At 40.1% G+C, this 72,089-nt stretch overlaps 2 protein-coding genes across 2 annotated transcripts; both read right to left on the reverse strand.

The window, feature by feature from the left end:
* Positions 1-41,679: 41,679 nt before the first annotated feature.
* Positions 41,680-42,066, reverse strand: LOC104099294 (uncharacterized). Its single transcript, XM_009606239.1, has one exon. The coding sequence runs from the start codon at positions 42,064-42,066 to the stop codon at positions 41,680-41,682; it is 387 nt and encodes a 128-aa protein (XP_009604534.1).
* Positions 42,067-42,162: 96 nt separating this feature from the next.
* Positions 42,163-44,900, reverse strand: LOC138909663 (uncharacterized). The gene is made up of 5 exons (XM_070200874.1): positions 44,279-44,900; positions 43,622-44,138; positions 43,459-43,534; positions 42,878-43,123; positions 42,163-42,483 (listed from the first exon to the last, which is right to left on the reverse strand). The coding sequence occupies exons 1-5, from the start codon at positions 44,898-44,900 to the stop codon at positions 42,163-42,165; spliced, it is 1,782 nt and encodes a 593-aa protein (XP_070056975.1).
* Positions 44,901-72,089: the final 27,189 nt, after the last annotated feature.

Below are 72,089 nucleotides of genomic sequence, written 5' to 3' on the forward strand. Positions count from 1 at the left end.
TTATGATATCACTATCTTGTATCATCCAGACAAGGCTAATATAGTAGCAAATGCCTTGAGTAGAAAGGCGGAGAGTATGAGAAGTTTGGCCTTTATTCCAGCTGTGGAGAGGCCTTTGGCTATGGATGTTTAGGATTTGGCCAACAATTTGGTGAGTTTGGATATTAGTGGGACCTGTAGAGTTCTTGCTTATGTTGTTATGCAGTCGTCTTTGTTTGAGCGCATCAAGGCTCGTCCGAATGATGATCCCCATTTACTTGTCCTTAAGGACATGGTGTAACGAGGTGGTGCTAAGGAGGTGATTATTGGTGATGGTGGTGCGTTACGAGTTCAGGGTCAAATTTGTGTTCCTAATATGGATGGCTTGAGGGAGTTGATTCTTGAGGAGGCGAGCAGTTCGCGGTATTCTATTCATCCAGGTGTTATGAAGATGTATCCTGATTTGAAGCAGCATTATTAATGGAGAAGGATGAAGTAAGACATTGTTGGGCATTCTTCACTGTGTTTGAACTATCAATAGGTTAAGTATGAGCATCAGAAACCGGGTGGTTTGTTTCAAAAGATTGATATACTGGAATAGAAGTGGGAGCGCATTACTATGGACTTTGTGGTAGGGTTACCCCAAACTTTGAGGAAGTCTGATGCTATTTGGGTCATTGTTTATTGGTTGACCAAGTCACTGCATTTCATTCCCGTTATGACTTTTTACACTTTAGAGAAGTTGGCTCAGATCTACATTAAGGAGATTCTTCGCTTGTATAGTGTACATGTTCCTATCACCTCGGATCGCGGCACTCAGTTTACTTCACCCTTTTGGAGAGTTGTTCAACATGAGTTTGACACGTAGGTGGAGTTGAGTACTGTATTTCACCCTCAGACAAATGGGCACTATGAGCGGGCCATTCAGATCTTGGAGGATATGTTGAGAGCCTGTGGCATCGATTTCGGAGGCCAGTGGGATTAGTTTTTACCATTAGTGGAGTTTGCCTGCAATAACAGCTACCAGTCTAGTATTCAGATGGATCTGTATGAGACATTATATGAAGGCGATGTCGATCTTCGATTTGTTGGTTTGAACCTGGTGAGGCAAGGTTATTAGGCACAAATTTGGTACGTGATGCTTTGGAGAAGGTGAAGTTAATTCAGGAGCTTCTTCGTACAACACAATACATGTAGAAGAGTTATGCTGATAGGAAGGTTCGTGAGGTGGATTTCATGGAAGGTTAGAAGGTTCTCCTTAGAGTTTCTCCTATGAAGCGCGTGATGAGGTTTGGGAAGAAGGTAAATTTGAACCATCGGTATATTGGTCCATTTGAGATTTTGGAGAAAGTTTTTGAGGTGTCTTATAGACTTGCTTTGCCACCCAGTTTGTCAGGGGTTCATATAGTGTTTCATGTTTCCATGAGGAAGTAGCATGAAGATCAGTCACAATGTGTTGGATTTCAGCTTGGTGAAGTTGGATGAGTATTTGGCTTATGAAGAGGAGCATGTGGCCATTTTTGATAGGCAGGTTCGAAAGGTGAGGTCGAATGATATTGCATCAGTGAGTTTCAATGGAGAGGTCAACCGGTTGAGGAGGCGACTTGGGAGACTATTACACCCCATATTTTTATGTTAGAATTTGTCTTAAGTGAATCAATATGAGCCGGAGAGTTGAAGTACCTTTACAAAGATAATTATGGGTTAAAACAAGTTTTAAGGAAGTATCGTGAGGGTTGGAAGGTTTAGAAGCTAAACGAATCAAAGAAAATAAGTTTCGTCGAAAGTTGACAAGTTGGGAATGTTATAACCTGTACTTTTGGGTGAGACTAGGGTGCTTAATATGATAAGAAAGTGATGTTATGAGGTATTTTAGTCTTATGATCATCGTGTGTTAAGTTTTTAAGTCAAGCGGGTTGTGAAACAAAAGTCAACGAAAGTCATCACAAGTTACATTCATAAATTCTACTGAATTTTGGGTCTAATATCACTGAGCTTTTCTCTCAATATACTTGAAGTTACGGGGTGATCCACCAACTTAACTGAAGGTGTACGAGTATAGTCTTCAACATATTAAACCGTTAATAGATACGATGTCATAGTAGAGAGATATTTGCATTTTCGCGAGACTGCGCAAGCAACTCCCTTTGAGACCCACAAAGTCGGTGGAGGCTTATCTTGCTATATAAAGTGATGGACTTCGTATCCAAGCCTCATTTTCGAACCAACTCAGGCCTAGAAATCTATTTAGACCTACTAAACATATCCTTAGGGTTTGAAAGCCAAATCAAAGGTGGAGAAGGTGAAAAGAGTGGATTCAAGCCTTAGGAACCCGAACTAGTATATGGTTTGTCGCTTTCTCTCTTTGTGGCTAATTGAGGATGACATAGCAACGAAGTAAGCTCTATAAATTGGGGATTTGTGTGATATAAGGTATGTTATTCACCCCTCTCCTTGGTTTGAATCATTTTTAGGTCATAGCAAGCCTAGATGTTGAAGAAAAACATGTTAAACTTGAAGTTGGAAGTATGTTTGAGGTGTTGTGCATATGGGATTGTTTTGGACGGTTTTTGAGCTAGGTTTTGGCTGGTTCTTGATGTGGTATCTTGTATGTGTTGTTTTTGATGTTGTTCTAGTTGGTTTCAATTGGAAGGAAGTGATATAGGTGCTGCCCAATGTTCTAAAAATTGTAGGTATATTGTTGTTGATTGTTTGAGCATTGTATGGTGCTGAGAATGTATTGTAAGTTGTTGTATGCGTTGTTGTTGTTATTTTTGTTTACACTTGGGGAAGTGAAGAAATTAACGGGAGATGCTGTCCGATTTCTTATAGAACGAGTTTGTCGCTCGATAAAAGTTGTTAAGTTTATTAGGGTAAAGTTGGTGTCCTTATTGTTGATTGTAGGTTCAGAGTAAAGGAGTCTAAGATCGAGTGAATACATAAGGATTTGACATAAGGTGTGTGAGGATATACATTTCTTTCTTTTGCATGACTCCAATTGTACGTAACGTAAACGAAAGAGCTTCCAAAGATACTCCACTCTTAGAAGCTAGCAGTACTTACATTGTTTCCCTTTTATGGAATGATTGGTGTTGATGTTGCTTCTCTTATTCTTATGTTATCAAATGTTGTTGGTATTTCCTGATTCTTATAAGATTCATGATGACGAGTTAGATCTAATAACGTATACGGAAGTTACCGAACTTACGTCACCCCAAAAGGTTCAGAATGTGATTCCATGAATCAAGCATGCATTATAATGTAACTATTTTACTATACCAAGCGACGCTATAGCCGAACGGGTATGGAACCTACTGTGCAATAACTGATCAGTTGGGTTTTACCGAGCTCCACATGGTCGGGTACGATTCTACCTAGCCTTATGATGGCCGGGTATATTTTTATCAAGCCTATTACGGTCGGATACGATATGATGATGATGATGCCCACAAAGGTATCTCTCTGTGTGTGTGTGTGTGTGTGTATATATATATATATATATATATATCATGCATTTCATGTCAGTTACCCTCAGAGGAACTCAGATGTTACAGGTTGTATCTTTTATATCTCTCTTTAGATTACTGTTCTTATTTATGTTTTTCTAGCTTACATACTCGGTACTTTATTCGTACTGATGTCCCTTTTGCTTGGGGACACTGTGTTTCATGCCCACAGGTCCCGATAGACAGGTTGACGGTCCTCCTAGTAGGCTATTATCTCAGCGGAAGGTGTTGTTTCACTCCACTAGCTCCGGAGTTGACTTTTTGGTCAGTATGCTTTGGTACATGTATTGATTGGTATGGCGGGTCCCTGTCCTAACTTTTATGATGTTTATGTACTCTTAGAGGCTTGTAGACATATGTCATGTATATAGATGCTTGTATGTCCTTGTCGGCCTATGTTTTGAGTGTACAAATGGTCATGTCGGCTTTATAGGCCTGTACATCACATGTATAAGTTTTTATATCACGTTGGGTAGTCATATGTCGAGTATTATATTTTATTCAGATTGTCTCATGACGGCCCTTATGGCTCATTTATGCATGATGGTATGGTTACAGAGGTACATTATATTTGTGCTCGGCAAGTAAGGCCCGGGTGCCCATCGTGGCCCTCCGGTTTGGATATGACAGAGACCAATCATGATAACCGGAGCAGATATCCTCATCTTTGTGGCATTCCAGGTATGATTCTAAACTCGTACGAGGATAAATATTTGTTTAAGAGGGAGAGAATGTAATGGCCCGACCGATGGCTTCGTATATTTGAGCCTCATTCCCCTATTTGATGCTTCCCGTATGTATGTTTATTGTCTTGTGACTTGCGGGGATGGCTGGTTTGGTTTCACAAAGGGTTGAGAATGATTTAGGACACTTAGTCTTGTTTTGGAAGCTTAAGTTGTTAAGAGTTGACCAATATTTGACTTTTGAGTAAACGATTTCATATTGGTGATTTTATAGTTCCAATAGGTTTGTGTGGTGATTTTGGACTTAGGTGTATGTCTGAATTTGGATTCAGAGGTTCCTAGATGGTTTTGGATCTATTTGTCGAAAGTTGGCAATTTGAAGGTTTGGAGAGTTCGTAGTTTTGACGGGGAGTTGATTTTGATGATATAAGACTTCAATTGTTGTTCTAGAACTTAGAATAGGATTCATTTTGTTGTACATGTGCGCAAAGTGTAGTTGTGATCCGGATTGTTTAGGCTTGAATCAGACACTTGGTTGCAAGCTTGAAAGTTCTTATACTTGAGATGAGCAACTTATGATTTGATCTTCGATTAGTAGATGTGATGTTATCATATGTGCTTGGAAGATTTGGATAGGTCCGGGTAGTGTTTATGGACTTGTTGTTATGATTGGACAGAGTCCTAGGTGGCTCAGATGAGTTTCGGACCACTCAAAGCATTTTTACTGTTGTAGATTTTTGTTGGCGTCAGGCCCTTCATCGCAATCGCAGAGATAGCATTGTGATAGCGGAGCACATTTTGGGGCTGGGGGCAGTTGCTCTTCGCATTCGCGGAAGGAGTCCCGCATTCACGAAGAATGAGGCTGGGAGCTGGAGGAAGCCTTCGCGTTCGCGTAAGGCATGTCACGTTAACAGAGTGGCTGGGCAGGTGAGTTTCCGTATTCACATGGGTGACGTCGTATTTGCGATGGAGGCTGGGCGGAAGGCTTCGCCTTCATGAGGGTTAGGTCGCGTTCGTAAAGTGCGATTTTTGCAGAAGCAGATTTTGCGCTTCACGAACGTGAGGCATTGACCGTGTTTGTGAAGAGTACTTTTGGGCAGATTTATTAAGTTGGCATTTTGAGATTTCTACTCATTCTCTTATATTTTGAATCCTAGACTTGGAAAAGGGCAATTGTGCTTGGAGATTTTCATACAAGACTTTGGGGTAAGTGATTTCTACTCTTTTTGGTATTATTTCAAGAATCTACATAGAATACTAACCTAAAATATGTAATTTTGAGGTAAATTTGGGGGTCCTTCCTACAACGTAAAAGAGTAAAAATTGGGGTTTTGAGCTATGTTTTGTACTTGGATTTGAAAACCAAAAACATATTTGGACTTGTGGGGTTATGGGTAGTCGGGATCTGTCCCTTGACTCAAAATTTAACTAAGTGGGCCCGGGTTGACTTTCATTGATGTTTTGGAAATTGATTAAAGATTGAAACTTTATTGTTTGGAATTGATTCATATGGCTTTGTTTGACGTTATTGAGTTTTTTTGCTAGATTAGAGCCAGTTGGAGTTGATTTATAAGGGAAAGACATTCTTGGAGTGATGATTTTTTGCTCGTTTGAGGCAAGTATCTTGCCTAATCTTGTTGTGAGGGAATAACCCTTAGGATATGACCTTATTTGGCTAATTGGAATGTGTGAAAAGCGACGTATATGTAAGGTGACGAGCGTATATGCGGGCACTATGTATGATTTTGATCGGATTAGACTTTAGGTCTCTAATATGACTTGTTTGGACTGTGTACTTCCTATGATTCATGTTTTGATCATTTGTATGACTACGTGAACTTATTTAATCATGTTAGAGACCATATGTAGGCCTTGATTCCATGTTTGAGCATGATACTTGTTATTGTTCGGCGTACCTGCCTAATCTGAGCCGTAGTTGTACACTTTGCACATGAATAAACTTTAGCATGCTATTTTTCTCAGTCCATGAGTATGTGATTTGATATCCGTTGTTTGTATACATATATTCTTACATATTATTTTCTATGATATGGACTGGTTCGATAGCATGTGAGTTGTTCGTGCAGTTGTTATGATTATGGCACGTGAGTTGTTTGTGCGATCATTATGATTATGCACGTGAGTTGTCTGTGCGATTATTATGATTATGGCACGTGAGTTGTCTGTGCGGTTGTTCTGATTATGGCATATGAGTTATCCGTGTAGCATGTGGATAAGGATTCATCCCCCTAGGGTCGGCCTCTCATGTTTCTCTCTTGATGGCGTACACGCGGATTGTGGAAACTGATCAGTGTTTGGGTTTTGCATATCGTCTATATATGATGTTTTACTTGGTGGATTGCAACACAGTACATATATTCTATATATGTCGAACTACGTATCTTGACTTGTTATACATGCATAACTTCTCTATATGCTGAATCGTTAGCTGTTTATAATGCATGTGCATGTCCTTCTCTTTGTGCACCGTTGGCCTAACTTATACTCTATACCTAGACTTCGATATTGTTGTTGTGTACATATATATTCATGAACTGTATAGGTTTGCTTAGTGATTATCATTGTCCACTCTCGCCACTACCTTACCGAGGTTAGCCATGATATTTACTGAGTACATGGGGTCGGTTGTACTCATACTACACTCTACACTTAATTGTATAGATCCAGGAGTTGGACCTAGTTGAATATTGGGATTTGTAGCTATTGCTGTGTAGACCTAAGATAGAGCTGCATCCTGACTGCAATCCCTGACATCTCCTTCTATCATTTTAGTACTATTATTGTCTCAGACAGTGGATCGTATTAGAAGACTTGTACTCTTATGTTAGAGCTTCTAACTCAGTATTACCAGTTTCTGGGGATTGATGCATTGACTCGATTTCTATCTATGTTTATTGGATTTTTAGACACATTTATTCTGTATTTGTTATTATGTTTCACTATTGCTTTATGATTAGCTTGCTAAGAAAGTAGGTTAGGTTCCATCATGACAGATGGTGGTTTTGTGTCGTGACACATGGAGTCAATTTGGCGCATGTTCAATTCTTGATTCCTAAAAATAAAACTCAATTTCTTCCTCGAAGTTGGTATTTTCTTGATCTCTTTCCACACTCTCAAGTTGGTGAGCATTATGAGCCTCAATAAATCATTTCATTTGATCTTCCAAGGTGCGAATAGTCTCATCATTTTGATTTAGCGCTTGTTTCAAGTTCTCGAGTGCCAAGTTTCGCTTCTCTATACTTTCAAGAATTGCCTCCAACATGAGAATTATCCTCTCATTTTGAGAATTTGAGAGTTCTTCTTGCTTTTGTTCAAGTGCCCAAGAAGGATTTTCATTTTCAAGCAACAAGCCATTTTGGAGACCGTTTTCCAAGTACTCCTCCAAGGCATTTTGCTTTTCATTTCCTCTTTCTAGTAGACATTCTATCATAAGCTTAAACTCTCCATTTTGACCATGCTCAACTTTTTCCACTTATATATCCCTATAATTTTCACCACCAAAAGTAAAATCATTAGAGTGGTGGTTCCGGGAAGGGAAGGACAAGTAGACACAATTAGCCCCATGGACATTTTGACAACCACACCTATCACATATACTGTAACGGCTCGGCCGGTCGTTTTGAGAGTTATAGCCCCGTTTCCCCATTTACTGATCATTTTGTACTTTATAGTTGTCATGTGACTTGCCGGGGTAGTCGGTTCGGGTCCGGAGTGAATTCAGAATGAAACGAGACACTTAGTCTCAAGGTTGAAAGCTTAAGTTGAAATGATTGACCAAATGTCGATCTATGAGTAAATGACTTCGGAATAGAGTTTTGATGGTTTTGTTAGCTCCGTTGGGTGATTTTAGACTTAGAAGCATGTATGGATTGTGATTTGGAGGTCCGTAGTGGAATTAGGCTTGAAATGGCGAAAGTTAAATTTTTGGGAAGTTTGACCGGGAGTGGACTTTTTAAATCGGGGTCGGATTCCGATGTCGGAAGTTGGAGTAGGTCCGTAATATCAATGTTACTTGTGTGCAAAATTTGGGGTCAATCGGATGTGTTTTAATAGGTTTCGGCTTCGTTTGTAGAATTAGAAGTTCAAAGTTCATTAGGCTTGAATCTATGTGCGATCATGTTTTCGATGTTGTCTGAGGTGATTTGAGGGCTCGACTAAGTTTGTATGATGTTTTGGAACTTAATGGTATGCTTGGTTGAAGTCTCGGGAGCCTCGGGTTGATTTCGGATAGTTATCGGATCAATTTGAAGTTAGGGGGAATGCTGAAGCTCACCAGCTTTTGGTGTAATCGCACCTGCGGAGTGGGGATCGCATGCGCGTTCTCGCAGAAGCGAGAAGGGAGCCGCAAAAGTGTCCAGGAAGGAAGTGAGCAGAGGTCATAGGTGCGAGGTTATTTCCGCACCTGCGTTATCGCAGATGCGGCATTGAGGGCGCAGAAGCGGAGGGCTCGCAGGTGCGATGGGGAGTTCCGTACCTGCAGTTGCGCAGATGCGAGGCGAGGACCGTAGAAGCGGATGCCCAGCTTTAGTGGTTCACCACAGAAGCAGAATTTTATTCGCTTCTGCGACACCGCAGATGCAGAACGGCTGGACAGAAAGTTAAATACAAGGATTCGCGATTTTGACTTTATTTCAAATATTTCAAGCACGGTTTAGGCGATTTTTGAGAGGCTTTTTCGAGGGGATTCTCGAGGTAAGTCCCTTGTGCTCATTTTGGATCAATAATATACCTTCCCCATTGATTTTCCCACCTAGTTGGTGTGTATTTAAGGTGTAAATTGGGAGTTTGAGGCTAGGGATTTGGGGAGTTTGATTTGGGGATTTGGGTGACGATTTGGTGTCGGATTTTGATAAATATGGTATGGTTAGACTCGTGGTTGAGTGGCCTTTAGGGTTTTGTGACTTTTATTGAATTTCAAGAAGTGGGCCCGGGGGCCGGCTTTTGAGCTGATTCTTGATTTTGATTAATAGCTTAGCATTTCCTTATGGAGTTGATCCCTTTAGCCAGTATTGATTATATCACATTGTTTATGGCTAGATTCGAGGCATTCAGAGGCTGTTTCGCGAGGCAAGAGTGTGTTGGAGTAGAGAATTTCTCGTATTGAGGTAAGTAACAGTTCTAAATTTGGTTCTGATGGTACGAAACCCCATATTACGTGTCATGTATTTGGTTTTGAGGTGACGCACATGCTAGGTAACGGGCGTATGGGCGTGCACCGTAGGAAATGTGACTTGGTCAAATTCCGTGGAACCGTGTAGTTGTATAATCTATTTTTATCTGTACATTCTCCATGTAGTAGAGAAATTGAACGACAAATCATGTTAGAAATCATGTTTAGACTATGTGTTGGCACTGTAGGGACCTACAGAGGTCGTGTACATGTTGAATTATCTGCTAAATTATTATTTTGTACTCAGTCACAGGTTTACTTGTTTATTATATCTCATTCTCTATTGTTCCTTGCTGATACATTATATCATTTCTGTTAGGGATGACTTTCATGACTACTGAGAGCCCGAGAGACTGGAGAGATTTATGACTGAGTGAGGCCGAGGGCGTGATTGTGAGATAGTAATACTATAGCACGTGAGTTGTCCGTGCGGATCCAGATATTATACAGTAGCACGTGAGTTGTCCGTGCAGCACGTGAGTTGTCCGTGCAGATTATAGCACTTGGGCTGAAGGAGCCCCTTCGGAGTCTTCACACACCCCCAGTGAGTGCAGGTACCTACTGAGTACGAGTGTCGAGTATTGAGTGAATGGGAGGGTTGAGTGACTGTGGCCTTGAGAGGATGCATTTGATTTCATTATTGTTGCACTTAACTGCTATGTATCACTGTCTTGAAATTTCTAAAAGATATTACACTCTGTTTCACTTAAACTTGTCATGGAGTAATTGTTTGATCTAATTTACCGAACTTGTGAGCATGCGTACTTTCCTATGTTGAAATCACGATAATTGAACTATAAATGTGAAGTTCGTCACTAATTTCAGTTCTTTATTTAGTCTTGTTACTTACTGAGCTGGTTGTACTCACGCTACACCCTGTACCTTGTGTGCAGACCCAGGTGCATCTGGTCACGGCGGTTGCTAAGTTATGGAGTTTGGATTCTCGGAGACTATCGAGGTAGCTGCTTGGTGTTTCGCAGACCTTGTTTCTCTATCCCTATGTTTCCACTTATTTTATTTAGTTTCAAATTATCATAGACAATATTTTCCGGACTTGTGATGTATAGATGCTCATGTACTCAGTGACACCCCAATGTTGGGAATTTCCGCGTTGTATTTTGGGTTCCTATCCCGTTTATGAAATCTTTTATTGTTTAAACTGCTTAAATTCGTTTTCTGTTAAAGTGTTGGAAATATTTTTAAATGTTAGCTTGCCTAGTACCACGATAGGCGCCATCACGACAGGTTAGGATTTTGGGTCGTGACAAGTTAGTATCAGAGCCTGGGTTTCATAGGTCTCACGAGTCATGAGCAGGTTTAGTAGAGTTTTGCGGATCGGTACGGAGACGTCTGTACTTATCTTCGAGAGGCTACCGAACCCTTAGGAAATTTCACATTCTTGTATTCTTGTCGTGTAGACTTATTGGTTCCGGTAACTAAACTTCTATATTCTATTCTCTCACAGTTGGTGAGGACATGTGCTACCGGACAGCATAGACAACCACCAGTACCACCAGCCAGGGCCACGAGAGGTCGAGGTCACGGTAGGGGCTGCGGTAGCGGCAGAGGTGCAACTCGTACAACAGCTAGAGTAGCACCTGCATATCCACCAGTTGCTCCAGCTCAAGAGCAGTTCCAGATATAGTTGAGCAAGTGGGGCCAGCTCAGGCACCAGCTGTGCCCATTGTGATTCCAGGCCTTCAACAGGCTTTGGCCCAGATATTGATAGTTTGCACTGGCCTTGCTCAGGTGGTATCGGCTCAGGTTGCGCCAGCCACTTCTCAGGCCGGGGGGGGGAGGGGTACTCATACCCCCACTGCCCATACTCCAGAGTAGGCGATATAGGGACTTCAGACACCGGAGGTACTACCAGCCCAGTCGGTTGCAGCTGCTCATGCCCTGGTGGTCCCAGCTGTGGCTGATGATGAGCAGAGGATACTTGAGAGATTTGGGAGGCTTCGACCTCCATCATTTAGCGGTGCTGAGTTGGAGGATGCCCATGGCTTCTTGGACAAGTGCCAGTGGATGCTTCGTACAACAGGTATTCTGGAGACCAGTGGGATCTCATTCATTACTTTTCAGTTTTATGGGGCTGCCTTCAAATGGTAGGAGGCTTATGAGAGGTGCAGGCCGGTTGGTACAGCACCACTTACATGGCAGGAGTTCTCCGTTCTTTTCTTGGAGAAGTTCTTGCCGTAGTCTCGCAGGGAGGAGCTGCGCAGACAGTTTGATCAGCTTCGGTAGGATGGCATGTCTGTGACCCAGTACGAGATGAGGTTTTTTGAGTTAGCTCGCCATGCAGTTTGGTTGGTTCCCACTGATAGGTAGAGGATCATGAGGTTCATTGATTGCCTCATGTATCAGCTGCAGTTGCTTATGACTAGGGAGAGGGTATCTGTTGCTACTTTTGACGAGGTGGTTGACATTGCTTGGCAGATAGAGATGGTCTGTATCCAGGAGCGTGGTGAGAGAAGGCCAAGAGGCCTCGAGATTTGGGTGGTTTCAATGGTGTAACTTCTGGGGGCAGTCCTACCATAACAGGGGTCATTCTTATAGGCCCGCTCAGATGACTCGTCCAACTCATCGTGGCGCATCAGCTAGCCACGGTTCTTACAGTGCTCACTCAGGACAGTCTTCATTCAGTGCACTACCAGCATAGAGTTCTCACCATGCCTCATCATATCAAGAGGGATTGCCCTAGGTTGTTGATTGTTGCTCCACAGCAGAGTTCTCAGCTGATGGCACCAGCACCAGCAATTACACCACCCACTCGGCCAGCTCGGGGTGGGGCTCAGTCTACTAGGGGTCGCCCTAGAGGGGGAGGCCAATCAGGTGGCTGTCAGGCCCGATTCTATGCTATCCCTGCCAGACCAGATGTTGTTGCCTCCGATGCAGTGATCACATGTATTGTCTCAGTATGCCACAGGGATGCTTCTGCATTATTTGACCCTGGTTCCACTTATTCGTATGTATCATCGTATTTTGCTCATTATCTAGATATGCCCCGTGAGTCCTTAGTTACATCTGTTCATGTATCTATATAAGTGGGCGATACTATTGCTGTGGACCGTGTATATCTGTCGCGTGTAGTGACTATTGGGGGAGTGGAGACTAAAGTTGATCTCTTATTGCTTAGTATGGTGGACTTCGATGTGATCTTGGGTATGGATTGGCTGTTTCCATGTCATGCTGTTCTGGATTGTCACGCTAAGACCGTGACATTAGCGATGTCGGGGTTTCCAAGGATCGAGTGGAGAGGTTCTCTAGACTATGTTCCCAGCAGAGTGATTTCATATTTGAAGGCCCAACGGATGGTTGGGAAGGGTTGTTTATATTATTTGGTCTTTGTGAGGGATGTTGGTGCTGATTTTCCTGATATTGATTCTGTTCCGGTAGTGTGAGATTTTCTGGATGTGTTTCCTGCAGACTTGCCGGGCATGCCCCCCGATAGGGATATTGATTTTGGTATTGACTTGGTACCTAGCACTCAGCCCATTTCTGTTCCACCGTATTGTATGACACCAGCTGAGTTAAAGGAATTGAAGGAGCAGCTTCAGGAACTCCTTGATAAGGGGTTTATTAGGCCTAGTATATCACCTTAGGGTACACTGGTTCTGTTTGTGAAGAAGAAGGATGGTTCTATACAGATGTGCATTGATTAGAGGCAGTTGAACAAAGTTACAATCAAGAACAAGTATCTTTTGCCGCGCATTGATGATCTATTCGACCAACTTCAGGGGCGAGGGTATTCTCTAAGATTGACTTGAGGTCTGGGTATCACCAGTTGGGACTAGGATATTCTAAAGATAGCATTCAGGACCCGTTATTGTCATTATGAGTTCCTTGTGATGTCTTTTGGGCTGACCAACGCCCCAACAGCATTCATGCATCTGATGAATAGTGTATTTTAGCCTTATCTTGACTCGTTGGTCATAGTGTTCATTGATGATATCCTGGTGTACTCTCGTATCTAGGAGGAGCATGTCCAATATTTGAGGATTGTGTTGCAGCGGTTGAAGGAGGAGAAACTTTATGCAAAGTTCTCTAAATATGAGTTTTGGCTTAGTTCAGTGGCGTTCTTGGGGCACGTGGTGTCCAGTGAGAGGATTCAGGTGGATCTAAAGAAGATAGAGGCAGTTTAGAGTTGTCCTAGACCGTCCTCAGCTACGGAGATTTGGAGCTTTCTCGGCTTGGTTGGTTATTATTGTCACTTCGTGGAGGGTTTCTCGTCTATTGCATCGTCTTTGACCAAATTGACCCAGAAGGGTGCTATTTTTAGATGGTCGGATGAGTGTGAGGAGAGCTTTCAGAAGCTCAAGACTGCTTTGACCACAACTCCAGTTCTAGTTCTACCTTTGGCTTCTGGTTCTTATATAGTATATATTGATATTTCTCGGATCGGTATTGGGTGTGTCTTGATGCAGAGAGGTAGAGTGATTGCTTATACTTCGCGTCAGTTGAAGCCTCATGAGAAGAACTACCCTGTCCATGATTTGGAGTTAGCTGCCATCGTTCATGCATTTAAGATTTGGAGACATTATCTCTACGGTGTGTCTTGTGAGGTGTTTACCGATCATTGGAGTCTCCAGCATTTGTTCAAACAGAAGGATCTGAATTTGAGGCAGCGGAGATGGTTAGAGCTGCTAAAGGACTATGATATCACTATTCTATATCATTCCAGGAAGGCCAATGTGGTGTCCGATGCCTTGAGTAGAAAGGCGGTGAGTATGGGTAGCCCTGCATTCATTCCTATCGATGAGAGACCTCTTGAAATTGATGTTCAGGCCTTGGCCAACCAGTTCGTGAGATTAGATGTCTCGGAGCCTAGTCGGGTTCTAGCTTGTGTGGTTTCTCAGTCTTCTTTATATGATCGCATCAGAGAGCGCTAGTATGATGACCCTTATTTGCTTGTCCTTAAGGACATGGTCCAGCACGGTGATGCCAGAGATGTTACTATTAGGGATGATGGAGTATTGAGGATGCATGGTCGGATTTGTGTGCCTAATGTAGATAGGCTACGTGATTTGATTCTCGAGGAGGCCCACAGTTCGCGATATTCCATTCATCCGGGTGCCGCGAAGATGTATCAGGACTTGAGGCAACATTATTGGTGGAGAATAATGAAGAACGATATAGTGGGGTTTGTAGCTCGGTGCCTCAACTGTCAATAGGTGAAGTATGAGCATTAGAGACCAGGCAGATTGCTTCAGAGGTTAGAGATTCCAGAGTGGAAATGGGAGCGGATCACCATGGATTTTGTAGTTGGGCTCCCACGAACTTCGAGGAAGTTCGATGATATTTGGGTGATTGTGGATCGACTGACCAAGCCCGTGCACTTCATTCCAGTTGGGACTACTTATAATTTGGAGCGGTTGGCTGAGATTTACATCCGAGAGATTGTTCGCCTTCACAGCGTGCCAGTGTCTATTATTTCAGATCGGGGCACGCAGTTCACATTGTAGTTTTGGAGAGCCGTGCAACGAGAGTTGGGTACCCAGGTTGAGTAGAGCACAACGTTTCACCCTCAAACAAATGAACAGTCCGAGCGTACTATTCAGATATTGGAGGATATGCTACGTGCTTGTGTCATTGATTTTGGGGGTTCTTGGGATCAGTTTCTGCCACTCGCGGAGTTTGCCTACAACAACAGCTACCAGTCGAGCATTCAGATGGCTCCGTATGAGGCTTTGTATGGGATACAATGTAGATCTCTGGTGGGTTAGTTTGAGCTTGGTGAGGCTAGGCTATTGGGTACTGACTTGGTCCAAGATACTTTGGACAAGGTTAAGATGATTCAGGAGCGGCTTCGCACGGCGCAGTCTAGACAGAAGAGTTATGCCTACAGGAAGGTCCGTGATGCTGCTTACATGGTTGGGGAGAAGGTACTGCTCAAGGTTTCACCCATGAAGGGTGTTATGAGGTTCAGGAAGAAGGGCAAGTTGATCCCTCGGTATATTGGGCTGTTTGAGGTACTTTAGAGGATTGGGTAGGTGGCTTACAAGCTTGCCTTGCCACCTAGTTTGTCGAGTGTGCATCCAGTGTTTCACATTTCTATGCTCCGAAAATATGTCGGCGATCCGTCTCATGTTTTGGATTTCAGCACAGTTCAGTTGGATGGTGATCTGACTTATGATGTGGAGCTGGTGGCCATTTTGGATCGGCAGGTTCGAAAGTTGAGATCAAAGGACATAGCTTCAGTAAAGGTACAGTGGAGAGGTCAGCCAGTTGAAGAGGCTACTTGGGAGACCGAGCGGGAGATGCGGAGAAGATATCCACATCTATTTGAGACTCCAGGTACGTTTCTAGACCTGTTCGAGGATGAACGTTTGTTTAAGAGAGGGATGATGTAACGACCCGGCCGGTCATTTTAAGAGTTGTAGCCCAGTTTCCCTATTTACTGCTCCATTTGTACTTTATAGCTGTTATGTGACTTGCCGGGGTAGTCGGTTTGGGTCCGGAGTGAATTCAGAATGCAATTGAACACTTAGTCTCAAGGTTGAAAGCTTAAGTTAAAATGATTGACCAGATGTCGATCTATGAGTAAACAACTTCGGAATAGAATTTTGATGGTTCCAATAACTCCATTGGGTGATTTTGGACTTAGGACCATGTCCGGACTGTGACTTGGAGGTCCGTAGTGAAATTAGGCTTGAAATGGCGAAAGTTAAATTTTTGGGAAGTTTGACCAGGAGTGAACTTTTTGATATTGGAGTGGGATTCCGATTCCAGAAGTTGGAGTAGGTCCCTAATGTCAAATGTGACTTGTGTGCATAATTTGGGGTCAATCGGACGTGTTTTGATAGGTTTCGACATCATTTGTAGAAGTAGAAGTTCAAAATTCATTAGGCTTGAATCTATGTGCGATTCGTGTTTTTGATATTTTCTGAGGTGATTTGAGGGCTCGACTAAGTTCATATGATGTTTTGGGACTTGATGGTATGTTTGGTTGAAGTTCCGGGGGCCTCGGGTTGATTTCGAACGGTTATCAGATCGATTTGAAGTTAGGGGGAATGCTGAAGCTCACCAGCTTATGGTGTAATCACACATGCGGAGTGGGGATCGCAGGTGTGTTCTCACAGAAGCGAGAAGGGAGCCGCAGAAGCGTCCATGAATGAAGTGAGCATAGGTCGCATGCATGAGGTTATTTCCGCACCTGCGTGATCGCAGATGCGGCGTTGAGGGCGCAGAAGCGGAGGGCTCACAAGTGCGATGGGGAGTTATACACCTGCGGTTGCGCAGATGCGAGGCGAGGACTGTAGAAGCAGAGGCCCAACTCCAGTGGTTCACCACAGAAGCGGAATTTTGGTCGCTTCTACGACACCGCAAATGTGGTTAAGTGTTTTTTAAAGCGGAAAGGCTGGACATAAAGTTAAATACAAGGATTCACGATTTTGGCTTCATTTCAAACATTTCAAGTACGGTTTAGGCGATTTGTGAGAGGGTGTTTTCGAGGGGATTCTTGAGGTAAGTCCCTTGTGCTCATTTTTGATCAATAATATTGCTTGCCCATTGAATTTTCCACCTAGTTGGTATGTATTTAAGGTGTAAATTGGGAGTTTGAGGCTAGGGATTTGGTGAGTTTGATTTGGGGATTTGGGTGACGATTTGGTGTCAGATTTTTATAATTTGGTGTGGTTAGAATCATGGTTGAGTGGGCTTTCGGGTTTTGTGACTTTTTTCGAATTTCGAGTATGGGCTCGGGGGTCGGCTTTTGAGCCGATTCTTGATTTTGATTAATAGCTTAGCATTTCCTTATGGAGTTGATCCCTTTAGCTCGTATTGATTATATCACATTGTTTATGGCTAGATTCGAGGCATTCTGAGGCCGTTGATTTGCTCGTATTGAGGTAAGTAATAGTTCTAAATTTGGTTCTGAGGGTACGAAACCCCGTATTACATGTCATGTATTTGGTTTTGAGGTGACGCACATGCTAGGTGTCGGGAGTATGGGCGTGCACCATAGGAAATGTGACTTGGTCAAATTCCGTGGAACCGTGTAGTTGTATAATCTGTTGTTATCTGTACATTCTCCATGTAGTAGAGAAATTGAACAACAAATCATGTTAGAAATCATGTTTAGACTATGTGTTGGCACTGTAGGGACCTACGGAGGTCGTATATATGTTGAATTATCTGCTAAATTATTATTTTGTACTCAATCACAGTTTTACTTGTTTATTATATCTCACTATCTATTGCTGCTGATACATTATATCATTTATGTTGGGGCTGAGTTTCATGACTACTGAGAGCCCGAGAGACATGAGAGATTTATGACTGAGTGAGGCCAAGGGCCTGATTGTGAGATAGTAATACTCTAGCACGTGAGTTGTCTATACGGATTATAGCTGTTGGGTTGAAGGAGCCCCTTCGGAGTCTGCACACACCCCTAGTGAGCGCAGGTACCTACTAAGTGCGAGTGCCGAGTATTGAGTGAATGGGAGGGTTGAGTAACTGTGGCCCTGAGAGGATGCATTTGATTTCATTATTGTTGCACTTAACTGCCATGTATCACTGTCTTGAAATTTCTGAAAGATATTACACTCTGTTTCACTTAAACTTGTCATGGAGTAACCGTTTGATCTAATTTATCGAACTTGAGAGCATGCCTACTTTCCTATGTTAAAATCACGGTAATTAAACTATAACTGTGAAGCTCATCACTACTTTCAGTTCTTTATTTAATCTTGTTACTTACTAAGTTGGTTGTACTCACGCTACACCCTGCACCTTGTGTGCAGACCTAGGTGCTTCCGGTCACGGCGGTTGCTGAGTTGTGGAGTTCGGATTCTCGGAGACTATCGAGTTAGCTGCTTGGCGTTTCACAGATCTTGTTGCTCCTTCCCTGTCTTTCCACTTATTGTATTTAGTTTCAGATTATCATAGATAGTATTTTTCGGACTTGTGATGTATAGATGCTCATGTACTCAGTGACACCTCGATGTTGGGAATTTCTGCGTTGTATTTTGGGTTCCTATCCCGTTTATGAAATCTTTTATTGTTTAAACTGCTTAAATTCATTTTCTGTTAAAAGTGTTGGAAATATTTTTAAATGTAAGCTTGTCCAGTACCATGATAGGTGCCATCACAACAGGTTAGGATTTTGGGTCGTGACATATACTCAATTCATAGGTTTGCTATTATGTGCACAATTTGCCTCCGGGAGAATTTAAGCAAATTTTTCATGTGTATGGTCCTCTACAATAAGGACAAGGGTCATCAAAGAATGAACAACTACCATCCGACCAATTTTCATTATGTGATCCATTTATGAAAACTAAGAAAATAAGCAAAGACAAGAAAAATAACTACACAAATATTCACAAGTTTGGACCAATGCAAATAAGCTTACTTTCCAAACAACCTAAATTTGTCAAATGATTCCCTAGAAACGGCGCCAAAATTGATAATGTCCAAATTCACTCCTTAAAGAGGAAGTGTATATGATTGCATGCAATATAATTTACCCAACTATGAATCAGGGTCAAATACCACAGGGAACAATATGGAGGTAATTAGGCAAGTAAGAGAATTATAACTTTTTATTTAACCCAAACACTAATGAGGGTTTAGAGAAACTATTATGGCTAATGCGAAAATATAAACTAACATCGAAAGCAACTAAAATGATCAATGGCCACAAGAATTGATACTAGGGAAATCACTCTCAAGCAACGATCCAATATATTTCACGACTTTACAAATAAAAGCGAGTTTATGTTAATTAGCCTCTGATAACAATTCTATATTAGCTTCTTCCGAAGAATAACAAGACAACCTAATTGAATATCTCTAAAGCAATTAGGAGCATTAAGTGCACCCAAATGTGGCTACAAGTAGTTCCAACCCCGAGTTTGCCTTTTCCAAGATTTAAACTGAAGTAAATGGGCGAGTACCAAGGTTAGCTAATCCCTTTGAAATCATTAAGAACAAGAATAACTAAAAAAACAATTAACTCACTTCATTAAAGATAAAAATCATTCAATACATAAGCATAACAAGAATTGTAATCCAAACTTTAATAATGAATATCCCCATACACATGTTTCAAGTAGTAAAGAAAAATGCTACACGCTTAGATATTCAATACGTAACAAGGAATTGAAAAAATGAGCAAAAGAGTAAGAAATGTCTCATTCAAGGTCTTCAAATCTTCAATCCCCAAGTGTGGTGTAAGAACCCTAGCTCCAAGGCTTGTGTTTTTTGCCAAACATGTCTTCCAAAATGAGATGGGTTGATTATTAAGTGGTTTAAGAGACAAAAATATGAAATGTCAATTCTGTCCAGATTCTGCCTAGTTATTATGCTACGTGATCGCGAACAGAAGCACCACGATCATGATGAAAACTTATTCAAAGCAACACAGTCGCAAATAGATCCTCACGTTCGTGGAGAGCACTTGACCAAGTTGACCATTCCATTCTTCTCCGCGTTCGCAATCAGAAGAACTGTGATCGCGGTTCATAACTTTCCAAAGCATCGCAATTGCCTACAAAGTTCCGCTTTGCAAAAGGCACTTTACCAGCCTTTGACCTGACCTCCATCATCGCATTCGCATCACGATCCTCGTGTTCACGAAGGCTATTTTCCTGGAAGTTCGCAATCGCTTCAAGACATTCCGCGATTGCGAAGAGAAATAACTGACAACTTATCAATTTTGCCATTTTAATTCCATTTGACTTGCTTTCTTTTATATCTTATCTAAATCACGTAATACCTGAAATATGCCGATAAACCTTAACAAATGCCTTAGTTACTCAACAAAATCATACAAAAGTCTAAGTACAAAGAATAGATAAGTTGGTAAAACCAACTTATCAAACCCCCCAACTTAAACCTTTGCTTGTCTTGAAGCAAGTCAACAACTAAGAACAACTTTCAATAGAATCAACAAATAAGCTCAATGGCACACCAACATCATTTCAAGTCAAAAAGGTTCAAATTAAACACAATCTAGTGACTTCGGAGGGTACCAATAATTAATTCAAAGCATATGAATCACCAACAATTTCTCCAAAATAAAATTTTAACTTTAAGTGCTCAAGCACCAAACAAATCAAAGTAACAGCCGAATCATAACACTAAAGCCTCAAAGTTTTCCTCTTGATTACATAACGACTTTCTTTTGTTCATTTGTCTCAATTGGAAAAAGAAAGCTTTTCACAACCCAAACTTTCAAGTGCCCTCACAATAAGAAGAGAATCCCACACACACCATAGGCATTTCAAAATAAAAGTGGGATGTCAAATTGAAAGAATTTACCTCTCTCACAAAGATGTTCAAATGCTCAAAAGTAGTACCATAAGCTTGCATGGTGTGTATATTTTGATTGTTGTAGGTACACCAAGTTCAAAATCAATTAGGACTTAAGGGTTGAAAAGAAAGCTTTTGGGTAATGGTAAGCTAAAATTTTGGGTGAAAGTAACTACAACCTTCCATAACTATTTCATCATATTATTCAAGTAAGCATCATTTTTCTCTTCATGTCTTCCACCCTATTTCTCTAATAATGTCGCTTCTAGTCTGTTACACCCCGTACTTTCATGTTGGAATTCGTCTTAAGTGAATCAGTTTAAGTCGGAAAGTTTAAGGACCTTTAAAGATAAGGATGAGTTAAAACATGTGTTAAGGAAGAATCGTGAGGGTTGGAGGCTAAACGAATCAAAGATGTTATAACCCATACATTCGGGGTAAAACTAGAAGTTCTTAATATGCTAAAGAGGTCATGTTTTAAGGTACTTGAATTATATAATATTTTTATATTGAGTTTTGAATTAAAACAAGTTGTAAAACAAAAGTCAGCAAAAGTTATTGCAAGTTACGTTCATAATTTTACTAAACTTTGAGTCTAATGTCACTGAGATTTTCTCCCAATATACTTGGAGTTACGGGGTGATCCACCCATCAAATTGAAGCTTTATGAGTCTAGTTTATAATTCGTTAAACTATTTGTCAGTGCAACATCGAAACAGAGAGATAATCATATTTTTGCAAGACTTCGCAGACTGCATTGGTGACAAGTAGGCGTGTCACCTACTTGCTTAAATGAAAGTACCAAATAAGTCCCCGAAAAGAGGCTAGTTGGGGTAGGCCAAAGGGCCCTTTTAAGGATAATTTCTTTAATTTATTCCACTCATTTTAGAGCATAAAATCAGAGAATAAACCCCTACAAACTTCTCCCAAAAATTCCACACAAAACCCTAAGTGATTTTCTCTTGTTTTGAACTAGGTTGAGGAACACCTAAGAGTTGAAGAACCAAGTCAAGAGATGAGCTCTTAGCCAAATACGGTAAGTATACTTCCCACTTTCATCCCTTTTTCTGTTGGAAAGTTAGAGAAATTCGTTCCATAATAGTAAGAACTCACGGGACGGTGATCGGAAGCAGTGAGTTCGAGTTATTCAATTTGTAGTGGATAGTTTTGCACTGTTTTGTGAGATGTTTCTTGTTGTTGTTGGGATATCTCTTTTGCTACCATTTTTATGGAGTTTGGGAGGAGAAAGGGTGTGGATAAAAACCACATAGTTGCAGGGTGGTGGGCTGGTCGTTTGTCATTATATTTTCAGGTTGTTTGACACTACTATGATTGTCATTTTGTGTATGAAGTGATTCGGGTGTGTCGGGATGTTTTGTGATATTTTGTGATGGATATAAGGTTGGAAAATGATGTATATATGTTGTTATTATTTTATTTTCTTGTTGCTGTTGATGTTATCTCGAATTGGGAGGAAGTAAAGGTTATAGAAGAGATGCTGCCCGTTTTAATATAAAATAATCTTTTCATTCGTTGTACGATAGTTGTATCTTTCATGGCTTAACGATGTCATTATTATCATTATTATAGATTAAGGTGCGACGAGACGAGTTCAACATGGTTATTGGACAGATTGTGATAAGGTATGTAAAGGCTATCCCTTCTTTCATTGGCATGAATCCATAATAAGAGGGAATTAGATGAATTGTATAAGAAAAACGCATATCGTAGAGTTCATGTCTCTATAGGTGTTTCATCTTCCCGTATGTTCTTATCATATTTTAGTGAGTGGGATTCCGATCTACTTAATGTTGTTCCATGATGTTAGAAAGAGATAGAGAGTTATCCATGTACCTTCGCAAGTTCTACTACATACATGACATACAACATCATATACATATATCTTTTGTTGCCTGGCCACCTGGCCAGTGAGAGATATTATTTACTGGCCATTTGGTCAGTGAGATATACTATTTATTGGCCTTACGGTCAGTGAGAGTTTTCTGTTGTCTTGCCACTTAGTCAGTGAGAGATATTATTGCTTGGCAACTTGGTCGGTAAGAGTTTATTGTTGCCTAGCCACTTGGTCAGTGAGAGATACACCGAGCCGTATATGTGGATGGCTAGGTATGATATCACTATATTACATTGTGTTGAGTCAGAATAGGTGAGTATGTATCAGAGCATTCTTTGGCTTTCCGATTACTATCTACTTCAGTTCAGTTTCAGCTTTCAGTTATTCTATTGCCTTTCATACTCGATACATTATTTCATACTAATGTCCCTTTTGCTGGAGGCGCTGCATGTCATGCCTATAGGTTCTGATAGACAGCTGGATAGACCTTCCCAGTAGACAGCATCAGCTTTATTGGTAAGCTCCACTCCCCCGGAGTTACCAGGTCTAGACTTTGTAGTCCACTTTGTGTATACAAACTTGATAAGTAGGTCGGTGCCCTGTTTTGACCATGATACAGTTCTATTATCTTTAGAGGCTTGTAGATGCGTCATGTACGTATGTATGTTAGTATAACATCCTTGTCGGCCCTTGTATATGCTCATTTTGGTATTGATGTTGTACACGTTTATGGCGGCCTTCTCGGCGTGCATAGTTGTGTATTTGACCTTTTGGGTATGTTTACTCTTCAGATAAGATAGCCATTATTTTAAGATGATTTAGAATATGGCCTCATCGGCCTTGGTTGGTATTGTCTATTTGCAGGTAGGCCTTGTCAGCCTAAGTTGAAGGTTACCCCTAGAGTTACAGTTACAGAGTGGTACGCTTGGGGTCATATATTACACTGGGTGCCGGCCACGCCTCCCCTGGTTTGGGGCATGACAAACTTGGTATCGCAGTAGGTCTATACTAGGGAGTCTACAATCCGTGTCTAGTAGAGTCATGTTTATAAATGTGCTGTGCACCACATTATATAAACAGGAAGCTACAAGGCATTTAAGAGTCTGTTACCCTTGTTTAAAATCTAAATCATGCTATAGAGCTGAGTCATAAGAGTTTGAGGCAGGACTTATGTTTGCTGATGCTATATAGATGCTTACAACTAGAAAGATTACAACTAGCCAGAGGGCTAATACAGTATCAGGTAAGGGCATTAGCAGAGAGAGAGAGTTCTTGACGACATGGCCGTGTTTGAGACCCTATCAGATCGTGTATACCATATGTGCAAATTTTCTTCTTAAGACCCTAAGCCCCATATATACCAGGCCATGGGAGTATCAGAAGGTAAAAGAAGCAAGGTAAAGAAGGTTACGAAGTACCAAGTTAGTGAAGATCAATAGTATTTACAATTAAGGCAGAGAATATAAGCATTCTGAGTTTAATTTCAATAGTAATAGTGGTATATACAATTGGCCACACCCATCTCAATTATTCCTTATGGGAGCTGATAGATATAGTTTAAGAGAATGACGGGGTATCGGTGTAAGGCCCCGTGAAAATGTTCCTAAAAACCGGGTTCTGTGATGTCGGGGCAGGTGAGGAGGTTAATAATAGTAGAAATTCGCGTTTCGGATTTTTCAGATTGAACAGTGCGCTGGGGAGTTGAAGGAAAATATTTGGCAGAAATAGGCGTTTCTGCGATCGCATAATCACTCTGCGGGCCGTAGAATGGTCGTAGAGTGAAGCAGTTTTTCTGGGTCATTTTGACGTCATTTTTGCGGCCCATTATGCGACCGCATAACCATTTTCGCGGGCCACACTCTTGTCACACAATCAACCTTGGAGTTTTACGGAGGGAGGTTCTGCGGTGCATTATGCCACCGTAGAACAGGTCTGCGGGCCGCATACTGACCGCAGACCTAGTCAGTTTCTTTCCAGTTTTGGCACCAAATTTTTGCGGCCGATATGCGGACCGCATATCCATTCTACGGTTGCATATGCGACCGCATACCCTATTTCGAAGCTTCATTTTTGGGTTTTTATAACCCGACCCTATCGTTAATTAGACGTTTTGTCCCATTTTTGAGCTAAAATCTGGCATTTTGAGAGTGAGAGAGTGATCCTCAACAAATTGTCCTTCAATTCTTGCTCGAATCTTTGAAGATTAACAAGAAAAACTCACTAAGTCTTCATCCTAGAGGTAAGATTCTACACCCTAACCCTTAATTTCGAATTTTGTCTAAGAATGGGATAATTAGAAAGACAATTCTTGGGTGTGGGGGTTATTATCTCACATGCATGTGTTATCAAAGAATGTGGGAAGGCTGTGAACTAAAAATGGTAGAGAATAGGTTGGGGAATGATGGAATCTTCTACAAAAGGGCCTTAAAACATTGATGCACACCTAGTATTTGATAATATACCGATGTTTGAATGTGAAAAGGGGAAACTGGAATTATGAAATACGACCAAGTGCCAAGAATGACTTTCCGATTGAGGCTGCTCGTGACAATGAAATGAAAAGATGTGAAAGAAGTATGAAGTGAGATGATTGATTGAAAAGGTAATGTCTCGGGTGAGATGGCCTAGCCGATCGGCCGTTGATCGGACACCATGCCGCACACATGGTGGTAACTGTGCTGGAAATTATAATGAAATTGTGGTTATGGTTGATGTCTCAAATGAGACGACCTAGACGATCGGGTCAAGATCAGACTCCGTGTAAGAATACAGAGGTATTGTGAATTATGGTATATCGGCTTTAAAGATCACCCAACCTAATAACATGGAAATTGACTTGAAAACTTATGTGATCCTTGACTTGATGTTTTAGTATTATTTGAAGCTCTTATTGAATTCTTGATTGTCCCCCCTTGTATTATTATTCATTCTATTGAGATGGTGTTTAGTTTTACATACTAGTACTATTCGACAGTATTAACGTCCCTTTTGCCGGGGCGCTGCATCTTTAAATGGATGCAGGTGGTTCCATAGCAGGTATTGATCAGTGATAGCAGTACACCTTCCTCCTAGCAGACTTGGTGAGCCCCACCTCATTCCGGGGTCATGTATCTTTTGTAATAAGATAATAGACAAAAACATTAGCAGGAGAATAAGAAAAGAGTAAATGAAGCATTATGAGTACGATGTGATAAATGGGAGATAATGGTAAATCAAAATATGATAGGATGATAGAATCTATAGTCAAGTGAACAAAAAGACAAGAGAAGAAAGGCCTTGAGACTATAAAAGAGTATAAGCCATAAAGTCATATACTCATTTCGAGAAATGAGTTGGTGACTCCAACGTGATTACCAGAAGGCTAAGTTAGACCCTTAGAGTAATAAAAATCAATATGAGCTAGTAAACAAGATAAACCAAACATGAATTAGGGATCGAAAGATTCAATAATAGCCGACCTCGTGAAAATTTCAGACACCGCATTCTGACAATAATAGAATCGACAACAAAAGAATAACCTTTAAAGTTCATTCAGGAAGACGCTTCCCTTTAACATGCACTGTGATCAGAGTTAAGCTTAAGGGACTAAGTGTGCCAGTTACACTAGGTGTCACCCTCGGGCGTACAAGAATTAGTTATCTCTGGTACAGAAGAGTTACCATAAGGCGAGTAAGGGTCATTAAAAATGTGGAAAGACGCCAAAGATGAAAAGGTAAAACATCTATAGGAAACATTTTAGAGCATTAAATGTTAGTACTCCCCTAAAGGGGGGAATACAATGTGAAATGGTGTTAAGTCGGAGTTAAGTGGTTCAGGTAAATATAGAATAGTAAAGGAAGAATACAGTAAAAAGGCAAAAGGAATGATATTGCATTTATTCAGATCCTATAGATATGTCATGACTCTAGAACGTTATGTAAACACGAAGCTAGGAAGAGTCAGTAAGGGTTCAAAACAAGGATGTTAATTGATAAATAAGTGTGAATGGACACTTGATACATAAAGAGCCAGTGCGAGAGGTAAGTTAAGATAAAAGACATAACCTAAGAGAGGTTACAAAAAATATAGATATGAGAGTGGACCGACGAGTAGTTAGTAATTGATTCAGGAGGAGCCTAGTTATGTCTAGACAAGAGGTCATAGATAAATCAGTAGATCATGCAAAATAAATGTAGCGAACCCCGACATAGGAAATTTAGTCTTGCAGATACGAGATCGTAATCCTCAAGAAATATTCACATAGGAGTTAGGGTAGTTAAAGGTACCGTATAAGTGTTATGGATATAAAAGAGAGTGCCACTAGAGAGACAATCTAAATTTGAGTTCAAAAGTAACTGTACCATCACAAGAGCGCGGAGGTAAGTAACTAAGGAAAATTATAGGTGAGTAACAACATCAAAAATTTCGTCGGGTATACAATGTAATAAACCAGCAACTTTACAAGATCCAGAGGGTCTCCCCTAGGTACTACAATGAAAGAGTAGCTAAGGAAATAAGGAATAAGGCTTCAACCTAAGCATAACAGCCTAAATTCGATATTATAGAAGAATGATTATTTGATCTATGACCCAGAGTTAGTTACGTTATGAACACACTTAAGATTTCAGAGTATTATCCATGCAGCATATATGTTGACATTCTTACAGTTATAGGAGACTCCCGTATATTGTTAAAAGAAAGAATGGAGTCCGCGTCACAAACAAAAGCTTGAATTGTTAGAAGATTATAACATGGATGTTCCATAGAGTCCAAGAAAGGTTAATGTAATAGCTAATACCTTGAGTCGTAGACTGGAAGACAACTTAAGCCTACTTAAAGAATGAGAGGCAAGAGGAAGCTCGAGAGTAACATCAGCTAAGTAAATCACGAGTCCGATTATTTCACCCAGATGATTATAGAAATCTTGGCTCAGAACATTGCAGAATCACTCTTAATTGCAGAAGTACAAGAGAGATAGTATAACAACCATATTCTATAACAGCTCTATGAAAAAAGTAGTTAGAAGAGTACCAAGCTGATAACCAAGCTTAAGAAAAGTAAGGCGAGAATTATGAGAGCCAAGGTGCAGATTGTATTTAGTTATAAGCCTTAGAATAAAAACTATATGATGGCCAAGGTCGTAGAATAAAAATTCCTAAAGTATGAATGTATGGAAAGTTATAGACGACTGGGTATTCCTAAAGATGCCGCCTATGAAATGCGTCATGGGATCTGGTAAGAAGGTTAAGATTAGCCCGAGATATATGGGGACTTACAGAGTCATTTGATGAATAGGCAGAGTAGCTTATGAGCTTGAATTGCCTCCGGAGTTAGATTCAGTCCATTATCCATGCTATAGAAGTGAATTGGAGACCCTTCTCAGATTGTCCTAGTAGATGACATTCAGATTACAGAAGAGTCTCCAAGTAATTTCATGTTGAAATGCGTCTTAAGTGAATCAATATAAGCCGGAGAGTTTAAGTACCTTTACAAATATCATGATGAGTTAAAACATGTGTTAAGGAAGTATTGTGAGAGTTGGAGGATAAACGAATCAAAGATGTTATAACCCGTACTTTTGGGGTAAAACTAAGAGTGCTTAATATGATAAGGAGGTCGTGTTTTAAGTTACTTGAATCATATAATATTCATATTTTACATTTTGAAGTCAAACAAGTTGCAAAACAAAAGTCGGCAAACGTTATTGCATGTTACGTTCATAATTTTACTGAAATTTAGGTCTAATGTCACCGAGCTTTTCTCCCAATATACTTAGAGTAACGAGATGATTCACTCACAAAATTAAAGCTCTATGAGTCTAGTTTACAATGCATTAAAATAGTTTGTCAATGAGACGTCGGAGTAGAGAGATACTCTCAATTTCGCAAGATTGCGCAGACTGCATAGGTGACAAGTAGGGGTGTCACCTAGTTGCTTGAATGAAAGGACCAAATAAGTCCCCAAAAAGGGGATAGTTGGGTCAGCCAAAGGGACCTTTTAATGGCTGATTTCCTTCATTTATTCCAATCATTTAGAGCCTAAAAATAGAGAATAAACCCCTGCAAACTTCTTCCAAAAATTTAACACAAAACCCTAAGTGATTTTCTCTTCTTTTCAACTAGTTGGAGGAAAACCTAAGAGTTGAATAACCAAGTTAGGAGCTGAGATATTCACCTAATAAGGTGAGTATACTACCCTCTTTCATCCCTTTTTCTGCTGGAGAGGTAGAGAAATTCATTCCATAATAGTAAGAACTCATTGGACGGTGATCGGAAGCCGTGAGTTCAAGTTGTTCAACTATTTTCGACTATCTTGTGGGATGTTTTGTGTTTTTGTTGGGTTGTCTCTTTTGCTACTATTTTTATGTAGTTTGGGAGGATAAATTTTATGTATAAATACTACATAATGGCATGGTGGTGGGCTGATCATTCGTCATTACATTTTCAAGTTGTTTGACACTAGTATGGTTTTCGTTTTGTCTATGAAGTAATTAGGGTGTGTTGGGATGTTTTGTGATATTTTGTGATGGAGATAAGGTTGGAAAATGATGTATATATGTTGTTATTATTTTTGTTCTTGTTGTTGTTGATATTATCTCGAATTGGGAGAAAGTAAAGGTTATAGGGGATATATTGTCTGTTTTAATATAAAATAAGTTTGTCGTTCACTGTATGATAGTTTTATATTTCGTGGCTTAACGATAGCATTATTATAGTTATTGTAGATTAAGGTGTGACGAGATGAGTTCAATGTGGTTATTGGACAGATTGTGATAAGGTATGTAAAGTATATCCCTTCTTTCATTGGCATGGATCCATAATAAGAGGGAATTAGACGAATTGTATAAAAGAAACACATATCGTAGAGTTCTTGTCTCTATAGGTGTTTCATCTTCTCGTGTGTTCTCATCATATCTTAGTGAGAGGGATTCCTATCTGCTCCATATTGTTCCATGATGTTAGAAAGAGATAGAGAGTTACACATGTACCTTCACACATTCTACTACATACATGATATACAACATCATATACATTTATTTTCTGTTACCTGGCCACTTGGTAAGTGAGAGATATTATTTCCTGGCCACTTGGTCAGTGAGATATACTATTGCCTGGCCTTAAAGTCAGTGAGAGTTTTCTATTGTCTTGCCACTTGGTCAGTGAGAGATATTATTTCCTGGCCACTTGGTCGGTGATATCTTTTTCTTGTCTGGCCACTTAGTCAGTGAGAGTTTATATTTTCCTAGCCACTTGGTCAATGAGAGTTTATGTTTACCTGGCCACTTGGTCAGTGAGAGCTTATATTTGCCTGGCCTTATGGTCAGTAAGAGTTTACTGTTGCCTGACCACTTTATCAGTGAGAGATATACCGAACCCTATATGTGGCCGGCTAGATATGATGGCATTATATTACATTGTGTTGAGTCGAAACAGATGAGTATGTATCAGAGAATTCTTTGGTTTTTTGATTACTATGTACTTTAGTTCAATTTCAGTTTTTAGTTATTCTATAGCCTTACATGCTCGGTACATTATTTCGTACTGACGTCCCTTTTGTCGGGGGCAGTGCTTGTCATGCATGCAGGTTTTGATAGACAGTCGGATAGACCTTCCTAGTAGACATAGCCAAACATCACCTCGATTGGTAAGCGCCACTCCCCCGGAGTTACTAGGTCTAGACTTTGGAGTCCATTTTGTGTATAAAGACTTGATAGGTAGCTCGGGGCCCTGTTCCGACCATGATACGCTTTTGTTATCTTTAGAGTCTTGTAGAAGAGTCATGTACGTCTATATGTCTGTATAGAAGCCTTGCCGACCCTTGTATATGCTCATTTTTGTATTGTTGTTGTAGACATTTATGGCAGCCTCGTCAGCCTACTGTTATGTATATGAGCTTTTGGGTATGTTTACCCTTCAGATGAGATGTCCATTATTTTCAGATGATTTAGAATATGGCCTAGCCGTCCTTGATTGATATTGTCTGTTTGCAGGTAGGCCTTGTCGTCCTAAGTTGAAGGTTATCTCTAGAGTTACAGTTATAGAGTGGTATGCTGGGGGTCAAGTATGTCATCTGGTGCCAGCTACGCCTCCCTAGTTTGAGGCGTGGCATAGTCTTCCCTTTATTTCACAACAAATAGATCGCCACCAAGAGATTCATGGGGGATATTTATTCTTACAATGCAATAAAGCGAAGAGGATGAATTCCACATCACAATATTTTTTGTATACATATTTATTTCTTTTTTTCACCTTGTTGCCTCACTTTCATCTAGCTCACACATCACAATTTTCACATCTCTTCCCCCAAACTTATGCTTTTAGCTTAAGTTGCAACTTCAAGTACTTGAGAAGGTTGGGGTATCAAACAAGGATAAAAACAAACAGAAAAGGGCTTGTAATATAGTTGCCAAAAGGTTAAAAGGGTTTTACTAGGGACCATGTATAAGGGTAGGCACCTACAAAGCTCAAACAATCCAAAGAAAGCCTAACATTATTTTTCAAACCAAGTGCAACCTACGATTTTTCCTTGAAACACACTTAGGACAAGTTCTACACCACAAAAGAAGCAAAAGAACTCACAAACATCCTCACTACTCATGGCACATCCAAAGCTCAAGTAAAATATGTATTCAAGGTCCAATTGAAACAAATGAACTCAAAAAGTCATATACAACTTAAAAGACTATTTAATGATTCAAAGAGACAAAAATAGAACCTAAAGTCGGAACAAAGATTATCACTTCAATCAATTTTCATTCAAACCACCAACAATTCATATGCCAAAGTATAAATATGTTGGTACTAAACAAGCCACACATTAGTTTAGGGATAAAAAGATCACTCCCAATAACCAGATTATTCACTACTAGTTACTTAGCCCAACGCGATCACGGAACATTAGACGCGGTTGTGACAATCTGAAAAGTTTTGTTCTTTGCAAACACGACACTCTGTAGAACCAGCAGTTTTCTGAAAAATTCTAGCAGCTGCAGGAATTTACTGCACTTTTGCAGTGGTTTCAGTCCTTGCATGTTTTTGGACCTCACGTCACATCATTTCTACTTTTTACCAATTTTGCACTCCAACGCCTTCCTTAACCTAACCAAAACAATTTTAAAGCATGTGAAACTTGGTGGATTAGTGAACAAAGAAAAAAGAGAAACCTATCTACAAAGTAAAAAAAGAAGAAAACTTTAACTAAAACTCAAAGAAGTATGGGTTGCCTCCCATAAAGCCCACATTTAGTGTCGTGGCACGACAACTACCAACTTCACAGCTTTTCTCGCCCTTTGGGACTTTTGAGCATGTAACTTGGATTCAAGCTTGTTACAATGAGTGGCAAGGGTGGTATGTAGATGATCAAGACAAACATAAAGTTCTTCATTTTGTACTTTTGGCATTCATGTGAGGAATATCATTTTGCCGTCTTGTGCCTTCAAATTTGCAATTGGCACGTATTTTCACATCCTCTTCTTCCTCCGACTAGAGTCAATTTTAATCATATTTTAGATGATGCCAGTTGAATCTAATTCCATTTATTTTTCGGCATTACGAACGAGCATGGAGTCGATTGACGGATATTCAATTCTTTATTCCTCAAAATGAAGCTCACTTTCTTCCTCGAAGTTGGACTTTACTTGACCTCTTTCCACACTCTCAAGTTGGTGAGCATTATTATGAGCCTCAACCAATGAATTCATTTGATCTTCCAAGGTGTGAATAGTCACATCATTCCAATTTAGTGGTTGCTTCAATTTCTTGAGCGCCAAGGTCCGCTTCTCTATATTTTCAAGAATGGCCTCCAACATGAGCATTATCCTCTCATTTTGAGCGTTTGAGAGTTTTTCTAGGTTTTGTTCAAGTGCCCAAGAAGGATTTTCATTTTCAAGTGCCAAGCCATTTTGGAGACTGTTTTCCAAGTACTCTTCCGAGAATTTTTTCTTTTCGTTTCCTCCTTCAAGTAGGCATTCCATCTTAAGCTTGAACTCTCTATTTGGACAATGCTCAACTTCTTTACTTACAAATCCCTATAATTGTCACCACCAATAGTAAAATTGTCATAGTAGGGGTTCCAGAAAGGGAAGGACAAGTAGGCATAATTAGACCCATAGCTATTTTGACAACCACACCTGTCACATATCCCCACCCATAGGTTTGAGATTGTGCACACAATCCGCTCCTAGGAGAATTTAAATAATTTTGCTTTGAGTGTGGTCTTCTAGAATAAGCACAAGGGTCATCAAAGTATGAACAACTACTATCCAACCAATTTTCCATATGTGATGCCATTAGAAAACTAAGAAAATAAAAAAATAAAAACAAAAATAGCCACCCTAATATCCACAAGTTTGGATCAAAGCAAGTAAGCTTACTTCCCAAATAACCTAAATGAGCCAAATTATTCCCCGGTAACGGCGCCAAAATTGATAATGTCCAAATCCACTCCTCAAAGAGAAAGTGTACATGGTCGCATGCAATATAATTTACCTAACTATGAGTCGGGTTCGAATTCCACTATGGATCATATGAAGGCGATTAGGCAAGTAAGAGAATTATCACTTTTTATGCCAAGCCAAACACTAATGAGGGTTTAGAGAAAATATTATGACTAATGAGGAAATATGAAGTAACCTAGAAAGCAAGTAAAATGATAATAACCAAAAGAATGGATACAAGGGAAATCACTCTCAAGTAATGATCCAATGTATTTCACGATTTTACAAATATGAGTGAGTTTATGTTAATTATCCCCGGATAACAATTCATTAGCCTCTTTCAAAGATTAACAAGACTACCTAATTGAATATCCCTAAATCAATTAGGAGCATTAAGTACACCTTAATGTGGTTACAAGTAGTTCAATCATATCCCTAGGGTGAATATATAAGATGAGGGTTAACACCTCAAATTCTTGTTAATTAATCTTTTTCAACCGCGAGTTTGCCTTTTACAAGATTTAAACCAAAGTAAATGGGTGAGTCCTAGGGTTAGTTGATCCCTTTGAAAATATGATGGAACAAGAATAATTAAAGAAATAATTAACTCACTTTATTAAAGATATTAATTGTTCAATACATAAGCATAACAAGAGTTTTAATCTAAACTATAAAAATAAATATTCCCATACACAAGTTTCAAGTAGTGGAATAAAATGCTATGCACTTAGATATTCAAAACATGACAAGAAATTGAAGAAATGAGTAAAAGAGAGAAATTTCTCACTCAAGGTCTTCAATTCTTCAATCCCCAAGTGTGATGTAAGAACCATAGCTCCAAGACTTGTGCTTTTGGCCAAAGATGTCTTCAAAAATAAGCTGGGTCAAGTATTAATTGGTTTGGGAGCCAAAATATGAAATGTCAATTCTGTCCAGATTCTGCCTAGTTATTATGCTACACGATCGCGAACAGATGCACTATGATTGTGATGAACAACTTCTGAAATGCAATGCGATCCCAAATTAAACCTCGTATTCGTAGAGAGCACTTGACCAGGTTACCAATCCATTCTTCTTCGCATTCACGATCAGAAGAACCGCGATTGCAATTCACAACTTTCTAAAGCATCGCACTTGCCTACAAAGCTCCGCGTTCACGAAAGACACTTGACCAACCTTTGACCAGACCTTCCTTTACCGCGTTCGTATCCTGACCCTCATGTTCGCGGAGGATAATTTGTTGGAAGTTCACAATCACTTCAAGACATTCCACGATCGTGAAGAGCAATAAATTTGTAGCTTATCAATTTTTCCATTTAAACTTGTTTTCTTCCATATCTTCTTTAAATCATATAATACTTGAAATATGCCAATAAACCTCAACAAACGTCTTAGTTTCTTAACAAAATCATACCAAAGTCTAAGTACGAAGAATTGATAAGTCGTTAAAACACCAACCTATCTGTCAGCCAATGGCTGCTACCCAATGCGAGAACGATAGAGAATCTCGGCTGCCAACTCTGCTAAAGGCAGCCCACTAGAGATATTTTCTGTCCACAGAATAGTTTCATCTAGTATACCAAGATCTCAAGACCGAATCTCCTAAATATCCAACTTGACTAGAACCAAGTCATCCTTAAATCCCTTTAACTCATCACCAGGAACACTCTTCTTGAGTTGAATGACTCGCCGATCAATACCATCTACCCTTGTCTCCATTTTCCTCATGTAAGGCCTCAACTTATCAAATTGATGCATGAATAGACCTAATGGACCTTTGAATGGTAAGGTCTATGAACTGAGAAAGGTCTATCACTAGCTTGGACAATCTCTTATCAATGTGATCCGCCTTGTATGCAAGCCTGACGAAATTGTACATAGTGGGAGTAATCTCGGGCATACTCGTGGAATTCTCGGTAGTGGGAGTGCCAGGGGCAGCTGATCAAGAAGGAGTTGCTTATGAATCAAGCAAAGCATATGTGGATGGGCCTTTGATATGATGTCCGTAGTGGAATCAGGCATATGTTTACCTTGACATGCAGTGTCTATAAATATTATATCTGTCAAGGGACCACTGGCCGAATGAGTCAGCTTTTGCTTATTCAATATAGGGTTATCCTCATCCTTGCTCTTGGTGATATTAGTGACTTGTATTGCATCAAGATAGTAGTCCTCTCGAGGATTCCGAGGTACATCAGCTAACTCACACAATCTACTGATGAAGCAAGGGAATGGTAGAGAAGTGTCTGACTGTTGTGCTTGCTTTTTGAGTTCCTGAGCAATAAGGTTCCTTACATTGATAGGCTGGTCATACATGATTGATGAAATCAGGACGACTTTCTCTATGGGAATGGTGTTGTCACTCTTGGTTGGGAGAAGCCGACCAATAATGAAACTCCACCAAAACTTTGTTGCAATAGTGAGGTCCTACTTGAAGATAGTTGTGGCTTGGTTGGTAACCCATTGCGGTGGACCACGAGCAATCATGGAAGACAATCACGAACACTGCCGAAGCCTTATTTTCTAGCTTGTTATCATACTCGCCTATCTACTCAGGCCCCTTATTACCTTTCTCGAAGTAGAATTGGTTGATGGCATCGTTGGTTATATTGACCTCAACCCCACGAACCCGAACACTATCAAGGGTCGACTGTAACCCCTTGGACCCTTTCCTTGTAGATTCAAGTATGGAACCATAGGATGCAAATAACTCCTAAATAATGGTTAGATTGTACTTTCCTGGAAGTTGTGAAAAATACTCCTAACCCCGATCTTGGAGGTAGGAAAGGATCGCTAGATGATCCTCTAAATTATTGAGGATCAACTATTTCTCCTCAGTGATGTTTATTCTTGGTTTCCCTTTGTCGTTGAGCCTCTACCCTGCCATATACTTTTCTCTCGAGCCATAAACTACCAATCACATGCTTTGCTCAGCCTTGTTTTTCCTTCTCAATTCAGCCGCCCAATTGACGTCTGAGTTGTGAGATTCACTATGTTGGTTGGCCTCAAAATCACTTGAGTCACTCTATTGAGTCTGAGATGCAGCTGCAACATTTCCCTCCTCTTCAGACTGGGAGGCTACTGCTTGAGTATCCCTTTGTTGCCTCACTGTGAGGGTGATGAGTGGTGAAAAATCCCCATCCTCTTTAGATTGGGAGGCTTCATCCACAAGTTTCCTCCTGGAAGGAGATAGTTCCTTACACGAGCTCCCTGTATCTCTACCCCTGTCGGGTTACTTTGCTGCCCTTGGGTTTGGAGTATATTTTGGTGGCATCCTATACAAAGCATGTAGTTAGTAACCCAAAAAAGATCTTTTTTTTTGTTTTTCATAGGCAAAATAAGTAAAAGAACCAAAGAAATGCAAAATAAAAGCTAAAAAGAAGTTAGGAAAAAGTCTGGAAAATTTCCAAATTACAGTCGTATGTGGGGCATGCAAACCATATCTCGAATATGCGGAGTGCATATTCCGGATACGGAGTGCATATGCCCAAATATGGACCATATCTGGAATTACACAAAGTTCCAGGTCTTAGGATCTCAACATATGATGAAAATGCAAACCAAATGTCTAATATGTGATCTGTATCCTCATTGCATGTTGAGAATCTGAGACTTCATCATATTTCAACTCTATGACGTTTAGACAGACGGTGGACATGCGGACCGCATGTTCAAGATGCCCTCCGTATGTCACATGGCATATGGAAAATCTGATACCTCAATTTATACAAGTCTCAGGATCTCAACATACGGGCGAGATGCGGACCGCATGTGCAACATGCGTTCTGTATCTCCCTCTGCATGCTGAGAAATAAAAACTTCATCTTTTAACAATAATGGTAACCCGCCAGACGGTGGACATACAGATCTATATCTATTATACATTTCGTATGTCTAGGCGCATATGCCCAGGAGAAACTTTAAAATTTTGCAAATCTTAGGGCTCAACACATGGTGAAACTACGGACTGCATATCCATTATGTGTTCCTTATGTTCACCCGTATGTGACCCAAAAAAATTCCCATTTTCACAAGGCATATACGAGGGAAGAATGGCATATACGAGCCACATATGCATTATACGCTCCACATGTGTCATCTTCCCCAGTCCACTTTCGAACAAGTTTTCAGTTAAGCCCATAATTTCATCACCTACCTAAAACAAACTCATACCTACATCCCTAATTCAACAGTAAGCAAACAAGGAAAAAATAGGTTGATGCCATATTCACATAATGCAACAAAATTATTGAAGAGCCGAGTACCAAAACGAGTACATGATTGTTGATGTACAGTGTAATTAGAAGAATGAGATCGAGAGTAGGTGGTGCGTGAGTCTTTTTCTTGAAACTTCCGTGTTCATATGTGAGAGAGAATGAGTGATATATCTGTTAAACTTGATGGAGGGAATTTATTTTGGGTAGTTTCAGAGAATCTCAATACATGTGTTGTGCAATTTCTGGAATGGGGCGGAATGGGAATGGATTCTAGGTTTTTATACGTTTTCAAGGATGCGGTTGAGCTACGGCCGCATGATGGGATATACAGACCAATATGCGGCCACTTACCTGGGTTTCCATGAGCTGATGTGGCATGTTAAGATTCCAGCATAAGGTGTCTTGTATAATCGAGATGTGGCATGCATATTCACCGTATGTCCATCCTTACTCTCCTGCTCTCATGACTTCATCTTGTCTTCAACAGACAGTTCACATGCGAATCATAGGTAGGATATACGAGCCGTATGTTGGTCCGCATGTGAACTACTGAAACCTTGCAATTCTTTAACTCCCATGTCCTCATCATACAGTTCACATGCGGCTCACATGTCAGATATGCATATCGTTTTCCGTTCCGCATGTGAACCACCTATGTCATCTGAAAGTTCCAACTCTCTGATCTTCAATATATGGTTCACATGTGGGCTGCATGTCAGATATACACTCGATAAATTGTTCCGCATGTGATCCTCTACCCTTAAATTACCAATATCAACTCCACTCCTCTTGTACTAGATTTTTTCTTGAATTTTTAGATGCATAAAACATAAATAAATATTTAAACAGTAAGAGAAGGAAAATTCAAAATACAAAATGTAAACATGGATTGCCTCCCAAGAAGTTGATTTAACGTTGCAGCACGATGGTTCTACCTTTTCACTATGTGGCAGCCATGGAGGTTGGTGGGGGCAGTCTTTCAGTTGGAACTTCTCTACAAGTTATCCTTCATCACCAGTCCCAAAATAGTGCTTCATCCTTTGGCCATTTACCTTGAAAGTTCGAGTCCCATCTTCGAACTCCAATTGTCACGATAAAAAATCCCACCAAATGGTTGTGATGTCACCTAACACGTCGACTAGGCAAACCGATCTCACAGCAACCGAATAAATAACCGCATTGAAGTAATATAATAAGTCTAATAGGGATTTATAGAATAAATAGGTCTAGAATGGTTTTCCAAGTATACGCAAGTATACGTGGCCGTCAAGTAATAAAGTGACTCGAAAGTCGGATGTCGAACCCATAGAGACTTAGATCCATCGTTAACTAAACAAACTAAAATCAGTTAATTGTCCAAGATAATCAAGGGTGATGTTTTTCTATTAATCTACTATTGCAAAAATTAAACAAGTAACAACTAATTTATCAAGAATGCAAATGTGTATGATGAGATTTTAATTCAAAGGAGATGAAAATTCCAGGGTTGTGGTTGGTTTATCAATCCTATTAAGTTCAATAATCACACTTGTTAATCCAGATTATCTATGGTTGCTAATTAACCAGATCATTTATATGAATAGCATGTTCCCACAATACTACTCGCCTGTCCACAATATATCAATCATATATTCCTATGGTATTAAGTCTATCATGAACGAATATAATACGGTATTTAACTAAGCAAGACCGTTAGGTATATTCCTATCCTAACCGCAAAAAATTTCCCCGAGCCACGAGATAAAAAAACAAGCTCTCTTTAATTCTACTTTAATCTAAACACGGCTTTCCCAAGTATAGCATAGATAGTATGGTGAATTTGTAGCTACAACAATTCACAAGTTAAAACTTAGAATTAAAGAAATAACCACAAGATGATAATCCGAATCAACAAAGATGTACTTAATAAACGTTAATAATCATGTCAACCACAACCCTAGAAACTAGAGTGCTTAGCCACTCATGTTCGTAGTAACAACTTTCCAAGTATTTTACATAAACAAATTACAATGAAAAGATGAAGGACTGAAGAACTCAATGATTTTCTCCTCCAAAGAATGTTCCTAACGTCTCTTCTCCTTCCAAAAGAGTCTCCTTAGGTCTAAGGTATGTCTAAAGTCCTCCAAATAATGTTTTTACATGTATTTATACCAAGTAGGGTTGGGCCAAGACGAAATCTCCCTTTCCTAGCCGGAATAGGAAAACTTGCAAACTTAATGCTTTCCATGCGTCGCACTGTGCGTCGCCCAGTGCGTTGCACTAATGCTTTTTCCTGTCAGACCACAAAAAACCCAGTCTCTGAACTTTGGAGATTTCTGACAAAACTTTGCACTAATGTGTCGCACAGTGCCTCGCACTAGTGCATTTCTTTAGCAATTGCTTCTTCCTTAAATTTTGACGTCTAGAATTGTTCCTCGACCCCCAAACACGATCCCGGCTTAATCCCTTGGGCTTTTACTCAGACTTCAAAGCTCCAAATAGCTCGAATTCGTTCCATAACATCTACATAGCTCAGAATTACTCCTACAAGACATAAAATACGCAATTAGTGCAAAACACTAGCGATTAAAGCTCAAACACTATAAAAGTGCAGAAAATTAGAGTGCGATAAGCGACTAAAATACGCAATTATAGCCGGCCATCAACACCTCACACTTAAACCATTGCTCGTCCTCGAGCGATCAAACTACACTTTATATAGACACAACCTTTTTAAACAATCCTCCTAACTCATTACACCAAGAATATTTAAAATAGACTAGGCACAATAGTGTAACATCATCACCTCAAGATTTGACTCACAAGCACCATGCATTTTTCACAACCCGCTCACTTACTCTAATGTAGAGGTCAAGCATTACCTTTTCTTTATGAATCAAGTACCCTCACACAACAAAAGAGGGTAGTTCCACACTCAATAAAATTTAAGAACAATTAGGAACTCAAGATAGAAAAAATTCTCTCACTCTCAGAAAAAACATTCATATGCCACAAAAGATGCACCCTAGGCTTGCCCGTAGTGTACTGCTCAACTAATCGAGCTCATTCAGTCTAAGATCAAGTAGGACTTTAATTGGTTGTAATGTAGGCTACAGGTCGGGTAGGATACGTTTGGATATAAGAGTGACTACACCTCCCTAAGCACTTTAATACATACACTTTAACATTTAAAACCCCACATTTATGTCAAACCATAACTCCACCTTCACATCAATGTATATTAACTCCATACTTCTTTAAGCACAATTACAACAAGAGTCACCACTATCAAGGAATATATTTCACAACAATACAACTATTTTTTTCTTTCTTTCTTTTTCAATTCAAGTAGCTCTTACTTTTTCAAAATAGTGCACCTTTCTCCTTATTTCATTAGTTCCACTCAAAAGCCAAACCAACCACCCCACACTTTAACTTTTACAAAGTTCATTACAATTCAAGTGCTCATGAGAGGTGAAAAGGTTCAAATAGATGGTTAATTTAAACAAATGGGTAGGGCTTGTAATGTGATTGCCAAAGAAATAGGATTATAGGCTCGAAGGGTTAACTACAATATATAATAATTAGGCGGGTAAAATATATAATTGGTTCAACAAAGAAACGCCTATATCACTTCCAAGACTGAACAAAACTACTATTTTGCTTTGCAAACACACGGGCAAGTTCTAGACATCTAATGCAATGCACAAAATAACACAAAAACATCACACACACATGGCACATAACTCACTCAGGATTGGACTCATCAAGACACTCTAGTCAAAGCAGTTGAGCAAAGTTAAGATCATACGATTTAAGGTACTTACACAAGAGTCAAAAACTGAGCCTAAGTGTCACAACCAAAGTACTCACTATTCTCAAGGCATAACAAAGTTAAGATATATTACTTCAATTCAATTCATAGCACAATGGCTCCTACTCCTAAAAAAAATAAAACTAACTACACCCGGTTAAAAAAAAACCCTTGGAAAAGAATCGCGACACAAAGAAAAACCAAGGGGGAATTATTACACTACCTACAAAGAAAATCTTTTTGTCTTTTTTCTTTAGACTTAAATCCCTCAAGAAAACTGTCTAGGAGATCCATCATCGGGAAAAGTCCAATTTTCTACTTTTGTTTTTCGATTTTTCTTAGGAGCTACAAAAATACTACACAACTACGAAAACAAAAATAAGAAGTTAATATTTTTCTAACATACTACTACTAATTATCTAGAGAAATTCTTCCACCCTACACTTAAAGGAGTGCAGTGTCCCCAATGCACAAATAAAGCAAAACAATAACGAGGGTGGACAAGAAACTCCCTAAAAGGCCAAAGGCCGAAGCAATAGCGGCTCACGGGATACTCTGACTTCCCCCAGGCATGGTCCTTTGTGTGGGCACCCCACACTTAGTTCTCACCATCTAGCTCGCTTTTGCACTCTTCCAATGGCTTTGCTTCCTATTCTTATAATCCTACAAAACAAAAACAAACACTACAACAATAATAAGATAAAAATAGAAATAAAAGAAAGCAGTAAAGCTAGGTTGCCTCCCAACAAGCGCCTGATTTAACGTCGTGGCACGGCATAAAATATCATCTAATCATTGGCAAGTAACACCTTCAACTTCTGACAATCAAAGTCACCTCCATAATAGTGCTTTACTCTTTGTCCATTTACTAAGAACGTTCTCTCGCCACCTAAGACGCGCAACTCAATTGCACCATGTGAAGTGACTCTCACTACCTCATACGGGCCCGACCATCTCGATTTGAGCTTCCACGGAAGGAGTCTCAACCTCAAATTGAACAAGAGAACCAATTGGCGCGGTTCGAACTCGCTATGGTGGATATGCTTATCATGCCAACGCTTGGTATTTTCTTTATATAACTTGGCACTCTCATACGCATGCAAGCGAAACTCATCAAGCTCGTTCAATTGCATCAACCGCTTTCTACCCGCTAATTCTGCATCAAAGTTCAGCATCTTTATCGCCCAATAGACCTTGTGCTCAAGTTCCACCGGTAAATGGCATGCTTTCCCATAAACCAGCTTGTAAGGGGAGGTTCCGATTGGAGTTTTTTAGGCGGTCCGGTATGCCCATAGAGCATCATCAAGCTTTGCAGCCCAATCTTTCCTACTTGCACTAACCGTCTTCTCCATAATCTGCTTTATCTCTCTATTTGAGACTTCAACTTGTCGACTTGTCTGAGGATGGTAAGCGGTTGCAACCTTATGTTTGACCCCGTATTTCGCTAAGACATTGTCCAATAGCTTGTTACAGAAATGGGTGCCCCCATTACTTATCATCACTCTCGGAGTGTCGAACCTTGTAAAGATATGCTTTTTCACAAAGTTTACCACAACCTTGGCATCATTGGTAGGAAGAGCGATGGCCTCCACCTACTTCGACACATAGTCAACGGCCACCAAAATGTACTTACAACCACTGGACGAGGGAAACGGACCCATAAAATCAATTCCCCACACATCAAAAAGTTTAACCTCCATAATACTGTGCAATGGCATCTCATGCCTTTTCATAATTATTCCTATTCTCTGGCACCTATCACACCCCCCTCACGAACTCATGGGCGTCTTTAAACTCCCTAGGCCAATAGAAACCAGATTGCAACACCTTAGCTGTCATTTTGTCACCCGCATGATGACCACCATAAGGCGACACATGACAGCCGTGTAAGATAACATTTATTTCAGATTCGGGCACATATCTTCTCATTAACTGATCGGTACAAGATTTGAACAGAAATGGCGCATCCCACACATATGATCTCACCTCTCGCAAGAACTTCTTTTTAGCATAAGGTTCAAGATCAGGCGGCATTTCTCCACTGGCCAGATAGTTTACAAAATTTGCATACCATGGAACCTCCTCAACAGTAACAACCAACAATTGCTCATCCGGGAAGGTTTCCTTAATGACATCTCCCTCAGCTACATGATTCCGAGTTTCTAACCTGGATAAGTGATCAACCACTTGATTCTCTGTTCCTTTACGGTATCGGATCTCCAAGTCAAATTCCTACAAGAGTAAAACCCAACGGATTAGCCTTGGTTTAGCATCTTTCATTTCGAACAAATACCCGATAGTTGCATGGTCTGTGTAGACGATGACTTTGGTGCCAACCAAATAGGCCCAAAATTTATCGACCGCCCACACTATAGCAAGCAACTCCTTTTCTGTCACAGTATAATTTATTTGAGTAGGAGTGAGAGTCTTGCTTGCGTAGTAAATGGAGTGAAATATTTTGCTCCTTCTCTGGCCCAATACAACCCCAATTGCACCATCACTAGCGTCACACATCAGCTCAAATGGCTCGTTTCAGTCAGGAACCACTATGATTGGTATGCACTCACTAACTTCTTTTTCAGCTCCTCGAATGCTTTCAGACAAGCATCGTCAAACTTTAACGACACATCCTTCTCTAACAACCTACACAAAGGAGAGGAAATTTTGGAGAAATTCTTTATAAATCGGCGATAAAAACCTGCATGTCCCAGAAAACTCCTAACTCCTTACACTGAAATTGGTGGTGGCAACTTTTCAATTGCTTCCACCTTAGCCTTGTCAACTTCCAGTCCATCTTTGGACACCTTGTGTCCTAGCACTATACCTTCACGTACCATAAAATGGCATTTTTCCCAATTCAGTACCAGATTAGTCTCCTCACATCTATCAAGCACTTTAGCAAGATTGGTCAAGCATTCATCAAAAGAAGAACCAAACACAGAAAAATCATCCATAAAGACTTCCACAAATTGTTCCACCATATCGGTGGAAATAGCCATCATACACCTTTGAAAAGTTGCAGGTGCATTACACAACCCGAATGGCATTCTCTTAAATGCATAAGTTCCATAAGGGCATGTAAAAGTGGTCTTTTCTTGATCTTCCTGGGCAATAGCAATCTGATTATACCCTGAATAGCCGTCAAGGAAATAATAGTATTCATGTCTGGCTAACTTGTCAAGCATTTGATCAATGAAGGGGAGAGGGAAGTGATCTTTTCGTGTAGCATTATTCAACTTCCTATAATCTATGAATATTCGCTAACCAGTCACAGTCCTAGTTGGGATTAGTTCATTTTGTTCATTCACTACAATAGTCATACCCCCCTTCTAGGTACACATTGAACATGGCTTACTCACTTACTATCGGAGATAGGAAACACTATACCTGCGTCGAGCCACTTAATCACTTCTTTTCTTACCACCTCTTTCATGATTGGATTTAGGTGGCGTTGATGTTCCATGCTAGGCTTGTGTCCCTCCTCCATGAGTGTTTTATGCATGCCGAATGCATGGCTAATACCCTTTATGTCAGACATTGTCCAACCAATGGCATGCTTGTGCTCCCTCAGCACCTTTAAGAGCTTTTCTTCGTGCAATTTAGACAAATGAGAAGAAACAATCACAGGTAAAGTGTTAGAACTTTCCAAATATGCATAATGAAGATGAGATAGTAAGGGTTTAAGTTCCAGTTTTGGGGCCTCCTCAACTGAGGGTTTAGGGGGCAGGCCGATTGGCCTATCTAGAGGCTCAAATTGGGATCTTTCTCTTATGTATTCGCAACATGCATCCAGAATTTGCAACATCTCCTCAACCTCTTCTTCACGTTCCAAGTGATTGAACAACATCAATGCCTTTTCTAGTGCATCTTCTTTAAACGCACTTGGCTCTATGGCTGGTTCATTTATCTCCACCACAAAAATCATGGCCAGGTCCTCGTAATGACGAGGCAACTGAATGGCTCGATATACATTGAAGACTACTTCTTCATTGTCCACCCTCAGGATCATCTTACCTTCTCGGACTTTGATAATTCATCTCCAATGGCCAAGAGAGGTCATCCCAAGATGATAGGAACTAACTCATCAGCCTCGTAGTCCAGGTTGATAAAATCTACAGGGAAAATAAACTTCCCAATCTGCAGCAAGACGTCCTCAACTACCCCCTCAGGATAAACATAAAATCTATCAGCTAACTGTAGCATCACCGTGGTGGGTCTCGGAGCTCCTACGCCCAATTGTTTGAATACTGACAACGGCATCAGATTGATACTTGCACCCAAATCACACAAGGCTCTACCCACATCTATTTCACCAATCCTCACGGGTATGGTAAAACTACCCGGATCCTTAAGCTTTTGTGGAAGCTTATGTTGAATCCTTGAAGTGCACTCCTCAGTAAGTATCAAACTCAGTTAACCTCCTTTCATTTTCAACTATATCCTTAATATATTTTGCATATTTTGGGACCTCACGGAGCATGTCCACCAAAGGGATGTTCAAGTGTATCTGCTTTAGCATATCTAGAAATTTGTGAAACATGTGGTCATCATTCTTCTTTCTCAATCTTTGAAGAAAAGGGGGTGGCACCCTCTCTGATATTTTCTCAGACTCTGTTTTATTTCTCTCATCTACCTCTACAGGTTTTGTCACTCTTTCTTCTTCGAGCCCAGACTGCTCATTTTTCTTCTTAGGCACTTCTACCAACTCTCTCCCATTTCTCAACGTTACAACATTGACTTCAGGATTTTTCTCTGTATCACTTGGGAGAGCTCCAGCGGGTCTAATATTATGATTGTTAGCCATTTGCCCAAATTGCCTCTCTAGATTTCTGAACTATGTGCGCAATTGTTGATTCTCAGCCATAACTTTCTGATTGTCTAGCTAGAGCTTTTTCATCATATCAGTCAAACTCTCTTCTGCTTGTTGTGGGGGTTTAGTTGGCTGATTGTAGTTAGCTTGAGGCCTGATATTCTAATTTCCACCCCAAGAGAAGTTAGGATGATTCCTCAGGTTCGGATTGTATGTGTTACTATATTGAGCATTTTGATTCATCGACCCTCTAGCTTGCCCCACATAGTAGATGGATTCAGGATTCACGGTGCATATGTCACTTGTGTGACCTTCATCACATAACTCGCAGCAAGTAGACATCTGTTGCACATGATGCATCTGTTGTGCTTGGTGCATTGTCCTTTTATTCATCTGATTTGCTAACCTTGCTATATCTGCCCTCATGGCTGAGAAATCATCAAGCTCGATCACACCTGCTGCCTTTTGGTTAAGTGCTCTTCGTGGTTCCTCATCTATTTGCCAATTATTATCATTAGCAGTGAAATTATTTAGTAGGATCTGGATCTCACTATACGGTCTTGCCATGCAACTACCCCCACATACTGAGTCAAGATTCATCTTTGATGCCTCGTCTAACCCATCAACGAAAGTGTGACCCAACACCTCATCTGTCTGACAAAGATATGGGCAGTCTTTGAGTAGCTTCTTGTATCTTACCCAAGCTTGTCGAAGAGTCTCGCCATCTCGTTGAAACCCAAGAATCTGGCTCCACAGTGACTTTGTCTTCTTAGTGGGAAAAAACTTGATTAAGAATTTCCATGCTAGATCATCTCAATTATGGATTGAGTTCGCAGGCTCCTTTTGCAACCATTCCTTAGCTTCCCCCAGCAGTGAAAAGGGAGACAATGTCAGCCTGAATGTGCCTCTACGGGTAATTTCCAGGAAGTTCTGAATGTGCCTCTACGGGTCTTCATGAGATAGACCCACATATTTCCATATGGATTGAATCAGCTGTACCATGTATTGTTTGAGTTCAAAGTGACATGTGATATCAGGCTTCACAATCGCCTGAGTCATATTAGCCAGATTGGGCCTTGCAGTTTCTATCACCGGATGCTCTTCACTACTTGTCATCTCTATTGGATATGGTTGAACTACGATGTCCAACTCTCTTTTAATTCTAGTTCTAGCTTCGACTTCCCTCCTCACTCTATGAAGTGTTCGTTTGATTTCAGGATCAAGAGGAAGGAGATTGTTTGTGCTTCTACTCCTCCGCATTCAAGAGAAGAGCCTGTGTTATCACAAATAAAGCACACTAAAAATTAAAACTTGAACAAATAACAAATAAAAGCTTAACTTAAATAAACAATCAATAACTAAGTCCCCGGCAACAACGCCAAAAATTTCTTCGTTCCCCAAGTACACGCAAGTATATGTGGCTGTCAAGTAATAAAATGACTCGAAAGTCGGATGTCGAACCCACAGTGACTGAGATCAATCGTTAACTAAGCAAACTAAAAATAGTTAATTGTCCAAGATAATCAAGAGTGATGTTTTTCTATTAATCTACTATTGCGGAAATTAAACAAGTAACAACTAATTTATCAAGAATGCAAATGTGTATGATCAGATTTTAATTTAGAGGAGATGAAAATTCCGGGGTTGTGGTTAATTTATCAATCCTATTAAGTTCAATAATCACACTTGTTAATCTAGATTATCTATGGTTGCTAATTAACCGGATCGTTTATATGAATAGCATGTTCCCACAATACTACTCGCATGTCCACAATATATCAATCCTATATTCCTATGGTATTGAGTCTATCATGAACGAATATAATACGATATTTAACTAAGCAAGACCGTTAGGTATATTCCTATCCTAACCGCGAAATCTTTCCTCGAGCCATGGGTTCAGAAACAAGCTCTCTTTAATTCTACTCTAATCTAAATACGGCTTTCCCAAGCATAGCATAGATAGTATGGTGAATTGGTAGCTACAACAATTCACAAGTTAAAACTTAGAATTAAAGGAACAACCATAAGATGATAATCCGAATCAACAAAGATGTACTTAATAAACGTTAATAATCATGCCAACCACAACCCTAGAAACTAGAGTGGTTAGCCACTCATGTTCGTAGTAACAACTTTTCAAGTATTTTGCATAAACAAATTGTAAAGAAAAGATGAAGGACTGAAGAACTCGATGATTTTCTCCTCTAAAGAATGTTCCCAACGTCTTCTCTCCTTCTAAAATAGTCTCCTTAGGTCTAAGGTATGTCAAAAGTCCTCAAAATAACGTTTTTACATGTATTTATACCAAGTAGGGTTGGGCCAAGACGAAATCTCCCTTTCCTAGCTGAAATAGGAAAACTTGCAAACTTAATGCTTTCCATGCGTCTCACTGTGTGTCGCCCAGTGCGTCGCACTAATGCTTTTTCCTGTCAGACCACAAAAAACCCAGTCTCTGAACTTTGGAGATTTCTGACAAAACTTTGCACTAATGCGTCGCACAGTGCCTCACACAGTGCCTTGTACAGTGCCTCGCACTAGTGCATTTCTTCACCAGTTACTTCTTTCTTGAATTTTGACATCCAGAATTGATCCTCGACCCCCGAACACGATCCCGGCTTAATCCCTTGGGTTTTTACTCAGACTTTAAAGTTCCAAATAGCTCGAATTCGTTTCATAACATCTACATAGCTCAGAATCACTCCTACAAGGCATAAAACATAAAATTAGTGCAAAACACTAGCGATTAAAGCTCAAACACAATAAAAGTGCAGTATATTAGAGTGCAATAAGCAACTATAACAATCAATTATAGCCTACCATCAACAGCACCAAGTGAAAGCAAAAATACAATTCCCCAGAAACTAGTGCCAATGAGTATATGAGCTCTAACAGTGTCAAAATACAATAGCCTGAATAAATACAACACTGTCTGAAATATTCAACAGTCTCAAAATAGGAAAAGAAGGTGACTTCGAGGCCTGCAGATGAACATGGTTCACTACCTCGAGTCTCCAAGCACTACAATGATGTACTCCTCAACTCTTCTAGTGCCAATACCTGGATATGCACAAAAATGTGCAGAAGTATAGTATAAGTACAACTGACCCAATATACTCAATAAGTATCAATACTAACCTCGGCGAAGTAGTAGCGAGATTGGTCGATAGATACTTTCTATCATAACCTGAACAGTCCATAAACAAATACAACACAAGAATCTAGCAGAAATAGCATATAGGAAGAACCAGTACAATTAATAGAAACAATATCATGCTTTCAGATAAGAAATGATCAAAACTTACATTGGTTCATCGAATCAGCATATAAAGATGATATGTATCACAAAGCATTATTATAAATACCAAGAATAAGAGTCTATAATATCAATGCATGAATAAAACTCCCTCAAACAATCGACATTCCCCAAATGTTCAACAAGCCTACGCACACAAGGCCCATGGTACAATAGGTGATCACCTGACTATGGAGGGATGAATCCAAAACCATGTGCTTCACAGACAACTCACGTGCTCATAACAATAACGCTTGCATGGATAACTCACGTGCCTTAAACATACCAAAAGCACAGACAACTCTCGTGCCTCAACCTTAGTCCATTTGAGAGTCTCCATATAAACAAAATGTATGCATATACACCATAAATAGTATAAAGGAGATGTATGGACATGAGAAATATACATAAAAAGATGTAGGCAAGTGAATAGTATGAATACGGCTAAAACAGGTAGAACATGAACATCCATTTCCAATCAACAAGGCAAAAGTAGCTTAAGCATGATTTCTAGCATGATAAAGAGAGTCCACGTAGTAATACAAGAGAGATAACAAGTCATAAATAGCATATGATGTCAAATCAAGGCATAAAATAGCCTAAAACTATACGTGAGCATGAATAGCCCATGGCACTCGCATATTCGCTTGCCACCATGCATATATGACGCCCCCAAAAAAATATAGAAAATGATCAAATAAGGCCAATTTCCTAAGGTAGATTCCCTCAAGCCAAGCCTAGTCAAGATACATACCTTTGAAAGACAAATCAACCCTCTAGAATCACCTTCCTTTAGAAAATTACCTCCAACCACCTCAAATATAACCAACTAACACTCAATAAAGTCAAATAACATCCTAGGAATTATTCAAAATAATAAAGCTTCAATCTTTAATTAATTTTCAAAAAGTCAACTCGGGTTCAAATGGTCAAAACTCAAGTCTAGGGTAGATCATGTTTACCCATAACCCACAAGTCCAAATATGTGTTTAATTTTCAAATCCGATTCCAAAATCGATGCTCAAACCCTCAATTTACCCTCTCTTTGGTTGTAGACAAACCCCCCCCCCCCCCCAAATTTCACTTGCAAATTTCATGTTTTAGGTGTAGAAATTCATGGGGAATCAAGACATATGATCAAATCCAAGTGTAGAATACTTACCTCCAAGATAGTAGTGAAATTCCTGTTCAAAATCTCCTTCTCTCATTCTCTAAAACTCAAAAATGTGAAAAATGGGCAAAATCCCGAAAATTAGACTTAAAATATGTCACGACCCAACTGGAGGGTCATGACTAGCACCCGGGCCATACTTGCCGAGAACCAACGTACATTTTATCTAACCTTCCTTATTATCTTTAAGGGCCGACAAGACCAATATAAATGAAAGACATGGATCATGAACATCCAACAATGAAAGATAATGTCATGAACATACGTAACATAGGACGACAAGACTGTCAAGAAACTATATATAAGGTACGAGCTACCATGGTGCCATGAAAGACTATACAACAAAAATCAGCCGACAAGGCATTCCAAACCATACATGAGTCGACACCTGTCTATGAGCCTCTAAAAGAACATAAGTGCTACAACATTGCCGGAACAGGGCCCCGACATACCCATAAGGTCTATAACAAAAATGCATACCAAGACCACGGCAAGTCCGGAGAAAGGATCTTGCCAATAACGCTGAACCGGATAGCCTACTGTGATGGGGGAGCTGCGTCTACCCGTCTATCAGGACCTGCAGCACGACATGCAGCGTCCACAAATAAAAAGGACGTCAGTACGAATAAAGTACTGAGTATGTAAGGCAGAATAGCATAAGTAAGAACAATAATGTAAACAGTGATAGGGAATATACAACCTGTGACATCTGGGTACCTCTGAGGGCTACTGACATGAAATACATGATACATACATATATATATACATAAACGTTTAAAACATATGCCTTTGTGGGCATCATCATCATCATATCGTACCCGGCCATAATAGGCTCGGTAAAACGTACCCGGCCATCATAGGGCTCGGTAGAATCGTACCCGGCCACGTGGAGCTCGGTAAAATCCAACTGATCAGTGGTTGCACAATAGGTGTGCCATACCCGGCCGACTATAGCGCGGCTCGGTAGAGTAAAATAGATACATATATATGATGCATGCTGGACTCGTTGGAATCATATTTTGAACCTTTCGGAGTGATGTAAGGTCGGTATCCTTCGTACACGTTATTAGGATTAACTCTTCATCAAGAATCTTATAAGAATCAGGAACTACCAACAACATTGATAATATAAGAATAAGAGAAGTAACATCAATATCAATCGTTTCATAAGAAGGGCAGCAATGTAAGTACTGCTAGCTTCTAAGAGTAGAGTATCTTTGGGAGCTCGTTCATTACATTATGTACAATTGGAGTCGTGCAAAAGAATGAAGGGGATAGCCTCACATACCTTGTATATACTGCCCAACCTCAAGCTATGCAAATATCACGACTCCTTAGTCTACAATAAGACAAATGACACTATCATTATCGTTTAAGCGTCGTAACTATTATGTATCGACCACAACCTATTTTACGATGAAACGGACAGCACCTCCCCTATTTATATGACTTCCCACAAGTCAATACAATCACCAAACAGCCCAAACAACATCATTAATAATCATATTGAGCCTCCAAAACAGTCCACCAACCAACAACATTACTACCAAGCTTTTCGATATATATTTCACAAGTTCTAGCTTCAACGACTTAGCTGCAACTTGGATAATCTTAAATATATATAGAGTAAGAGGTTACTTACCTTTAAACAGAAAGAACAACTCCAATTTGACCTTAATTTTCTACGAAATATCCCTTCAATTCTGCCACAAGAACAAGGAAGCGAAACTAGCAATTAATTCGGGTTTTTCGGCACTAGAATTACTTTAGAAGACTTGAAATCACCTAGGGTTGATATTAAAAACTTGAAGGTGTATTTACAGAACATAAAGCACTTAAAACAACCTCCCACACGAGCTGGAACAACACAAAAATCAGCAACAACAAGAAAAACAAGAAACTTACTAGCACCACGGGATTCCCGACATTTGATTTGTGTTGTTTGCCCTTTGTTTGGGTCTTGGATCATGAGAGAACCTTGAGAGAATGTTTTTAGGGTTATAAGGTCTGAATATACTGAAAAATAATGACTTAAAACGGGGTTGAGTTATCTTATATATGTCCAAATGTCTTAAACCGCCTTTGTGGGCCCCATAGAGAGCAGCTTGGCGCACTCTCGCGAAAATGCGAATATCTCTCTATTCCGAGATCGTATCGACGAACGGTTTAATGCGTTGGAAACTAGACTCATAGATATTCAATTTGATAGGTAGATCACTCCATAATTCCAAGCAAATTGGGAGTAAAATGCAGTAACATTTAACCTAAAGTTTAAGTAAAATTATAAACCTAAGTTGCGACAACTTTTATCGACTTTTGTTTCATAACTCGCTTGACTTCAAGACTTATGATGCGGATATTATATGATTCAAATACATTAAAACAAGACCTCTTGGGACAGTTAATCACCTCTAGTGTTATCCGAAAATACGGGTTACAACATCCTTGATTAGCTTAACTTCAAATACTTGTTAACCACTCTTATACACCCTTGTATCGTTTAAGACCAATAGGATTAACTTATTATCATCTCAAAGATAATCTCTTCTTGGATTTACGTCGACTACCTTACGGCGTGATCTATGATATGCGAATTTGGGTTGTAACATCCTCTCCCCCTTAGGAACATTCGTCCTCGAATGTAAAGGTTTATGGGGTGTCTAACTCATCGTGGATTCCGACGGAGATTTCCGGCTGAGTTTCCCTTATAAAATGGACACTAGCCAAACTTGCAAGCAGTTAAACCCAACCTATGGCCTTACAAGACTATACAAAGCATTATGGATATGTACATTATCTGCATATCACCATTTTGTATTAAAAAAAGAGTATTCACAAGCTATTGCTTACCTCATAGAGCCGTTTCACCTTATAATGCGTCCTTCTTTCCCCCGGCATCCTCGTTATCTTCACTCTGGAATAGGTAAGGGTATTTAGACTTCATCTCCTCTTCTGCTTCCCATGTCATTTCTTCTATATTCTTGTTCCTCCATAATACTTTCACGGAAGCTACATCCTTTGTTCTCAGCTTGCGGACTTGTCGATCTAATATAGCCACTGGCACTTCATCATATGATAGATCCTTTGTAACTTGTACATCTTTGATAGGGATGACCCGAGAAGGGTCTCCAATACATTTCCTCAACATAGATACATGGAATACCGGGTGGACAAATTCCAATTCAGATGGCAATTCTAACTCGTAAGCAACCTGTCCAATTCGTTGAAGAATTTTGTACGGCCCAATATACCGTGGACTCAACTTACCCTTCTTCCCAAAACGCATAACACCCTTCATCGGCGAGATCTTCAGGAAAACCCAATCACCAACCTCAAATTCCAGATCACGACGTCAGACATCGGAATAAGATTTTTGCCTGCTTTGTGCCGTCCTCAGTCGCTCTTGTATCACTTTCACCTTCTCAATGGCTTGGTGAATCAAATCTGGCCCATATAATTCTGTCTCACCGACTTCGAACCATCCAACTGGTGATCTACATCTCCTCCCGTACAGTGCCTCATACGGGGCCATTTTAATACTGGAATGATAGCTATTATTGTAGGCAAATTCTATAAGTGCCAGATGGTCATCCCAATTCCCCTTGAAATCTAGAACACATGCTCGTAGCATATCTTCAAGCATCTGGATGGTACGTTCAGCCTGTCCGTCAGTCTGCGGATGGAATGCAGTGCTGAGATTTACTTGTGTGCCTAAACCCTTCTGAAAAGACCTCCAAAAGTTAGCCGTAAATTGAGCTCCTCGGTCTGATATAATAGATACCGGCACACCATGAAGCCTAACAATCTCCTTGATATACAACTTCGCATAATCTTCAGCCGTGTAAGTTGTCTTAACTGGTAGAAAATGGGCAGATTTTGTAAGTCGATCAACTATCACCCAAATGGAGTCAAACTTATGATAAGAGCGAGGTAATCCAATAATGAAGTCCATATTAATCACCTCCCATTTCCAGGTCGGAATCTCTATATTCTGAATCAATCCACTGGGTTTCTGATGCTCGATCTTTACTTGTTGACAATTAGGACACTGGGCTACAAATTCTGCAATAGACTTCTTCATGTTGTCCCACCAATACTGCTCCTTAACGTCATGATACATCTTTGTCGAGCCAGGATGGATAGAATATCGGGACTGGTGAATCTCAATCATAATCTTCTCTCGCAACCCTGCCACACTAGGTACACATAATCGGCCCTGGTATCTTAGTGTCCCATCTCCTCCGATCTTGAAAGCTGTAATCTTACACTGCTGAATTCCCTCTCTCAATCTTACTAAGGTAGGATCTTCATATTGCCGTGCTTTTACCTCGGCTACCAAAGATGATTCTGCTGTATTCTGTACAGTAACACCTCCGTCATCAGAGTCCAACAATCTGATTCTCATATTGGCCAGCAGGTGAAGCTCTTTGGTCAACCCTTGTCTACCTGCCTCAATATGTATTAAGCTTCCCATTCACTTACGGCTGAGAGCGTCTGCCACAACATTGGCTTTACCAGGATGGTGCAATATCTCGATGTCGTAGTCTTTCAGTAATTCAAGACACCTACGCTGCCTCAAATTCAACTCCTTCTACTTGAAGATGTATTGTAAACTTTTGTGATCTGTGTAGATGTCAACATGGACGCCGTATAAGTAGTGCCGCCATATCTTCAAAGCATATATTACTGCAGCCAATTCCAAATCATGAGTCGGGTAATTCTTTTCATGCTTCTTCAATTGTCGTGATGCATAAGCAATCACCTTCCCACGTTGCATCAATATGCACCCCAAACCTATACCTGAGGCATCACAATATACCACATAACCTTCTGTTCCTTCTGGGAGAGTGAGCACTGGCGCAGATGTCAATCGATTCTTTAGCTCCTGAAAACTATGTTCACAAGAATCAGACCACTGGAACTTGGTAGCTTTCTGTGTTAACTTAGTCAATGGTGCTGATATAGAGGAAAACCCTTCTACAAACCGCCTATAATATCCTGCTAGCCCCAGGAAGCTGCAGACTTCTGACGGTGTTGTAGGTCTCGGCCAATTCTTCACTGCATCGATCTTCTGAGTGTCGACCTTAATACCCTCATCAGATATCACATGGCCAAGGAATGCTACTGAGTTCAGCAAGAATTCACATTTAGAGAGCTTAGCATATAACTTATGATCCTGAAGGGTCTGGGCATAAGCCTGAATACGGGAAATATCCATGCCCTCTACCAAGGAGGCTGTTGTGCACTCATTTATCAGATGTGGTCACCCTATCACTCATCTCGGCCACCATATGGGGAGTATACCTTGATAAAGAATCAAACTATATACTATACTCTCATGCACTCATATTACCCTGTCGAAGGTTCAAGAACTTATCAGCTCTAGCTCATCGTATCTCAGCTGGTAAGTAGTGATGAAGAAAGGCCTCAGAAAATTCCTTCCACACGGCTGGAGGAGCGTTCGGACCCCTAGATCTCTCCCAACTATCATACCATAAAATCGCTAAATCCCATAACCGATAAGAAGCCAACTCTACTGCCTCTGTATCACTAGCATGCATAACACGCAATGTACAATGAACCTGATCAATAAATGTTTGCGGGTCCTCCTTGGGGCTTGATTCGGTAAACACTGGAGGGTCTAGATTAATAAAATCATGAACTCCTGCACTAACCGGTTTATCAACAGCACCGGTATTCTGCCTCTGAGCCTGAGCAGCTACTAAGCTACTCAACAACTGCACTGCACTGCACATATCGTGGTCTGTAGTGCCAGACGGAGGAACTGGATGTACTGGGTGCCTCCTAATATCTTCTGGAGAAGACAGAGAGGTATGAGACGGCATCTCACTCTGAGCCTCACTTTGGCCTGCTATGGCTGGAGGCACCTGAATGTTACCCTCTCCTACAGCTGTATCAAGCCGTTTACTAATCGCTTGCTTCCTAGTCGAAGGCATCGCTAAAAGAAAACAAGGTGAATATTAGATATGAACACTTACGACTCAACTCTACGCACGATCTAGATTCAGGAAGAAGGTAACAACCCTAGATGTCACGTAGCCTCCTGATTATAAATGTGGCGCGCTACACATCCATAATCAAAACTCTACTAGACACGGCTCATAGACAACCCCTAGGACAGACTTGCTCTGATACCAAGTTTGTCACGACCCAACTGGAGGGTCATGACTAGCACCCGGGCCATACTTGCCGAGCACCAACATACATTTTATCTAACCTTCCTTATTATCTTTAAGGGCCGACAAGACCAATATAAATGAAAGACATGGATCATGAACATCCAACAATGAAAGATAATGTCATGAACATACGTAACATGGGACGACAAGACTGTCAAGAAACTATATATAAGGTACGAGCTACCATGGTGCCATGAAAGACTATACAACAAAAATCAGCCGACAAGGCATTCCAAACCATACATGAGTCGACACCTGTCTATGAGCCTCTAAAAGAACATAAGTGCTACAACATTGCCGGAACAGGGCCCCGACATACCCATAAGGTCTATAACAAAAATGCATACCAAGACCACGGCAAGTCCGGAGAAAGGATCTTGCCAATAACGCTGAACCGGATAGCCTACTGTGATGGGGGAGCTGCGTCTACCCGTCTATCAGGACCTGCAGCATGACATGCAGCGTCCACAAATAAAAAGGACGTCAGTACGAATAAAGTACTGAGTATGTAAGGCAGAATAGCATAAGTAAGAACAATAATGTAAACAGTGATAGGGAATATACAACCTGTGACATCTGGGTACCTCTGAGGGCTACTGACATGAAATACATGATACATACATATATATATACATAAACGTTTAAAACATATGCCTTTGTGGGCATCATCATCATCATATCGTACCCGGCCATAATAGGCTCGGTAAAACGTACCCGGCCATCATAGGGCTCGGTAGAATCGTACCCGGCCACGTGGAGCTCGGTAAAACCCAACTGATCAGTGGTTGCACAATAGGTGCCATACCCGGCCGACTATAGCGCGGCTCGGTAGAGTAAAATAGATACATATATATGATGCATGCTGGACTCGTTGGAATCATATTTTGAACCTTTCGGAGTGATGTAAGGTCGGTATCCTTCGTACACGTTATTAGGATTAACTCTTCATCAAGAATCTTATAAGAATCAGGAACTACCAACAACATTAATAATATAAGAATAAGAGAAGTAACATCAATATCAATCGTTTCATAAGAAGGGCAGCAATGTAAGTACTGCTAGCTTCTAAGAGTAGAGTATCTTTGGGAGCTCGTTCATTACATTATGTACAATTGGAGTCGTGCAAAAGAATGAAGGGGATAGCCTCACATACCTTGTATATACTGCCCAACCTCAAGCTATGCAAATATCACGACTCCTTAGTCTACAATAAGATAAATGACACTATCATTATCGTTTAAGCGTCGTAACTATTATGTATCGACCACAACCTATTTTACGATGAAACGGACATCACCTCCCCTATTTATATGACTTCCCACAAGTCAATACAATCACCAAACAGCCCAAAAAACATCATTAATAATCATATTGAGCCTCCAAAACAGTCCACCAACCAACAACATTACTACCAAGCTTTTCGATATATATTTCACAAGTTCTAGCTTCAACGACTTAGCTGCAACTTGGATAATCTTAAATATATATAGAGTAAGAGGTTACTTACCTTTAAACAGAAAGAACAACTCCAATTTGACCTTAATTTTCTACGAAATATCCCTTCAATTCTGCCACAAGAACAAGGAAGCGAAACTAGCAATTAATTCGGGTTTTTCGGCACTAGAATTACTTTAGAAGACTTGAAATCACCTAGGGTTGATATTAAAAACTTGAAGGTGTATTTACAGAACATAAAGCACTTAAAACAACCTCCCACACGAGCTGGAACAACACAAAAATCAGCAACAACAAGAAAAACAAGAAACTTACTAGCACCACGGGATTCCCGACATTTGATTTGTGTTGTTTGCCCTTTGTTTGGGTCTTGGATCATGAGAGAACCTTGAGAGAATGTTTTTAGGGTTATAAGGTCTGAATATACTGAATAATAATGACTTAAAACGGGGTTGAGTTATCTTATATATGTCCAAATGTCTTGAACCGCCTTTGTGGGCCCCATAGAGAGCAGCTTGGCGCACTCTCGCGAAAATGCGAATATCTCTCTATTCCGAGATCGTATCGACGAACGGTTTAATGCGTTGGAAACTAGACTCATAGATCTTCAATTTGATAGGTAGATCACCCCATAATTCCAAGCAAATTGGGAGTAAAATGCAGTAACATTTAACCTAAAGTTTAAGTAAAATTATAAACCTAAGTTGCGACAACTTTTATCGACTTTTGTTTCATAACTCGCTTGACTTCAAGACTTATGATGCGGATATTATATGATTCAAATACATTAAAACAAGACCTCTTGGGACAGTTAATCACCTCTAGTGTTATCCGAAAATACGGGTTACAACATCCTTGATTAGCTTAACTTCAAATACTTGTTAACCACTCTTATACACCCTTGTATCGTTTAAGACCAATAGGATTAACTTATTATCATCTCAAAGATAATCTCTTCTTGGATTTACGTCGACTACCTTACGGCGTGATCTATGATATGCGAATTTGGGTTGTAACAAAATATCCCCTGCCAGCGATACCCTTTGCGAACATGGCCACTTCCTCGCGCGAATAACAATCAGCACCGCTAGAAATCCCTTCATTGTTAACACGATAGGGACCTCGCAAATGCGAAGGCCTTCTGCCCAGCCTCTCCGCGAACACGATACCACCTTTGCGAACGTGAAGACTAAACCTCCAGGACACAATTCCTCTTTCACTAACGCAATCCTATCCCTACGAATGCGATGCACAGTGAACTAAAGCTTTCACGAACGCGACTCCCCTATGTGAATGTGACCCATCCCAAATACTTAATCGCAAACACAAGACATCCCTCGTGAACGTGATGAACACCAGACACCAGAAAATTTGCTACAATTAAACATGCTCCGGGTGGTTCGAAACTCATGCGATCCCCTAGGGACCACATTAAATCATACCAACAAGTCCATAAACACAAACGCATAAGAGAACAACACATATAAGAATCGACGAACAAAATACATGTTGAACTCTCTTAAGTTCATAAACTTCCAAACTTCCATCCAAGCATCAGATTCATGCCTACACACCTCATAACTCAAACAAATTTTGCATACAAGTTTAATTCAACCAGATGAACCTATTCCAAGTCCCAAAACGAAAATCAGAGTCCAATAACCTCAAATCGGTAAAACTTATGAACTCTCCAAATTCTTCAAATTGCTAACTTTTGGCAAATAGAGTGCAAATCTCCTGGGAACATCCAAAACCAAATTTGAACATACGCCCAAGTCCAAAAGCATCATACGAACCTATTAGAATTTTCAAATCACCAATCCAGGGTCATTTACTCAAAAATCAGAGTTTAGTCAACTCTTACAACTTATGGCTTTCAAAATAGAACTAAGTGTTCCAGGTAACTCTCGAACCTTTCCAAAACTAAACCAACCATCCCCGCAAGTCATTAAACTTCAAACAAGAATATGGGAAGCATGTAATAGGAAAACATGTATCTAATACTCAAAACAACCGGTTGAGTCGTTAAATTCTTCACCTTTTAAATAAATGTTTGACCTCGAATGGGTTTAGAAACATACCTGAGTTGCTGAAAAGGTATGGATATCTACTCTGCATATCTGACTGGATCTCCCAAGTAGCCTTCTCGCTCGGTTGGCCTCTCAAAAGCACCTTCAGTGAGTCGATCTCCTTTGACCTCAACTTTCAAACTTGCCGATCCAAAATGACCACTGGCTCTTCTTCATAAACCGAATTCTCATCTAACTACATTGTGCTCAAGTCCAAAACAAGCGAATTGTCTTAATATACTTCCGGAGCATGGAAACATTGAATATCGAATGAACTCCCGAAAGACTAGGAGGCAAAGAAAGCCTATAAACAACCTCCCCAACTCTCTCAAACACTTCGAAAGGACCAATAAACCTCAGACTCAACTTCCTTTATTCCCAAACCTCATCATGCCAGAAAAATCTTCAGAAGCACCTTCTCACCCTCCATAAATGCCACACCACGAACCTTCTGGTCTGCATAACTCTTCTGCCCGGAGTGCGCTATATGAAGATGCTCCCGAATCAACTTTATCTTTTCCAAAGCATCGCGAACAAAATCCGTACCCAACAACCTAGCCTCACCTGGCTCAAACCAACTAACCGGAGAACGACACCGCCTGCCATACAAAGCATCATATGGAGCCATCTGGATACTGGACTAGTAGTTGTTATTGCATGCAAACTCTTCTAATGGTAGAAACTAATCCTGTTGTCCTACGAAATCAATAACACAAGATCTCAACATAACATCAAGGATCTAAATTGTCCACTTGAACTGCCCATCCATCTGAGGGCGAAATACAGTTCTCAATTCCACCTGCATGCCAACTCACATTGTACAGCTCTCCAAAAGTGAGATGTAAACTGTGTACCCTTTTTCGAAATGATCGAAATAGGCACACCTTGCAAGCAGACAATCTCTCTGATTTAGATCTGAGCCAACTCCTACAAAGTATAAGAAGTCATGACTGGAATGAAATGCGCAGACTTGGTCAGTATTTCCACATTGACCCAAACAGTGTCAAATCTCCTCTAAGTCCATGGCAATCCTACCACGAAGTCCATAGTAATGCGCTCCTTCCACTCCAGTATATCCAACCTCTGAAGCAAACCACCTGGTTTTTGATGCTCGTACTTGAACTGCTGACAATTTTGACCCCATAAAACATGTCCAACGATGTCTTTCTTCATCCTACGCTACTAATAATGCTGCTTCAAGAAATGATACATCTTTATAGCACCCGTATGAATAGAATACTACTAACTATGAGCCTCTTCAAGAATCAACTCCCTTAAACTATCCACATTAGGAACACAAATCCAACCCTAAAGTGGCAATACACCATCATCACCAATGACTACCCCATGTCCATAAGGACAAGAAAATAAGAATCATCACACTAGCGAGTCTTAATGCGCTCAAACAAGGACAATTGTGCAACAACACAAGCAAGGACTCTGCTAGGCTAAAAAATATCCAATCTCAAAATTCTTGTAGCCAAGGTTTAAACATCCATATCCAATGGCCTCTCCAAACCTAGAATATATGCCAAACTCCCTATGCTCTCTGCCTTCCTACTCAAAGCATCCACTACCATATTCACCCTACCCGGATGATACAAGATAGTGATATCATAATTCTTTAATAACTCCAACCACCTCTACTGCCTCAAATCCAAATCCTTTTGCTTGAACAGATGTTGAAGACTCTGATGATCAATGTAAACCTCACAATACACACTGTACAAGGAGTGCCTCCAAATTTTGTGCATGTGCAAAATAGTCGCCAACTCCAAATCATGGACTATATAATTCTTCTCATGGGGATTTAACTGGCGCAACGTATAGGCAATAACCCAATCATCCTGCATAAACACACAGCCAAGGCCAACACACGATGCATCACAATAGACAATATATATTCCAAAACTAGAGTTATAGTCAAAGCATCTGAAAGCTCTCTTCACACTCGTCACACCATCCAAACAGAGTGCCCTTCTGAGTAAACTTATTCAATGGAGCTGCAATAAATGAAAACCCTTCCACAAAGCGACAATAATAGCCAACCAAACCCAAGAAACTCCTGATCAGTAGCGGCCGAAGGTCTAGGCCAACTTTGAACTGCCTCAATCTTTTTCGAATCTATCTTAATCCTATTACTAGACACCACGTGTATCAAGAATGCCATCGATTCCAACAAAAACTCGAACTTGGAGAACTTAGCGTACAACTTCTTCTCCCTTAAAATTTTAAGCACAATCCTTAAATGTTGCTCATGCTCATCAACACTAAGGGGGTATACCAGGATATTATCAATGAGTACAATAAAAAAATGAATCCAAATAAGGCTATAACACATTGTTCATCAAATTCATGAAAGCTATTGGGCACTAGTCAACCCAAAAGACATCACCAAAAAACTCATAATGCCCATAACGAGTCCTGGAAGCTGTCTTTGGGATGTATGAATTCCTAATCTTCAACTACTGATAACCTAATCTCAAATTAATCTTTGAGAGCACCCTGGCGCCCTGAAGGTGATCAAGCAAATCATCAATGCGAGGCAATGGATAATTGTTCGTGATAGCGACCTTGTTCAACTACCTATAATCAATACACATCCTCATGGAATCATCCTTCTTCTTCACAAACAACAACGGCGCACCCCAAGGAGAAACACTTGGCCTGGTGAATCCCTTATCCAACAACTCCCACAACTTCTCCTTTCGAACCTTCAACTTAACTTGGGCCATGCGATACGGTGGAATAGATATGGGTTGAGTGCTTGACACCAAAAAAAAACCAAAATCAATATCCTTAACGGGTGGCATGCCTGATTAGTCTGCATGAAACACATATGGGAACTCCCTCTTTACAGGGACTGAATCAATGGTAGGAGTGTAACGACCCGAATGCCCATTTTAGCACTTCCGTTCAGTGATTAAATGTCATGAGTAGCTTCATAAGATGTGTTATGACTTGAGTGTATGGTTGGTTTCGATGTTCAAGAGATTCGAGATTGATTTGGAAGAGAAATTCTCAATTTGTAAGCTTTAAACTAAAGAGTTGACCAAGGTTTGGATTTTGTATAAACTGTCTTGGATTTGTGTTGGAGGATTCCAATAGTTTTGTATGGTGAGTTTGGACTTAAGTGTGTGCTCGGAATTAAATTCGGAGGTTCCTAGGATGATTTTGCTTTTTTGCCGAAAGTTGGCAATTTGAAGGTATAGAAATTTCATAAGTTTGACCATGGGTTGACTTTGTGGCTATCGGGTTCAAATTTTGGTTGGCACTTAGAATAGGTCCATTTTATCATTTGGAACTTATGTGCGAAGTTTGGTCTCATTCCGAGTTAGTTTAATAGGAATCAAAAACTTGGTTGTGAATTTAGAAGTTATTGAGTTTTATTTTGATTTTCGATGCATTATGGTGTTCGATTAATGGTTTCGGATGTTATTTTGATGTTCCGAGTGTGCGAGCAAGTTTGTATGATGTTTATGTACTGGTGTGGGTGGTTGGTGTAGAGCCCCGAGGGTTCGAGTAAGTTTCAGAATGATTTTGAGAGTTTGGGTCTTTGCTTTAGGTTGTTGGTGTTGTTGTTCTCGCATTTAAGACCATCGCATTTGCGAGGTTCCTTTCGCTTTTGAAAATATGGGCGAGATGGGAAATTTCACGTTTGCGAGTTTGGGGCTGCATTTGCAAACTGTGGAGGTCCGCATTTGAGAGCTTTGTGTCCCACTTGCGACAATGGTGTGCTGAGGAAGGCTTCGTATTTGCGAAACATTTGATCTCTTTTGCGACAAGTGACTTGGGGCGCATAATTTTTGAGTTTTTTGTGTCGCATTTGCTATATTTTCTGGGTCTGTGGTTCTTTTCTTTTGCGAGCCTTTGTTTGCTTTTGTGGTTATCGCATTTATGAACCTCTTGTCGCACTGCGACATCTGCAGCTGGTTATATGTTGTGTATTTCGGGACTTAGGCTTATTTGAACACATTTTGAGACTAGGAGCTCGGTTTTAGGTGATTATTTGAGGGGATTTTCACACATAGCTATTGGGTAAGTGATTTTCACTTAATTTTGATATTATAACTTGATTATTTACGGATATTTAACACCAAAATCATGGAATTTGAAAGGCATTTTTGGGGATTTTTACTATGTTTTGTAAAAATAAAATTTGAATTGAGAGTCGATTGGGACTCGATTTTGAAAACTAATCATATATTTGGACTTGTGGAATTATGGGTAGTCGAGATCTACCCCTCGACTCGAGTTTTGATCGTGTGGTCCCGGTATTGACTTTTGTTGACTTGTTGGGAATTGGATAAAGATTGGAGCTTTATTAATTGGAATTGACTCCCATAGCAATATGTGATGTTATTGAGTTATTTTGTCTAGATTTGGGCCGGACCGAGGTGATGTTTTAGAGAAAGGTTATTTTAGAGGTTTGATTTGGGCTCATCGAGGTAAGTGCCTTGCCTAGCTTTGGTTGAGGGAATTTTTCCTATTAATTGATACTCTCTCTATTCCAATTCATATGAACCTGTTTGACTGGACATGAAGTTTAAGAAAAAATGAAGGCGTTTTGAATTTGTGGTCTTAAACAAGTCAAAAAGGGTCCAGAGTATTTGTCTGGTTATAAAAGCTTCTCATTAAGGGTAGAATTGGAAGTTTAAGCTAAATTATTTCCAAATTTAGAAATGGGTCATTCTTTTTGGAACGGACCAAATAAAAAATAAGTTCACATAAACTGGAACGGAGGGAGAATTGTTTTTTACATATGGGGGTGTTGTATATCTGAGGCAACGAGCGTATATACATGTGCCATGTGTATTCATGCTCGGGATATACTCTAGCTCACTCTATGCCTTATTTGGTTGTGTGTTTTACTTGATTTTATGTGTTAATTAATTAATCTGCTTCGTGAGTACAATAAACCATGCTAGAGGAATTTCGAGGCTCTTGGTACCTTATGTTGAACATGATGAGCAAATCTTGAGACTTATGTTGTATTTGCCTTGGAGATAGATACACGTAGGTTAGGAACACACATCCGGACTTATTTTTGTAATGTTCCTTGATTGGGATGTGTGCACTCTATGATACATATGTGATCCTTTGTATGACTAGTTGAGCTTGGTTGCTATAATTGATTTAGCCATAGTCATGCTTTACCCGCATTTTTATTGTTACCATGTCCTTGTACACTTTTTTTATGGGTTATGAGGATATGCCTCTTGATGATAGATTGTTATCTTGCATTATTGTGATAAGTGTGGCACATGTGGACGTATTATGGCCTATGCGCATGTGGCGTCATAAGGGAGGCATTTCATTGAGATGTGCATGCAGCAAAATAAGGGTGGTATTGCGGGGATGTTATGTGATGCGCATGTGGTGTCATAAGGGAGGCATTTCATTGAGATGTGCATGCAGCAAAATAAGGGTGGTATTGCGGGGATGTTATGTGATGTGCATGTGGCGATATAAGGGAGGTATTTCATTGTGATGTGCATGCGGCGAGATAAGTGTGGCTTATGCGCATGCGACGATATAAGGGAGACATTCCATTGTGATGTGCATGCAGCGAAATAAGGGTGGCATTGTGAGAATATTATGTGATGGCCTGGGGACGATTTTCATTGTTCATGTTTATGTGGTAGTATGAGGGTGACATCCTTGAATATGCATGTGTCATCCTCATGTGTGTCATGCATTTTTACATGATTTGTTGCGTTTGCATTTAACATGCTAGGTTATGCCTCTGTTATTACTTAATGATTTGGTTGCTAAGATGGATTTACCTACATGAAGTTGATATCTCATATTTTGTTGAGTTGTTGGTAGTATATCAGATTGACGAGATGAGGGAGTTGTCATCATGCATTAATATATTTGATTCTTTAAAAGTTGTCTTGAACAATTTGTCAATTGATATGAAATCAGATTATATTGTGGCACGAGGACCTTGCCATGCAAGTGTGATTTATATTGTGGCACGAGGTCTTTGCCGTGTGGGTGTGACTTATGTTGCAGAACGAGGTCTTTGCCGTGCGAGGGTGATTGATAACGTGAGCACCATGTGCCATATATGTGCATTTTATTTGATGACTTGTTGTTGAAGCTGAAGCTAAGCCTTTACTTGTATTGAATTGTTATCACTTGTTCTGATGAGACTATAGTCATTGTTTTGCTACTATACTTCCTATTGCTAGTCTTTGATATATTGCACAGTTTATTTGACTAGTGAGTATCTTTTGACTTAAAAACCTCGTCACTACTTTTGTGAGGTTAGTCAAGAAACTTACTGAGTACATAGAGTCGGTTGTACTCATACTACACTTCTGCACCTTTCATGTAGATTCTGCAGCTTAGTAGCTGTGAAGAGGGAGCTTTGCATTAGAGGCATACCCGCGTGTTGGATTCATGCTACCTTAGGATTTCATTTCTATTTATGTAACTTTAAAACAAATGTTGTATTTGTTCATTTTACCAGTTTTGTAAATCTAAATCGTAGTGGCTCATGACTTGTACTACCAATCCTTATGATAGATGTATTAAATTCTTTTGCAGTCTTACTTATAATAATTGATGATTTCTCATTGTAGTAGTAACTTATATAGTTTGGCTTATCTAGCGGGTTGGATTAGGTTCCATCACGATATTGGTGGAAACTTTGGGTCGTGACAAGGAGTATCACCACTAGCATCTTTAACAATGGCTAGATACGCCAAACACCTCTTCTCAACCATCCATTGATCTTTCAAAACTGAAATCACCCTACTAGGAGTATGACCAAGTGAAACCCTCCATTCCATCTTGGCAACCCCGACATAACCAACGTTACGGTCTTGGCCTGACAATCCAAAATAGCATGGTACGAAAATAGCCAATTCATTCCAAAAATCAGCTCAAAGTCGACCAAATTAAACAATAGAAGTTCAACCATAGTCTCATAACCCCTAACCGCAACCATACAAGATCGATACACGATCCACCACAATAGAATCACCAACAGGTGTAGATACATGAACATGATATCAAGAGAACCACAAGGCATATTCAGATAAGGAGCAAAATAAGATGACACATAAGAATAATTAAACCCCGATCAAACAACACAGAAGCAACTCTATGACAGATTGAAACCATACATGTGATCATTGCACCTAAGGCCACCACCTCGGGTCCACCCAAAAAAGTATAACAATGAGCCTGTCCACCACTATTATGACGACCACCAACCTGGCCCCCTCCTCTAGGGCGGCCTCTAGCTACATGTACTCTCCATCTAGCTGACTAGGCAGGGGTGGAACAACTGGTGCTGAAGGCACTGGATAAGAAAACTGTGGAGTTGCACCCCTAACAAGCTTGGGACAATGCCTCCTCATGAAGCCTTTTTTCCACACTCATAATAACCTCTGGGGGAAACTGGAACCGCTACAGCCTAAGTCAAAGCATCAACAAAACTGACCATTTTGGCCATGGCCTCCCAAAATACCGGTGTACTAACAAAACCCTCTAGGTGCTGAGCTGGCGCTGGAGCCTCAACATGATCATCACCTAAACTGATCCTCTACTAGATTCGCAGGTGGATCCACTGATACTACCCGAGAACGCTCCTGGGATCTAGGAGGTGCTCTGCCCCCAACTTCCATTGTGCGACCCCTGGTGTGCTCCTTGACCCTACCCCGAGCCCTAACCTTCACGGCTACAGCAGGTGATACTACCTCCCTATCACCCGTTGCCGCTGAAGCACGCGTTCTCCCATTTGTGAGAGAGTAGAAAAGAGAAATTCATACTCAGACAATAATCAATGCACGATAAGGACTCACGAAAGGGAAGGTTTCCTAAAGCCCTATAGCATCTCGCAAATAGATACTGACATCTCTGTACTGATCCACAAGACAATACTAGACCTACTCGTGACTTGCAAGACCCTTAGAACCTAGAGCTCTAATACCAACTTGTCACGACCAAAATCCCACCAAATGCCATGATGGCGCCTGACCCACTCGCTAGGTGTGACGACCCGATAGGTCACTTTGAGTACTAGCCTTAACTTCCATATTTTGTGTCCTCTCATAGCTTCATTTGATGTTTATTGGTTTGCATGCATGGTTCGTGTCATTTTTCAAAAAGCTTTTATGTAAAATTTTGAAGAAAAAGTAATGTTTGACTTAAAATAAGGTTAGAGTTGACTACGGTCAATATTTTTAATAAGAAACGACCTTAAATAGGTATTTTGACAATTTCGGTAGATTTGTATGATATTTTTAGACTTGTAGGCATGTTTGGTTGGGTATCGGATGACCCAAGCGTGTTTTGGCACATTATGTGAAATGTTTTTTAAAAATGTGTTTTTAAGTTGAAATCCTTGAGTTTTGATGATTGATTCTTGATGTTTGATATTGTTTTTGTGATTTGAGTGAGCGAGCGAGTTTATATGAGGTTATTACACTTGTGTGCATGTTCGGATTGGAGCCCAAGGGGCTCGGGTGAGTTTCAAATGTGTTTTGGTATAACTTTGAACTTCTAATGCTTTACCTGGTGTTTCAGGTTTCTGATGACATGTTCGCAATTGTGAATCCCGCTTTTGTGAATTTGTCCTCGTAAATGCGATAACTGGGGAGGGACTGTTGGCTTCGTAATTGCAAAGATGGCATCACAAATGCGATCCTGTGGGCTCTGCTTTTGCGGTTGTTATGTCTCAAATGCGACTGGAGCTTAGCCGGGCAACCTTCGCAAATGAGAACGGGGGGAGGGTTGCAAATGCAAATTTTGTGTCGCTTTTGCGACCACTGATGGCTGGGACACTAATCACTTTTGCGATCAGTGGTTCGCTTTTGTGATGGTTGTCTTGTTCGCAATTGCGATATCTGTAGTTGTGTAAAAGATGGAAAAGTCGGGACTTAGCTCATTTTACACCATTTTCAACCCTAAATACTCTAGAGGAAATTTTTGAATAGGATTATCTTCCCAAATTCAATGGTAAGCAACTTTAACTAGTTTTCAATCAATTTCAATTACTTTTTCATAAATTTTAACATCAAATCCATGAATTTTAAAGTAGAAGTTGAGGGTTTTGGGTAGAATTTAGGAAATTGGTAAAATTGAGATTTAGACCTCAAAGGTCAAGTTTCGAAACAAATCACGTATCCGGGCTCGGGGGTGAATGGGTAATCAGAATTTGGTCTGAATCTCAAATTTTAACCAAGCGAGCCTGGGGTTGACTTTTGTTGACTTTTTCAAAAATTATCAAAATTGAATCATTTTCATTTGTGGGTAGTTTCTAAAGCTTGTTTGAATTGTTTGATTGATAATTGGCTAGATTCGGTTGGTTTGGAGGCTTGTTAGAAAGGCAAAGCCGTGATTGATTGTTATTTGGTTGCGGAAAGAGGTATATATCATGGTTAACCTTGACTTGTGGGAATTAGGACTTGACTGGTCTATTTGCTACTTGATTTATGTGTAGGGACATTGTATATGCAAGGTGACGAGTGTATATACGTTGTCATGGGTTAAGCATGCGAGGCAGGCTACTTTGTTGTTTGTCTTCAATTACTTCATGCCTTCATTTATTCCATGTTACTACGTGTTAAATGCTTCAATTGCGACTTGCCCTTACTTGTTAAATTCATGCTTTTGTTTATTACTTTCCTTAATTTGCTATATGTTTCCATGTATCCGTGTCTTTATTTATTGACCACCTTTACTTGCCTCATATTTTTTTATGTTGTTAGATAGCCACTTTTATCCACCTTATGTCTCTATTTGTTTAATTCCCTTATTGCGTTTCATTGTGAAATATGCAGTAGTTGGTCATAGTTTTGTATAAACATTTTATATATATATAGGATCGATTTGCACGCCTCAACAGATATTGATATGTTATTTGGGATCGGGTTGCATGCCACAATAGATATTGATATTTGGGACTTGTTGGCATGTTTGGACAGGGTCTTGGGGAGCCTCGTGAGTGTTTTAGATTGATTCCGGGCTAGGATGGTGTGTTATGGCATTGCTGGTTTTTGGCTAAGTTCTGGTGCACTGCACCTACGCCATGTGGGTCACACCTGCCGAGCTACATGTGCGGGATTTTATCCGGACAAGCGAAAATGGGAAGAGGCTAGGTAGATCGTATTTGAGATGGAGATGTGCTGATGCGGAATTCGCATGTGTGAGGGAAGTGCATAGAATCACATCCGCTGATGCAGAAGGGTGGTCACAGCTGTAAGGGATCGGCAGGATAAGTGTTTTGCGCATCTATGAGGGTGTTTATCGCAGATGCAACTTCGCATAAGCAACTGTATTGTCCGCAAACGCGGACGTCTCTGGGCAGGAGGTATATTTTGACAGTTTTAATTATTTTCACTATCTTGAGTTTTGAAGTTCGGCTAGAGGCGATATTTGGAGAGGATTTCATCACCACATTGAGGGTAAGTGATTTCTACTTGATTATTGTGATATATCTTGTTTTCTCATGGACTTTTACACATAGATTGTGATATTTGGAAGAGAAATTTGGGGGGGGGGGGGGGGGGTTTACTACGATTTTGGAAAGTGTAAATTGGAGATTTGGGAGGCGATTTGGACTCAGTTTTGGAATCTAATTACATATTTGGACTCGTGGGGTTATGTAGTCGGGATATACCGCTTAATTTGGATTTTTACCGTGTGGGCCGGAGTTAATTTTTGTTGACTTTTGGGGATTTGATTAAACATTCAAACTTTATTGTTTAAAATTGTTTCCTATGGCGTTTTAACTTTATTGAGTTGCATTTTACTAGATTTGACTCGTTCGAAGGTTGATTTGAGAGGGAAGACTACCGGGTAGAGGTAAGTCTCTTGGCTAACCTTATTAAAAAGGAAACCTAGAATTTGACTTGATTTCTATGTGTTTAATGTACTGAGGGCAGTGTATATACGTGATGGAGAGCGTAAATGCACTTACCATGTTTACATCAAGACCGAGGTACAATTGGGATACTTTGTCCCTTGTTTTGACTATGTGCTCATTTGATTCATGAGTATATGACTACGTTTGCTCTCTTATTCATATTAGAGATCATGCCTAGGTTTATGGTTATTTATGAAGGCATGGGAACTTATTCTTGATTTGTTGAATTGCTTGAATTATCGATAGTCATGTAAAAATGCCATGAGCACATACCCGTATGATTTTTATTAAGTCTTTATGCATCTTTTATCTATAATTCTTGAATATATGCATACATTTTGTATATGGATACTTGATTTGGATTATGGATTTTGGCATGAAAGGTAAGGCGTGCGAATGAAATACAGTTATGGCACAAGGACATGATGATTAGATATAGATTATGAGTGAGATATAAGCTCCTCTTTGCGCTTGGATTTTGATCTGTCCCTCCAGAGTCAGATGATTACCCATGTTACTTTGGGTCCTGTGAGCATGGTCAATACATGGATTTTATATCGGGTTGATACATGATTTTGTATCGGGTTTTGGTGATACGTGAATTGTATATCGGGGTACATGGATCTTTTACCGAGTTGAGCGTGCATATTTTTTATTCCCTTAGACGTATTCATTTAGATTCTAATTGTTACTTGACAAACTTATAGGCTAGTTAGGAGCCCCCGACTCTGTTATTTGAGAATGCTATCTTTTTAATACTATGTCTGGGCAGTGTTATAATTATTTCTTGTACTGGAAAAGCATGCTTAGTATCTTTTGACTGTTGATATTTTTGCTTCTTGTTATTCATGAGATTATTTGTTGTTTCGGTTCTGAATTCTATTATATATATCTGTGTTGTAAGTATCCATATTTACCTAGCCTCACCACTACTTCTTCGAGGTTAGACTTAAAACTTACTGGGTATCGATTGTGGTGTACTCATACTATACTTCTGCGCATCTTTTGTGTAGATCCTCAGGTTGGCGCTAGCTGAGCCTCGCGTTGTGCTTAGGCGGTATCATCGGAGACTCATGGTGAGCTGCACTCCATGATTTCATTTCATAAAGCCCGAGCCCCTATTTCTTTACTATTTACTATCTATTTGTATTTCAGACAGCTTTGTTATGTATACAAACTTATTTTATTTTTATAGTTGCTCGTGTACTTGTACCACCTAGTCTTGGGGGTTGTACTATATTGGACGTGTTTAGGCCGTGTTGCGACTATATCAGTGTCACGACCCCATTTTCCCACCTTAGGCTATCGTAATGGCA

This window comes from Nicotiana tomentosiformis, chromosome 4 (assembly GCF_000390325.3).
Source record: "Nicotiana tomentosiformis chromosome 4, ASM39032v3, whole genome shotgun sequence".
NCBI classification, from domain to species: domain Eukaryota; kingdom Viridiplantae; phylum Streptophyta; class Magnoliopsida; order Solanales; family Solanaceae; genus Nicotiana; species Nicotiana tomentosiformis.

Coding starts and splice junctions, on each gene's coding strand:
- LOC138909663 (XM_070200874.1), bottom strand. CDS start 44,900: ATGATCCTGAGGGTGGACAATGAAGAAGTAGTCTTCAATGTATATCGA. Junction 43,535..43,621: donor TTGCCACCACCAATTTCAGT/GTAAGGAGTTAG, acceptor TCCTTTGTGTAG/GTTGTTAGAGAAGGATGTGT. Junction 42,484..42,877: donor AAAAGAAGTTCTTGCGAGAG/GTGAGATCATAT, acceptor GTGTCGAAGTAG/GTGGAGGCCATCGCTCTTCC.
- LOC104099294 (XM_009606239.1), bottom strand. CDS start 42,066: ATGCTGAACTTTGATGCAGAATTAGCGGGTAGAAAGCGGTTGATGCAA.